Source organism: Leucoraja erinacea, chromosome 24 (assembly GCF_028641065.1).
Source record: "Leucoraja erinacea ecotype New England chromosome 24, Leri_hhj_1, whole genome shotgun sequence".
Lineage (NCBI taxonomy): Eukaryota > Metazoa > Chordata > Chondrichthyes > Rajiformes > Rajidae > Leucoraja > Leucoraja erinaceus.
The window spans coordinates 989,633-1,061,721 of NC_073400.1; the positions used below are offsets into that span (position 1 = coordinate 989,633).

A 72,089-nucleotide genomic window follows, 5' to 3' on the forward strand; every position below is an offset into this window, starting at 1 on the left:
AAAATGTTTTTTCTCACCTCAGTCTTAAATGACCTCCCCTTTATTCTAAGACTGTGGCCCCTGGTTCTGGACTCACCCAACATTGGGAACAACATTGGGAATCTTCACGACCCTCTGGGATTCAACAAGTGCAGCGATGGACCTTAGTTTAGTTTCGAGATAGAGCACGGAAACAAGCCATTCGGTCCAACCGCTATAGGATCTTTGCTTCAGTCTACCGAGTCCATGCTGCTCATCAATCACCCGTTCACACTAGTTCTATGTTATCTCACTTTCATCCACTCCTTACACACTAGGAGCAATTTAACCCACGAACCCACACGTCTTTGGGATGTGAGAGGAAATTGAAGCACCCGAAGGAAACCCATGTGGTCACGGGGTGAATGTGCAAACTCCTCACAGACAGAACCGGGTGCTGTGGGCAGTGGCTCTACTAGCCATGGTACCACCCACTATGCCAGATCTCTGGGCTTCCAGAACATTCTGATACTGCATAGGAAATCTAGAAATGTCTGAGACTCTCATGGCATCATAGACTGGTGGAGTTGTATGGCCCAGATACGGAGCCTTCGCCCACTTATCCACGGCAACAGTTATGCCTAATCCCATTTGCCTGCATTAGATCCAGATCTCTTTACTTGTTTGCTACTTGTCCAAATGTCTATAAATGCTGTAACGGTATCTGCCACTTCCACTTACTCTGCTCCCTCCTTCATAGAATCCTCACGTCCTCTTTACACTTATTCCTCTCACCTTAAACCAATGCTCTCCATTTTTAATAGACTCTCTCATCAACTGAAAAAAGTATTTCTCCAATTTTAGCCTATCTATGCTCCTCGTCATTTTAATAAACCATTCCAATCCTCAGCCTCCCGTGAACAGGGTGTGATCTCAGGGACTCTGTCTGTCCGGGTGGCACTTTCTGTGATCAGTCTTTGACTGAAGATGCTGGAATTGTCACCTTCAGGGGTCAGTGGGTGGTTCAGAGTTTGGTCATATTGAGCCTAGTTTTTTCAGAGTTATGGCCTCTGCCACCTGCGTGAACCGTTAGTTGCTCTAGTGAAATACTTTGTTTCAGATCACAATCCAATGAAATTTGTACTCTACGGGCGCCTTGTCATACCCAAAAAAAAGAGTGTGGCCACCACTGAATGGTAGATGCACGTCTAAACAGATATTAAATGACTTTATCCTCCTTAAAAAATCTTGCAGTTTTTTTCATGTACCGCCAACTGACTCTTCCAGTCCAATATATCGAGTGTTAAGGTACCTGTGCTTTACCACCTCCAAGGCCCATGGTGTCCCTGGTTGAATCTGCCTAACCTGAAATCCACAACTATCTTTCCTCTTCGTTTTTTTGTCCGAGATGGTAGATTGGTGCTGCACTGTACAAGTTGTTGATTGGGGAGTCTAAACATCCCATTGTCCCCAGTGTTTGTGAGGGCCTACAACAGCTGTGTCATCTGAAAATCTGCAAAACAGCTGTTGGTGTTATACCACAATCCGCCGTAATGGTAAACAGTAATGGACCCAACGGGAGCACAGCAATGAGCCCGTCACAGAGTCTGTGGCCGACCTGCTGGCCGGGGAGGAACCCATGGACTACAAGCGCAGCGTGCTCAACATGGGCGCTGCCCAGCCCGCCAAGAACAAGGACATGGAGAACCCTGCGGAGATCGACGACAGGCCGGCCTGGAACAACAAACTGCAGTACATCCTGGCTCAGATCGGCTACTCGGTGGGTCTGGGGAATGTCTGGCGTTTCCCCTACCTGTGTCAGAAAAATGGTGGAGGTAAGGACCAGCCGACGGACTTCCGTGCACGGTTTTACACAGTGTATTTCTCCGTGAGTGTCAGTGAGCTGGAGAGGAGGCACAGGCACTCAAGAGGTCTCTGGGTGTTGGGCAGATGGAGAGAGAGGTGAGAAGAGACCATGGGATGAGACCAAGGGAGAAGGCATTGAGTGAAGTCAAGGAGTGAGTGAGGCAGGTGTTTAGTTTAGCTTATTGTCACGTATACTGAGGTTCAATGCAACGCTTTCGTTATGTGCTAACCAGTCAGCAGAAAGACAAAACATGATTAAAATTGAGCCATCCACAGTGTACCGGTACACGATAAAGGGAATAATGTTTAATGCAAGATAAAGTTCAGTAAAGTCCGATTAGAGATGGTTCGTTCGAAGGTCTCCAATGAGGTAGATAGTAGCTCTGGTCTCTGGCTGGTGATAGGATGGTTCAGTTGCCTGGTAACAGCTGGGAAGAAACTGTCCCTGAATCTGGAAGGATGGAGGAGAGATTGAGGAATGGAGATTGGATTCCTCCACCACTTTGTCAGGTCAAAGAGCAGCAAGGAACAACCATAATGCAGATGGAGCACAATTGGGGAAATGTTATTTTTACGATGGGTCAAGCCAGCTGTTCTACAATATTCCTTATTTGACCCATCTGCCGATGTCGCATAGCTGATTTGAATGTTATGTGGACTTTTGTTAGATTCGTAAGTTGACCCACATGTGGGACAGCTATGAGCGTCAAAGAAGAGGCCGACCTGCTGACACTTTTGAGAAATGGACTAAAAGTGGAGCGTGCTCAACAGGTCCAGACAGGCCAAGAACTAGGACATTGAGGGACCCTGCGTGTAGAAATAGCAGGGGCCTGGAACAAAAATTTCAATGTCCTGGCTCAGAACGGGAATCGGTGCCTGAGGATGTCTGGCGTTTCCCCTACCTGTGTCAGTTCCATGGTGGAAAAGGACCAGCCGACGTACTTCCTAACACGGTTTGACACAGTGTATTTCTTTGACGTCAGTGGAGGGGAGAAGGCAAGGGACTCAAGAATCTGGGTGTTGGGCAGATGGAGATATATATAAGCATCTGGATGAAACAAGGGGTCTGCATTAGGTGAAGTCAAGGACATGGATTTGTGTTTAGTTTAGCTTAGGTCATGTTTACTGACTAATGCAACGCTTTCGTTTTTTGACCAGTCAGGTTACAAAACATGATTAAAATTGATGAGGGTAACAGCTTAAGGATAAAGGGGAAATCCTTTAAAAACGAGATGAGAATAATGTTTTTTTCACACAGAGAGTGGTGAATCGATTAGAGATGGTTCGTTCGAAGGTCTCCAATGAGGTAGATCATAGCTCTGGTCTCTGGCTGGTGATAGGATGGTTCAGTTGCCTGGTTACAGCTGGGAAGAAACTGTCCCTGAACCTGGAAGGATGGAGGAGAGATTGAGGAATGGAGATTGGATTCCTCCACCACTTTGTCAGGACAAAGAGCAGCAAGGAACAACCATAATGCAGATGGAGCACAATTGGGGAAATGTTATTTTTACGATGGGTCAAGCCAGCTGTTCTACAATATTCCTTATTTGACCCATCTGCCGATGTCGCATAGCTGATTTGAATGTCATGTGGACTTTTGTTAGATTCGTAAAGTTTCTCACTTGTACTTGCCAAAGACTAATTTATGCAGATCAAGTTAATGGCCTGCGATTTAATGATGGGATTAGTTGGGAAGAACCAGATCTGTGCCAGAAATTACTGAAATTAATTCCTAGTTAACTCCCATTCTCTCTGATCATGTTGCGTCGAGGAGCAACTAATAAGTTATTGTCTTCCTGCTTCTGTGGTCCAGAGTCCAGTGGACCAGTAACAGGACAATGACTTGCTGAAACTTTACGGGACTATTAACAAAATAGCACATAAATAAATATAAAATAGTCAATAATACAATGCTAATAATCAGTAATACTAGGTAGCCAGACCATAATAGTGCAAAACCGAAGACCTGTAAAATAAAGTCTAGAGGATGGAGAAACGAGGAACTGCTGGTATAATGCAAAAAAGACCCAGAGTGCTGGAGTACTCAGCGGGTCAGGCAGCATTTCTTGGCGACATTGATAGGTGACATTTTGGGTCAGGAGCCTTCTTCAGTTGAAAGGATCAAAATAAATATTTGGGACCAGATGAGGGGAGGGAGAGGCAGTGAGGTGAATGTTGGAGCACATTGTGGTGATGGAGCTCTGTGGTTTAATATGGAGGGTAGTTGAGTAAAATGGCTGAATGACTTTATCCTCTGTGCTGACCTTGTGAAAAAGAAAGACAGTGGAAGGGAAATGGCTGTGTGGTTCATAGGTCATGGGAGGGGAAGTGTTATAGTTCTGGTGGAAGGGAGAGGAGGTTTTAAATAAGATCTGTTCACCACATTGCTGCTCCCCCTTTTTGGTACAGCTGGCATCTCTCTCCTTAAAGTAGGTCAGTATCTCATCATGTGCTTTAGAGCAGACAGCGACCTGTAACTGAGATTTATTCACTGTTAAAGATCAGAATGTTCTCCAATCTTCTGCAAATTTCCTACCTACAATCTGTGCACAAAATCATCAAAATCACTGTTGACAATTTCTGCTGATTTCTTCCAAAACTGCCGTGTATTATCAAGCTGAATGATTTAATTGCAGCATTGAGGAAGACTGAATGTCATTCATTCATTTCTAATCCCATCTGCCACTGACACTTTCTACATTACATCTTTGCTGAGATCTTTCTCTTTTTATCCATTCCCCGTTAACTAATATTGAACGCTTTGCTTCAGCAGCTACTGGAATTAATGTATTCTTAACAACGTCACACACACACGATGGGGGGGGGGGGGGGGGGGGGGGGGAGGGGGGGGGGTCTCACTTCTTTGCACATCTTCAATATGTACTTTTGTTAGCCGGTCGGAAATGCTTTCTCACATTAGAACCAATTTCCATTCAATTTCTTGCTAATGTTCTCTGCCCAGTTTTAATCATCCCCAATTCTCACACATTCGGCTAACAAATTTGTTCGGCACGGACTTGTAGGGCCGAGATGGCCTGTTTCCGTGCTGTAATTGTTATATGGTTATATAGTTATATGGTTATTCATCATAACCTTAATTCCTCACTTCCAATCTTTTTTGAGTAAATCACCCTAATTGCAATATCCTTCCATTATTGGTCATCCAAGAGCTGTGGGTTACGAAACAATCCAAGTTCTACAAAGAAACAAAGATATTGAGCAAGCTCATTGCCATTAACAGTTCAGTGTCTATTTACAAAACTTAGTTGCTGCTTTCCTGACTAATTGTAGACTGTTTTCTCAGCAACCCAAGTGACAATTATTAAAGGACTGCAGAGGGCAGCGGACAAAGTGGGAAATGCAACTACTGTTTTACTTATCTGAACATGGAGCCAGAAATAATGAATTTGGCTCTTCCAAACTCCGCATCATATCGTCAGCCACCAATTGTTCCACTAGATCTTCACTTCTTTCATCCGACTTCCCATCCAGGTTTAGTTTTGTTTAGTTTGCTTAGAAATACAGCCAGAACACTAAGTCTGTGCTGACACTATCCAACATACTAGCGCCAATTTACAATTTTTACCAAAGCCAATAAACCTACAAACCTGTACGTCTTTGGAGTGTGTGAGGAAAATGGAGCTCCTGGAGAAAACCCTTGTGATCACGGGGAGAACGTGCAAACTCCGTACAGACAGCACCCGTAGTCAGGATCTAACCCAGTTTTTGACATTAAATGTTATGTTGTAGCGCCGTGCTCTCAGCTCCAGTGTGTCCCAGAGCTAATGAACAGCTATTAGTTTAGACAATAGCCCGCTTCATGCTTGTCTAACTTTCTATTTCAGTGACTCATTTGTATTGTCAGTATAAATTGGTTCAGATTTATCTCTCTAAATTCCATTGTATGCCAGCAGCTACTGTGAGGCCAAGTTAATCTCCTCCATCTGGCCCACTTTCATTTCCCATCCCGTGCCTGCTATTTCTGCTTCTGAGCCAAGACAGTGATCCAGGTTGGGTGATGTCACCAGAGGAGGACTAGGAGAGGTCAGCAGGTGAGGTCACCAGGTGAGGTCATCATGAGGACAGAGGAAGGACTGGGTGAGGTCACCAATGAGAAGACTTTGTCAGGTCACCAGAATTTTAGTTTAGAGATGCAGCGTGGAAACAGGCCCTTCCATGTCAACCAGTGATCACCTTATAACCATATAACAATATAACAATTACAGCGCGGAAACAGGCCATCTTGGCCCTTCTAGTCCGTGCCGAACACTTATTCTCACCTAGTCCCATCTACCTGCACTCAGACCATAACCCCCCAATCCTTTCCGTCCATATACCTATCCAATTTATTTTTAAATGATAACATCGAACCTGCCTCCACCACCTTCACTGGAAGCTCATTCCACACAGCCACCACTCTCTGAGTAAAGAAGTTCCCCCTCATGTTACCCCTAAATGTCTGTCCCTTAATTCTCAAATCATGTCCTCTTGTTTGAATCGTCCCTACTCTCAATGGAAAAAGCTTATCCACGTCAACTCTGTCTATCCCTCTCATCATTTTAAAGACCTCTAACAAGTCCCCCCTTAACCTTCTGCGCTCCAAAGAATAAAGACCTAACTTGTTCAACCTTTCTCTGTAACTTAGTTGCTGAAACCCAGACAACATTCTAGTAAATCTCCTCTGTACTCTCTCTATTTTGTTGACATCTTTCCTATAATTTGGCGACCAAAATTGTACACCATACTCCAGAATTGGCCTCACCAATGCCTCGTACAATTTTAACATTACATCCCAACTTCTATACTCAATGCTCTGATTTATAAAGGCCAGCACACCAAAAACTTTCTTTACCACCCTATCTACATGAGATTCCACCTTCAGGGGACTATGCACAGTTATTCCTAGATCCCTCTGTTCAACTGCATTCCTCAATTTGCTACCATTTACCATGTACATCCTATTGTGATTTGTCCTGTCAAGATGTAGCACCTTGTACACTAGCTCTATCCTACACCCTAGGAACAATCAGTGCCGGATTTAGATGAAGAGAGGCCCTAAGCTGTTCCACTTGTGAGGCCCTCAACGACCGGACAGCCATGGCGGCCAAACCTCCCACAATTCAAAGCGAGGGAGAAAGTGCCCAGCGCCGACCAGTTGCCGTTGCAGTGCGCATGCGCAGGGCGGCCGATGATGTGCTGGCCGTGGTTGTGCGCATGTGCAAGGCGGCCTGCCGTGCCGGCGGATGAGGAGCGAGCGAAGCCCGGCGGCCCGGACACGGATAGTGGGGGGAGATGGAGAGAGAGAGATAGAGAGGGGGGCTGCCCAGAGTTGAACAGTAGGTGTTCTGTCTTGGCCGGAGGCCCCCCTAGACCTCGAGGCCTATCAATATTTTCGGGGGGGGCCCCCTACAAAGTGGGGGCCCTAAGCTATAGCTTGTTTAGCTTATACGTAAATCCGGCACTGGGAACAATTTACAATCTTTATCCAAGACAATTTACCTACAAATCTGTACGCCTTTGGAGTGTGCACCCAGAGGAAACTCACGCCGAGCGTGCACCCAGAGGCCATAAACACAGCACCCATAGTCAGGATTGAACCCGGTCTCTGGCGCTGTAAGGCAGCAACTCTGCTGCTGCACCACCCGTGCTACCCCAATATTGGATACTGAATAGGTCTGGAGAAAGGTCTCGACCCGAAACCTCACCCATTCCTTCTCTCCAGAGATGTTGCCTGTCCCATTGAATTACTCCAGCATCTTTAGGTATGTGAAGAGGAAAACATTAGTTAAGACCAAAGTTGGACCCTTGAAGACTGAAAAAGATGAATTTATTATGGGGAACAAGGAAATGGCCTTGTTGAGCAGGTACTTTGGATCTGGCTTCAATAAGGAGGACACAAAAATCTTCCTGATATCTAGTGGCCAGAGAATCTGGGGTGATGGAGGAACTGAAGGAAATCAACATTAGGCAAGAAATGGTAGACAAAAATTGAGAAACTCAGAAATTCAGATTGAAGAAGGGTTTCGACCCGAAACGTTGCCTATTTCCTTCGCTCCATAGATGCTGCCCCACCTGCTGAGTTTATGCAGTATTTTTGTCGACCTTCGATTTTTCAGCATCTGCAGTTCCTTCTTAAACAGGCAGGATACTGTGCTGGGTAGACTGATGGAACTGAAGGCTGATGAATCCCTAGGGCCTGATGATCTGCATCCCAGGGTACTTAAGGAAGTGGCTCTAGAAATTGTGGATGCATTGGTGATAAATTTTCCAATGTTCTATATATTCAGGATCAGTTCCTATGGATTGGAGGGTAGCTAATGTTATCCCACTTTTTAAGAAAGGCGGGAGAGAGAAAACAGGGAACTATAGACCAGTTAGCCTGACATAGGTGGTGGGGAAGATGCTGGAGTCAATTATAAAAGATTAAATAGCTGCACATTGGGATAGCAGTAACAGGATCGGTCCAAGTCAGCATGGATTTATGAAGGGGAAATCATGCTTGACTAATCTTCTGGAATTTTTTGACGATGCAACTAGGAAAATGGACAAGGGAGAGCCAGTGGATGTATTGTCCCTGGACTTTCAGTAAGCATTTGATAAGGTCCCACTTAGGAGATTAGTGGGCAAAATACGGGCACATGGTATTGGGGGTAGAGTGCTGACATGGATAGAAAATTGGTTGGCAGACAGGAAACAAAATAGTGATTAACCTTCAGAATGGCAGGCATTGACTAGTGGGGTACCGCAAGGCTCGGTGCTGGGACCACAGCTATTTACAGTATATATCATTGATTTAGATGAAGGGATTCAAAGTAACATTAGCAAATTTGCAGATGACCCAAAGCTGGGTAGCAGTGTGAACTGTGAGGAGGATGCTATGAGGGGTGGGAATCTTCACATGGGTCCACCCTGTTTTGACGAATGCAACCAACCTGGCGTGCACAATCAAGTAAGATCTAATAGAACAAGTTGTCCTACAACTTTAGGCTGTGCACGCCGTACGCAAGAAGAAGAAGGATGCTATGACAATGCAGGATGACTTGGACAGGTTGGGTGAGTGGGCAGATGCATGTCAGATGCAGTTGATAAATGTGAGGTTATCCACTTTGGTAGCAAAAACGAAAGGCAGATTAGTATCTAAATGGCGTCAAGTTGGGAAAGGGGGAAGTACAACGGGATCTGGGGGTCCTTGTTCATCAGTCTATGAAAGTAAGCATGCAGGTACAGCAGGCAGTGAAGAAAGCGAATGGCATTTATAACAAGAGGAGTTGAGTATAGGAGGAAATAGGTCCTTCTGCAGTTGTATAGGGCCCTAGTGAGACCACACCTGGAGTATTGTGTGCAGTTTTGGTCCCCTAATTTGAGGAAGGACATTCTTGCTATTGAGGGAGTACAGCGTAGGTTTACAAGGATGGCGGTACTGTCATTAACTGAGATAATGGAACGGCTGGGCTTGTATACTCTGGCGTTTAGAAGGATGAGAGGGCATCCTATTGAAACATATAAAATTATTATGGTTTTGGACACATGTTCAGGAAACATGTTCGTGATGTTGGGAGAGTCCAGAACCATGGGCCACAGTTTAAGAATAAGGGTAAGCCATTTAGAATGGAGATGAGGAAACATTTTTTCCCACAGAGAGTTGTAAGTCTGTGGAATTCTCTGCCTCAGAGAGCGGTGGAGGCCGATTCACTTCATAAATTGGGTACACAATTGGGGAACACGACTTTTACTGTATAACGTTGGCTTATGGTTTTGTTTGGGTGGAGATACGCTCCCTCACACAGGAGAAAGTGCTTTGGGTTGCAGGTCTCTGGCCGGTGATGGATGTGGGTCTGACACAGTGTGTTCCCTTCTGGGGTGGATGCACCTTACTGGACACAACAGTGGCACAAGACAAGCCACCGATTGAACTGTGATGCTATGGTGGGACTCAGGGGCGGATTAAGGGTCACTGGTGCCCTAAGCACTAAGCCCCCCTCCTTTCCACACTGATCCAGTCCATTTTAGTTGTTGACATGTCTGACCAGATATACACTGCAGGTTGCAGCGGTACAAAAAGGTATTCATATGATAACACAATATACTCTACAAACTAAGCCAAGCTTGGGCTACATAAAGTTCTACAAAAATGCAATACAGCATCTATTTTAATATTTCACAAGTTAAATGTATCAAAGTTCCAATATTCATGACCTGAAAGGCATTTTTCTACATTTCTTTTTTATCGCAAAATTACTGATAACATCCTCGAAATTAATACTTCTCAGAATGTCTGCTTGAATTATTAATATACACAGTGAGTCGAGTCTTTCTTGAAGCATAGCTGATCTATTTGGGTTTTTTTATATGTTTCAGTTGTGAGAAAGACCTCTCTGTTGTGCAGTTGGTGACCATTAATGTTAAAAATATTCTTAAGGCAATTTCAACATTTGGAAAGGCACTCTCTAGTTTGTCTTCTGTAATTGTGTTGTAAAGTTCCATGTGAGTGAAAGATGTTTTCTTGGTTGTTTTAAACTTATGAAGAACATATGAATGGAACTGCTGAAGCTCTGAAGACAAAGTGTTGTTCGTGTCATCTGGATAAACATCAACGAGTGTCTGACAAGTCTTTGAGTACCTTTCACTTTCTGATAATTGGGAAGTAGCACCTTGTTGGGTGGCATTAGGAACATGTCAGACAAGAGAATCAGTGTACACCTTTCGTCTCCTCATTTCCGTTTCTAATTTTTCAACAATTACATAAAAAGTGAAGATACGGAATTTTTTACAAATCTTCATTCGTTTTTTTTTCTTTTCACCCTTTTCCCAACTTTGTGGTGCCCCCTTTGGCCCTGGTGCCCTAAGCACGTGCTTAGTGTGCTTAATGGTTAATCCGCCCCTGGTGGGGCTAGTCACTGTGGGTAGCAAGCATTTCAGAGGTTATATTTAGATGACTGAAGATCACCACCCTCTGTACAGGCCGTTGCTAAATCTGCGCTCTGAGGAGCACCTGCGGTGTGATCAGATGGCAGACCTGTTTCTGGCACAAGTTCACTGAATCCCTGAATAAATGAAGTCGTACATCATGAGTCACAGGAGGATGTGGGAAATGATCCAAAATTGCCCGCGGCATTTGTTATATTATGAAAGTGTATTTACAGCTGTGACAATCGCCTGGGAACTGGCGTAGAGGAAATGTCCCTATTTCACTGCGGCAGAATATTCTGCATATCTGTTTCTCAGCCGCCATCTCCTTCTGGTGTTTGTTGCGTGTATTTGTCAGCCGGTGTCTTCATGAAGCTTCCCATGGGACATTTTCCTGCGTGCTGCACTTCCTACCCACTGACTCCATCCATTCCACTGACATATCTCTGAGGGGCGATAGAGCCTCCCCAGAGATAGACAGAAAGTGCTGAGGTAACTCAGTGGGTCAGGCATCATCTCTGGAGAAATAGGAGACGTTTTTGTTCAGGACACTTTTTTAGACTGAAAGTAGGTGGGTCGGGGAGGCAGGAAAGAACTGGAGGCGAGAAAAGACCAGGACAAATCAGGGCCGGTAACAGATGACCTCAGGCAGGGTGGTGCTCTAGTAGGAATATGGTTGGTGAGGGAAGGAGTGATCACAAGAGAAATACAGTGTGGTGAACTGTGGGACTGGTTGGGCTGAAGGAAAGGGGGTCAAGTGAGGAGGTGAGTGTTAGCAGAAGATACTTAAAATTAGAAAATTGGATTGGAGGATTTATTAGAGAGGTTGTAGCTCTAGAAGCTGACCAGATCCACTGATGTATCCAATGAGTTTCCAGCTTCCGTTCCACTATCTGTGTTGTAAAATTCCATTTATTAACATTATCGCAATCCTCCCCCACTTCTCCTCTCCTTTCATCCAAACAGAGGGATCTGGGTATAACCGTGCATAGTTCCTTGAAGGTGGAATCTCATATAGATAGGGTGTTAAAGAAAGCTTTTGGTATCCTAGCCTTTCTAAATCAGCGCCTGGAGTATAGAAGCTGGGATGTAATGTTAAAATTGTACAAGGCATTGACCAAATCTGGAGTACTTCGCCCCTGATGTCAACAAAATAGAGAGAGTACATCTATTTACTAGAATGTTGCCTGGGAAGTTACAGGTCTTTATGGAGCCAGAAGGTTAAGGGGGGATCTGATAGAGGTCTTTAAAATGATGAGAGGGATAGACAGAGTTGATGTGGACAAGCTTTTCCCTTTGTAGGGAAGATTCAAACAAACTCAGTATTTAATATGAAACTTCTTTACTCAGAGAGTGGTAGCGGTGTGGAATGAGCTTCCAGTGGAAGTGGTGGAGGCAAATTCATTTAAAAGTTAATTGGATAGGCATATGGATGAGAAGGGGATGGAGGGTTATGGTATGGGGGCAGGCCGGTGGGACTAAGGGGAAAAAAAATTTGGGCCGGACTTCGGCTGTTTCATGCTGTAATTGTTATATGGTTATAAGCAGTTGCAACCTCAAGTGGTGGCTATCTAGCATGTTCTGAAACTAACTTCCTGCAACCAAACTGACATCTATCCTGGTTGGTATCAATCCCGTGCAAACAACAACCATGATCTTGTGACAAACTGTATTTAAAACTCCCAGCTCTGGTTTTAAATTCAAGTTAATAATTTCTCGTAGCAGAATTGGGCCATTCGGCCCATCAACTTCTTCATAGGCTTCACGTCTTCAATTCGGGGCCGTACGACCACTCTATCTAGAAGGAAATGTCATTCCTATTAACATTGAGTCTCCCACTTTCTACAACTTATCGAGTCACAGACAGACAGCTTGGAAACGTGCTCTGTGTTACGTTTGTCTGGATGTGCTATGGGGACACGTGAGGCAGGGCAGTAGGATTGTTACATCTAACCCGCGAGTGACCGACCCTCAGACGTTTTGATGATAAAACATAGACATAGATTCTGCGCATGAGTCAGCCTCACCTTGAGATGGAGATTGAGGAGCAGCAGGAGTTGGTGATTTACATTGTGAAACGTCCAGTGAGTAAAGGTGACCCCTCGTCATCGTACGCTGGAGCGAGTGGGACAGGTGACAGGTAAATCACAGGGGCAGCCCGGGTGGGATGGATGGGAGCACAGCGACACATTTCACACCATCCAGGCCCACAATGAGAGTCTTCAATGCTGACATCAGCACAGGTCATTGTTGAGCTGTGGATGTATCCCAGGGCACAGCTGTCTATTGGAAGAGCAGTCCAGCCTTTACCTGAGAAGGTCACTCTTTCCTCCCTCAGTGTAGTGTCTGCAATGTGTACATCAGAAGATGCACTGCAGCAAAAGCCAGGACAGAGTTAAATAGCACGGAAACAGCCCCTTCTGCCCAACTCATCTTTGTAGACCAAGATGGCCCATCTAAGCCAATCCCACCTGCTTATGTTTAGCCTATACTCCTCCAAAACTATCCTATCTATACACCTGTCCAAGCACATTTTAAATGTTGTTATAGTACCTGCCTCAACTACCTGCTCTGGCAACTAATACATCCACCCGATGTCCCCTAGTTCTTGATTCCCCTACCCTGGTAAAAAATCTATGCATTTACCCTATCTAGATGTTTTACACCTCTTCAAGAACACTACTCAGCCCCGTGAGTTCCAAGGTCTTGGCCTGCCCAACCTCTCACTGCAACTCAGGCCCTCAAGTCTTGGCAACGTCCTCCGAAATCTGCACCGCATTTGTCCGTATCTTTCCTACACACTAGGGCCAACCAGCACATCTTTGTGATGTTGGGGAAACTGGGGTACCTGGCGGAAACCATGGAGAACATGCAAACTCCACAGAGACAGCGCTGGAGGCCTCTGTGCCTTGACTGTGTTGTAACTGCTTATGGTCACTGAAGCACAGTCACTGAAAGTCATTTTGCATTCAAGCTCGGCTTCAGATTTCTGCTTTGCAGCAGTATTTGCTAACAGCCCCAGAGACACGACCAGTGGCTCTCAGCTGCATAGTGTGCGGAGCTTGACTGCTAATTCATGAGCGTGTCTAGGGCACCAATTAAAATGAGATTAATGATATTTTCCAGACACTTTGTCAGAGTTTGAAAGACTTGTTCTGTGGTCAGAATAAAAGTGTGATGTGGATTGGTACTGCACTGTATGAGCTGACTGCTTTCCAGTGAATTCCAATAATTTTCCCAGTTTCATGGTGTAGTCCTTTGGATCACATTGATAATCCTTGTGGTTTTTACTGAGAGAGTAGGGAAATGGACCTGGATAAGAAGAATGAGAAGATCTGAAGAGGAGCCTCAACCTGAAACGTCACCTCCAGGGACAGTGCCAGACCCGCTCAGTTACTCCAACATTTTTGTGTCATTTTTTTGTAAATCGGCATCTTCAGTTCCTTGATTCTACAAAGAAGATGGGTTAGGAGGTGATGGTTTGGGGAGATGTGAGTTAGAGGGGGCAGGGCTAAAGTGATAAGGCAAAGGTCATTGGTGTGCTTTAGGGTGAGGAGAATATTATAAAGGTGCAGTCGCAAGGCGTTGGAATTAGATCCCGGGGTGAATGATGGAGGGCATTGGATCAGGGGCCGGCAGGGGAATGGGATCATGGATCACGTAGAGGTGAATGTTAAATAGCGTTGATGAGGGTGGGTCCAAGTGAAATTTAGTGTAGAGATGCAGCATGGAAACAGGCCCTTCAGCCCACCATGAACCTGCAAACCACCAATCATCCGTTCACACCAGTTCTATGTTATCCCATTTTTGCCTTCACTCCCTAGACAAGAGGGACACATTTGCAATAGCCAATTAGCCTACAAACACGCACATCTTTGAGATGGGGAGGAAACCTGAAAACCCACGCGGTCACAAGAAGAACATGCAAACTCCACACAGACAGCAGCCGAGGTCAGGATCGAACCGGGGTCTGGCACTGAGGCAGTGGTTCTACCAGTTGCACCACTGTGCCGCTCTGGTTATAGGTTGCAATTTGATGTGGGTACAAGGAACTGCAGATGCTGGTTTATATAAAAAAGACACAAAGTTCTGGAGTAACTTAATGGGTCAGGCAGCACCTTTGGAGAACATGGACAGGGGATGTTTCGGGTAGAGACCATTCTTCATGTCGTGCGACTTTAGACTTTAGACGTACAGCATGGAAACATGCCCTTCAGCCCACCAAGTCCATGTCAACCAATGGAAGGGCCTCGACCCAAAACGCCACATTCCATCTCTCCAGATGAAGCCAATTAACCTCCAAACCAAAATGTCTTTGGAATGTGGGAAGAAACTGGAGCACCCAGAGGAAGCCCACGTTGTCACAGAGAGAACATGCAAACTCCATACAGACAGCACCCATAGTCAGGATCGAACCTGGGTCTCTGGAGCTGTAAGGCTACAACTCTGCTGCTGTGCCACTGTGCTGCCCGTTGTTGTTGAAATGTATTCTTATGCTGAACCTCTGTCTAACTTCCAGGTGCTTATCTAGTTCCGTATTTCATCCTGCTCCTCATCATTGGGATCCCGCTGTTCTTCCTGGAGCTTGCAGTGGGCCAGAGAATAAGGAGAGGAAGCATCGGTGTATGGAACTACATCTGTCCTCGGCTGGGAGGCATCGGCTTTGCCAGTTGTATCGTAAGTCCCACACCAGAGCTTAGTCTAAATATACTTGCATGGTGGTTTTTACTTTTCAAGAGAAGAAACCTAAATCATTAACAGATGGAATGGCCTGTGTGAAATGGAAAGGATGTACGGAATCTCAAACATGGTTACAGCTCACCCACTTCTAATTTTATTAAAGGAAAAAGAGAAAATGTAGCCAATCAACTCTAAGTAAAAAATTGAAACTGCCTGAGTGAGAATTTAGGCACAAAATGCTGGAGTAACTCAGTGGGACAGGCAGCAGCTCTGGAGAGAAGGAATGGGTGACGTTTCAGATCGAGACCCTTCTTCATTCTGTCAGGGGAGAGGGAGATACAGAGATAAGGAAATGCAAGGTGTGAAAACAAGACAAAGGGGATTGCCTTACACCTCTCACACACTTCCTTATCTCTGTGTCTCTCTTTGATTTAAACCAGCATCTGCAGTTCCTTCCTACACATGTTTCAGAATTTACCTCTCATTCCCCCTTATGCCACTTTCCTTCCCTACATCATGGAGTCAGACTGCAGAGAAACAGGCCATTTGGCCCCCAATGTACGTACTGGCCAACAATCACCCACCAATATTAATCTTATTTTCCCGCACTTGATCCACAGTCTTTCTTGCCTCCAATCTTCACGCTGTGCTGTTTACTGTCTCCCTCTCCCTCTTGGACAGAACATCGCAGATTCTATCACCTTCTGGATGAAAAAACGTTGCTTCGGATTCCCTCTAAACCTCCTCCTCTTGGTTGGTTTTAGACACTGATGTTACAGGTGCTAAAGGCTAAAGGTTCTATTTACCCTATCCATGCCCATCATAACGAGAAACACTTCTATGAGATGCCATCTCAGACTGCTCCAAGGAAAACAAATTCCATCTGACTTTAGACTTGAGAGATAGCATGGATGCAGGCCCTTCATCCTACCAAGTCTACGCTGACCAGCCGTCCCCGCACACCAACACTATCCTACACACAAGGGACAATTTACAATTTTTATTGAAGCCAATTAACCAACAAACCTGTATGTCTTTGGAGCGTGGGAGGAAACCGGAGCACCTGGAGAAAACCCACGCGATCACAAGAAGAACATACAAACTCCGTACAGAAAGCACCTATAGTCAGAATCAAACCCGGGTTTCTGGCACTGTAGATCTCCCGCTGTGCCATTGTGTCACTCCCTACAGAGGAAACTATTTTATCCCATACACAATCCTGCTGAACAGAACTGCACACAATACTCCATTCGTCACCTAACCAATATTGTATATAGTTGTTCCATAATCTTCCAGTTCTTTGATTCTATACCTGGCTAATGGGGGTGAAAATCCCAGAGGACTGGTGTTGACACCATCAGGAATCCTTGGACTTGTAAATTAAATCTCTCTGCTCCTCAAAATCATTCAGTATCACTTCCACTCTCCATCAGAAATCCACTCTAGTTTAAAAATATTTGGTAACATCCTCATAATGGTCTTTGCTGATAAATGTAAGGATGTCTTGTGTCTACTGTACTATTTCAGTAATACTGTGTGGTACAGTGGCAGAAAGATAATATTATTCACTACTTTCACTTTTTCAGTTGATAACTGCTTTGTTAAAGGGGGATCTTTATTCTTCATCACTACCAATAACATTATCCGATTGTCTTCATGATAAAGGACATCTATGTGATACAGAGGTTTTATTGTGACACGGCTATAATGAATGATACTTTGTGGCAACTATTCGAACACATTCTCACTGCAGCATACCGCGACTCAGTTCCTGAATCCCTTTCTCCACTGCTCATGTCACGCAGTCCTCCACTGCCCTCCACCATCACCTCACTAGGACATTCCCCCTCATCACATTTCCCAAGACCATTCTGCCCATCCATTCCCTACAATCCGTCCCTCATCCCAAAGACTCTCGGCTCATTCCAGTCTCAATGCTCTTCCCAACCCAAGTTTTCAGGCATTTTCCCCCACTCTCCCCTCAGCCCACCTCACTCAACCCATGCTGCAAGTCCAGATACCCTCATCTACAAATGCCCTCCCATCTACCTTCATGTCAGTGAGGGGCAGCACAGTGGTGCAGCGGTAAAGTTGCTGCCTTTACAGTAGCAGAGACCTGGGTTCAATCCTGACTACGGGTGGCATTTGTATGCTCTTCACATGAACTTGTAAAACTGCAATTGTCCCTAGTGTGTGTAGGATGGTGCTAGTGTGCAGGGATCGCTGGTCGGCACGGACTCGATGAGTGGATGGGCCTGTTTCTGCGTGTATCTCTAAACTAAACTTGAAGAGCTCACACTCTACCGTCCCTCCAGGTCATTAATGTAAATATTTAATGTTAGATACAAGCCTGCCATGGTCCATGTTACCTCTCATCACCACCTCCCCTCATACCTGCACTGCTGGGGACCTTACCAACCTGTAGTTAGCCTAGTTAGTTAGTTAGTTAGTTAGTTAGTTAGTTAGTTAGTTAGTTAGTTAGTTAGTTAGTTAGTTAGTTAGTTAGTTAGTTAGTTAGTTAGTTATTGTAGTTTGCGATACAGGTTCATTTCGTTCTTCTGAATGGAGACCATTCTTCCCAAAGACAGGCCGATGCTGTAAATGCAATGTGTCAGATTGAAGATGATCAGTCAGTGCCACACTTGGGTGATGGAGAGATGATACTATTCAGCTATTCCCTCCTGCATGAATCCCCTGTGCTCTGCTCATTGATCAGTCGGTGCTTTCTCTCCCCTGCCAGGTTTGTTTCTTTGTCGGCCTCTACTACAACGTCATCATCGGATGGAGTATATTCTACTTCTTCAAATCTTTTCAGTCTCCTCTCCCGTGGAGCGAATGCCCACTAATCACCAATGGCAACGTTACCAGTGAGTACTCAGTCTCATTCAGTTTGGCGTGGGGCAGACAGCACTCCTAGTCTTTCCATAGTTAAAGACCAGATTTGTGTGTGGTCGCTGTTAGCATCGCCTGAACTGTTGTATATGAACTGGCATCTTCTTGTCGGCAAAAATTACACTACGTTTCCTATTTATTGTCTCCTTCAGCCTCTCCTTTTTGTGTGTTATCACTGCAGATGTTGATGTGTAGAGAGTTGATGAGGGTGGGATTATAAAACGTTGGTTCAATGGCAGACATCAACTTCAGTCAGAGTTCCATGCTAATTTAATGCAAGGCCAATCCAATGTTGAATGCAGAATCTTGATGTTACAGAGGTCCATGCTTTTCTATGTTTCCCCACACCCCACTCTTTCTTCAGCAGCAATGATTTGAAATGGTTCACCGCACTAATGTATGGAATGTCTTCTCTAAGCGATGGGTGAGGGCCAGAAGTTGTGATCCCCAAATCACAGGGTATGCGGGTACAGTGGCACAATAGTTCCACAGCCTCACAACACCAGTGACCCGGGTTCAATCCCATCCTCTGCTGCTGTCTGTGTGGAGTTTGCGCGTTCTCCCTGTGATCTAAGATTCCAAACACGTGCGGGTTTGTAGGTTAATTGGCCCTTGGTAAATTGCCCCTAGAGTGTTGGGAGTGTATGAGAAAATTGGAGAGCATAGAACTAGTATAAATGGGTGATCAATGGTCGGCGTGGATGTGATGGGCTGAAGGGCCTGTTTCCATGCTGTATCTTTCAATCAATTCATCTTTGATGCTGAGGATTTTATTTGTTTGATGCTCTATAAATGGAGCTGGGGTCAAAACGTCAGATGATGAAGGCCATGAGACACTGGGCCTTGTGATAGATTTGCCCTCGGCGCTTCATAACAAAAGAAACTCCTGATAATATAATTTCTCTGATGTTTTGAGTATAGGTTTATTATTGTCCCATGTGCCGTGATACAGTAAAATGCTTTGTTTGTGTGCTCTCCAATTAAATCCCATAATACTATACATCGATAGTACTATATATGTATAGTACTATACATCATCTTTCTGTGTCCATCTTGTTACAAATATTGACCTCGCTGTCATCATCCATCCTGAAAAAGGACGCTAGCTTCCGGCGACAATCAGTGGAAGCCATCACTTGTCTCAAAAGATGATGGCGGTAGCAGAATTAGCTCAGGATACTTCCAGTTTCCAGCCCCGCCACGTGGATGCTTCTGCTATGGGGCCGTAGAATTAAGTCAAATGCAAGTTTATGTTTAGGTTTTGTTTCATTATCGTCACAGTGGAAAGCTTTGTGTTGGATGCTGCGCAAACAGATGGGATAATACTCTACAATCATCAAACTCAAGTACTGTAGATGGAGCAAAGGGGAAATACAGGATATAGTTCCCAGTGTTGTAGCGCATCAGTTCTAGAGGCAGGTGGAGCAAAGAGAAAACTACCAGAGTGATGGGGGGGGTTGATCGGCATCCAATGTCCTTCCCTGAGGTATTACCTGGAGGATTTCATCACTAAGTCAACCTCTTCCTCCAGTAATGTCATTCTCTCTGACAATGGACATCACCAAGTTTTGTCATCATGTAATTAAAAGGAACTGCAGATGCTGGTTTATACTAAATATAGACACAAAACTCTGGAGTAACTCAGTGGGTTAGGCAGCATCTCTGGATAGGTGACGTTTCAGGTCAGGACCCTTCTTTGGTCTGAAACATTACCTATCCATGTTCTCCCGAGATGCTGCCTGACCCGCTGAGTTACTCCAGCACTTTGGTTCTCACTCTTATTTAACACTCAGTAACATTTCTTCTTCTCTCAGTTGTGGAGCCGGAGTGTGAGAAGAGCTCAGCTACCACCTACTTCTGGTACAGAGATGCTCTGAATATCTCAGACAACATCAATGATGGGGGAGGCCTCAACTGGAGGATGACACTGTGTCTGCTGTCTGCCTGGTTTATTGTGGGACTGTGCACAATCAAAGGTATCCAGTCATCTGGGAAGGTAAGTCTATTGACGTAAACGGAGAGAGGGCAGGGGTACAAGACTGTACCTCAGGGCTGTTTCCTGGACTGAGTTTTATTGTCTTGCTGACTCATCCTGGCTCTTTTCCCAGCGTAGAGGACGCAGGTCGGTGCGGACTTGGTGGGTTGAAGGGCCTTTTCCTGTGCTGTATCTCTAAACTAAACTAAGCATAAAAGGAATGTTATTTTGTATTCACCACAAGATGTGCCTAGACTGGGTGTGTTGGACAGGGCAGTGTGAAGGAAAGTTTATTCTGCGTACAGGTTACATTTTAGACTGCTACGGTGTCTATGTTTATCGGAGTATTGTCCTGGCTGTGACTTTGCCCATTCCATGTGAGCACAGCTCCTGGTTTTGTGACTCGCTAGGTACAATCCCATGGGTTTGCATTCACTTTCTTCCAGGTGATGTACTTCAGCTCTCTCTTTCCGTACGTCGTTCTGGTTTGTTTCCTGATTCGAAGTCTCCTCCTCAGAGGCTCAATTGATGGAATTCTTCACATGTTCACTCCGAAGGTACATTCACTCTTGCTTTATAGTCCGAGCTTCACTTCAGGGAGCAAATTGTTGTCGTGTATTGCTCGGTCTCGAAGATAGACACAAAGCTGAAGTAATTCAGTAGGCCAGGCAGCATCTCTGGAGGACAGGTAAGAGGGGAATGATTTAATAGGAACCCGAGGAGCAACGTTTTCACACAGAGGGTGGTGGGTGTATGGAGCGAGCTGCCGGAGGAGGTGGTTGAGGTAGGAGGATGAGTGGTGATCTTATAGAGGTGTCAAAATCATGAGAGGAGTAGATCGGGTAAATGCATTGAGTCTCTTGCCCAGAGTAGAGGAATCGAGATCCAAAGGATATAGGTTTAAAGTGCGGGAGGAAAGACGTAATAGGATCCTGAGTGGTAACGTTTATACACACAGGGTGGTGGGTCTATGGAACACGCTGCTGGAAGTGAGAGTTGAGGCTGGGACTATTGCTACTTTTTAAAAACCTAAATGGTACATGGATAGGATAGGTTTCGAGAGGTATGGGACAAATACGGGCAGGTGGGACTAGTGTATAGAGGACATGGTGGTAGGTGTGGGCAAGTTAGGCCAAAGGGCCTGTTTTCCACACTGTAGGACTCAATGGCTCTAGAACTATAGCTACTTAAAAAAAAACATTTGAACAGGTACATGGATAGAAAGGGTTTGGAGGAATGTGGACCAAACTTGGGCAGGTGGGACGAATATAGATGGGGCGTCTTGGTCGGCATGGGCAAGTTGGGCTGAAGGGCTGTTTCCACACTGTATAACTCAATTACTCCATGACATGGATAGATGACGTTTTGGGTTGGGACCCTTCTTTAGAGTTACTCCATCACTCTGTGTGTTTTTTATAAACCAGCATCTGCAATTGCTTGTTGCTTTGTCTTTGCAGTTGGAGAAGATGATGGAAACGCAGGTGTGGAGGGAAGCGGCCACACAAGTCTTCTTTGCTCTTGGTCTCGGGTTTGGCGGAGTCATCGCCTTCTCCAGTTACAACAAGAAAGACAACAACTGCCACTTTGATGCAGCCCTGGTGGCCTTTATCAATTTCTTCACCTCCATCCTGGCGACCCTTGTAGTGTTTGCGGTTCTAGGTTTCAAAGCCAACGTGATGAATGAGAAGTGTGTGATTACGTAAGTCTGCCCGGACTTTACGGGATATTCTGTTTGCTGAAATGTAGTTAGGGAGAGTTTTAATCCCAAAAAACGAGTGAGTTGCTGTCAGGTGAAATGCAAAGCTGATTCCAACAATTAACCTGTTCATGAGACCTTCTGTTGGCTGTTCCCTATCCACGTGGAGTCAATGTGGATTTGCACAATTATGTCATCGTATCATAAACGTAGAACATAGAACAGTGCAGCACAGGAACAGGAACAGCACCAGGCCTTCCAGCCCACAATCTAAACCAAACATGATGCCAAGTTCAACTTATCTAATCTGCTAAACATGATCCATATCCCTCCATTCATTGCATATCCACGGGCCTATCCAAAGGCTTTTTAAAATGCCACTATCATATCTGCCTCCACCACCAACCCCAGCAACACGTTCCAGGTATCCAGCACCCTCTTTGTAAAAAAACTCCCCACACTCACCTCCTTTAAACTTTGCACCTCTCACCCTGAAGGAATTCCCTCTCATCTTTAGGAAGATTATATTCTATTCATTATTATATCCAATATTCAGGAAGCTGTCTTCCTTGCCTCTTGCCTGAGTCATTGTGCATTGTGTGTGTGGTGAATCTGTAGAATCCTTTGGAACAAAAGGCTGTAGAGGACAAGTCAATGGATATGTTTAAGGCAGGGATAGATAGATAGATTCTTGATTGGTGCGGGTGTCAGGGGTTATGGGGAGAAGGCAGGAGAATGGGGTTATGAGGGAGCGATAGATCAGCCATGATTGAATGGTGGAGTAAACTTGATGGCCTAATCCTGCTCCTATCACATGACCTGTGTCCCCATTATATGGCTTAAACACTCCAGAACAGTAGAACAGGAGACAAAGGGTGTCAGATATGGACAGAGGAGGAGGAGGAGTGAAATGTAAAGCTGGAGGGAGGCCGGAAGGGGTCAGGGAGAAGGGGAGAGATGGAGGATAAAAGTGAAATATGGGACTCGGGGATGGAGATAAGTGTAGAAAGGGGGGGGGGGGGGGGGGGGGAGATAGTGGGAGAAATCTGCTTAATACATGAAATTGGGTAGTTCAATGTTCATACCCAAGCAGAATATGAGGTGCTGTTCCTCCAGTTTGTCTGTGACTTCACTCTGGCAATGGAGGAGGCCCAGGACTGAAAGGTCAGAATGGGAAAAATGACACAAAATGTTGGAGTAACTCAGCGGGTCGGGCAGCATCTCTGAAGAAAATTGATAGGTGACGTTTGGGGTTGGGACCCTTCTACAGCAGGTGAGTGTGGGGATGGGAGGGAGATGACATGGTTAGAAGCGGGAGATCCAGCAGACCTTGGCAGACAGAGTACAAGTCCACACGATTCAGTTCAGTACTGTGTCATGTTGACCTTGCCTGTGAACATCCACCCACCACACATACACTCAGCAGGATGTCCCATTCTATCTGCGTCATGTGTGTACGTAGGTCCTCAGTGCTTTCTTTGTTGCAGCCTCTCCAGCTGGTTGCAACGTCCACATTCCCATCACTACTCCAGACTAGGTAAGCAGAGGCAAGAAGTTTCCATTAGCAGACGTTTACTGACGTGGACTGCGGGTTTAATCATTCTGCTGAACGATAGCACATAGATATTGTACCATGGTGAAGGGCATAATTCTGACCATCAAGTTAATGCCACGATTAAGCAATCCCTTTCATCCACTATTTTTCCCTTTGATATATTCTCCGCACATTCCCACCAACTCCCCCAAATCATATGCATAACCCGGGCGATTTACAGAGGCCAATTAACCTGCCAACCCGCACAATTGGAAGGAAACCAGAGCACCCGAGGGAAACTCGAAACAGTTACAAACTGCACACATATAGCAGCCGAGATCAGGATTGAACAATGTTCGTCAGAGCTATGTAGCAGCAACTCCCTTGCCACCCCAGCAATCAACCTTTGTTGCCCTCCCTCTGTAGTAAGTCATAGAGTCATACGGCACGGAAATAGGCCCTTTGACCTAACTTACCCATGACGACCAAGATACACTCAGGTCCCATTTGCCCATATTTGGACTATATCCCTTATATGTACCTGTCTAAATGTCTTTTAATGGTATATGCATAGTTAAGGAGACATGAACAATGGACCGTGCGGGAGAGGATGGACAGATTTCTCTGGACAATTGGAGGCTGTTCTCTGGAGGCTGATAGATGTATATAACAGTATGAGAGGAATAGATACGCTAGACAGTCAAAACCTTTTTCCCAGGATGAAAAAATCCAAAACGAGAGTACATACCTTTGGGTGAGAGGGCCAAAGTTTAAAGGAGATGTGCGGGGCAAGTTTTGTACACATAATGTTGTGAGTGCCTGGAACGCACCGCCGGGCGTGGTGGTGGAGTCAGATACGTTAGTGGAATTTAAAATTCTTTTGGACAGGTATATGGATATGCAGGGAATGGAGGGTTATTGGTTACATGCAGTTAGATGTGATAGTCTTGGCATCACATTCAGCATGGACATTATGGGCTTGTAAGACCCTCTGTAATCATGGTAGGATATCCAGCTGAACTCACGTGACTTGGCTTTAGAGATACAGCGTGGAAACAGGCCCCTCAGCCCACAAGAGTCCACGTTGACCAACGTTAACCCGTACACTAGCACTATCCAACACACTAGGGACAATTTACAATTAACAAGCCTATTAACTTTAAACCTGCACATCTTTGGAGTGTGGGAGGAACCCGGAGTACCCGGAGGAAACCCATGCGGTTACAGGGAGAACGTGCAAACTCCGTGCAGACAGCATCCGTAGTCAGGCTCAAGCCGGGTCTCTGGCGCTGTGAGGCAGCAATTCTACCTCTGTGCCACGGTTGAAGATCTGACAGGCATTTGAGACACACACTCTGCCTTCACTTTTATCAATGCAGTGATTCCTCCAGAAATGGACTGGATATTTTTATTCTTCCTTCCTCTCTTGACAGGAATTCTGAAAAGATTATCGGATACCTGAATTCCGATGTGCTGAGCCACGACCTGATTCCGCCACACATCAACTTCTCTCACCTCACCGCCTCTGACTACGCAGAGATGTACACTGTGATAAAGACCGTGAAGGAGGATCATTTCAAGGAACTCGGGCTGGACACGTGTCAGTTGGAGGATGAGCTGAACAAGGTGAGACTCGGCTCAGTGTCACTCCACGGAATGTCCAAACCTTACAGCAATGGAAGAGGTGGACCATGGATTAATTTTGGGTGTGGATATGCTGAGAATCTTTGTGATTTAACACAAAATGCTGGAGTAACTCAGTGGATCAGGCAGCAAATACAGAGAAAAAGAATGGGTGACATTTCGGGTCAAGACTCTTCTTCAGACTCAGAGACATAAAAACATAGAGTGATCAATACAGCATGGAAACAGGCCCTTCGGCCCAACTTATGTCCTCTGATCCTCGATTCACCTACTTTGTGCATCTACCCAATCATGATTTTATCGGGAGAGGGAAACTGGAGGTATGTTTTTTCTCTCCCCCTGACTCTCAGACTGAAGAAGGATCTCAACCCAAAATGTCACCAGAGATGAGTTACTCCGACATGTTGTGTCTTTCTTCGTTGTAAAGCAGCATCTGCAGTTCCTTCCAACACATCTTCGTATGCAACACATTTAATGAATGTTATGGCACGATGTACAAAATTCCTTTGTTTTCCCTCAAATCACGGAGGCTTTTGAGAGAGACGTTTATATCCTTCAATTGAACTGAAAGGCAAAGTGTTGCTGTAAATTGATGAGGAGGGTAGAAAACGTTGATCTTAAGCAATAATTAGTTCCCCATGGAGGGATCTGCCTTCTCAGAGAGTGCCACCATTTAAAAGTCTGTCAAATACTCTCTGAACTCACACACCCAGAAACACGAGGAAGAGATTCAGAAGCAGGAAGAGTCTCAATTTCAACTGCAGTTATTATTATTATTATTATTATTATTATTATTATTATTATTAACATTATACTTATGGGCGCCTTTCAAAGACTCTCAAGGATGCCTTACAAAATTTAATAATCAGATTACAAAACATATAAGCAGAATAAAACAAGAAACAAAAAATAGTGGGGCCAACACACATTTCAAAGAGAGAGTGGCGGCAGCTAAACGTGCCAGCGTTCACTCTCCCTTCTGGCAGCCATCTTGGAGACAAAACAACCAAAACACCTTTTAACATTGAACATCCACCACAGTGACTCCTACACACTCCTCACTGTGGTGGAAGGCGAAATATAGCTCAAGTCCTTCAGTTGTCAACTTTGATTGATCATCCACTAGGTTTCAACGGGCTGAGCATCACTGGAGGGGAGGTGGTGAGAGAGAGTGACATCCCTGATAGTCCCTCGTGCATGCAGAAGCAGAGACACTCACGTAGATATCTCTAAACCATCTACTTGGTCCTTTATCGACATTTAACTGTAGACTGTAAATGATCAAAGGTCTGAATGGTCCCGGGGTGGGAGATTCAACCTTCACGTGGTCCACCCTGTTTCAACGAATGCAATCAACCTGGCGTGCACAATCAAATAAGATCAAACAAGTTGTCCTACAACTTTAGGCTGTGCACGCCATACGCAAGAAGAAGAAAAAGAAGGGTCCCGACCTGAGGAGTTGCCTGTCTATGTTCTTCAGAGATGCTGCCTAACCCTTTACTTTACTTTGTAGATACAGCACGGAAACAGGCCATTCGGCCCACCGAGTCTGCGTGATCAGACAGTTTATATAGTGTAAAGTACACTAGCACTATCCTACACACGAGGGACAATTGACAATTTTACTGATTAACCTACAAACCCGCACGTCTTTGGGATTTGGGAGGAAACAGGAACAGCTGGAGAAAACCCACACGGTCACAAGGAGAACATGCAAACTCCACAAAGATAGCACCCGCAGTCAGTATTGAACCCGGGTCTCTGGTGCTGTGAGGCTGCGCCACTGCGCACTACACACTGCACCCCCACTCACCCGCTGAGTTACTCCAGCACTTTATGTCTTTTTTTGTAAACCAGCATCTGCCGTTTGTTACATCCACCAAGGACCTTCTGTCAGCATGGAATTCACTTGCTTGGAAGGGGAAATTCACAGCACAGGGACCACCCAGTCTCTCTGGCCACTTGTGGTTTCCCTCACCCGAATGCAGGCTGTAAAATTGGGGCCACCCTGAATTATGATATAGTTTATAGTGTAGATACATCATGGAAACAGAACCTTGGGCCCACAGAGTCCACACCAACCTGTTCACACTAGTTCTATATTATCCCACTTTCTCATCCACTCCCTTCACACAAGGGGCAATTTACAGAGGCCAATTAACCTACAAACTGTAGGTCTGGGGATGTCAGAGAAAACCCACGCAGTCGCAGGGAGAACGTGCAAACTCCATACAGGCAGCACCCGAGGTGGGGATCAAACCCTGGCCTCTACCAGCTGTAACCCCCTGTGTGAATGAACCTGAAGGAAACTGTGAATGGAGTGGTTCAACCCAACCTATAACCAATGAGGGCAGGTTACACACAGATCACGCAGCCTCAGCAAGGCCACCAGCATAATCAGGGAACCATCTCACCCAATCACTTCCTCTTCACCCCTCTCCCATCAGACAAGTTTGAAAATGCACATCTCCAGGTTCAGGGATAGTTTATTTCTAGTTGTTATCAGGCAACAGAACCCTCATCTCACCAGCTAGAGTGCGATCCTATCGTTAATTGGACTTTATCTCACTTCAATGTTATATCTTGCTCTGAATGTTGTACCCTTTATCCTGATGGGTTGGAAACATGATTGTATTCATGTATAGTCTTTCCCTTGCCTGGGTAGCATGCAAACAAAAGCTTTTCACTGTACCTCGATGTATACCTGATGAGAATCACCCAAACTATAACTAAAACTGTTTCCCGAGTTGGAACTATTGGTGAAGAGTATTGAAGTCTCCTGGTGTGCGAGTGGTTCTGGCTGCATCATTGCCACCATTCACCCGGTCTTTCTGATCTCTCACAGTCGGTGCAGGGGACAGGCCTGGCATTCATCGCCTTCACTGAGGCCATGACCCACTTCCCAGCCTCGCCCTTCTGGTCCGTGCTGTTCTTCCTGATGCTCATCAACCTGGGGCTGGGCAGCATGATGGGAACCATGGAGGGCATCATGTCACCAATTGTTGACACCTTTAAAGTACGCAAAGAGTTTTTAACAAGTAAGTTTCTGCAGTGCAATGCATGCCGCCATTATGGTCACGGTCCCGATCTGTTTGTCTATTTGGTGAAGATTTATCTTCATAAAACTGGGATGCTGAGGGTCCTGTCTGGGTGTTCTAATGCATCACTTGCAAACTCTAGTTTAGTTTAATTTAGAGATACAGCGTGGAAATAGGCCCTTCGGCCCACCGAGTCCGCTCCGTCCAGCGAGTCCCTCCCACTAACACTATCCTGCACACACTCGGGACAATTTACATTTGTACCAAGCCAATTAACTTACAAACCTGTACGTCTTTGGAGTGCGGGAGGAAAACGAGGATCTCGGAGAAAGCTCATGTGTGTCACAGGGAGAACGCACAAACTCCATAGTCAAGCACCCATAGTCAGGATTGAACCCAGGTCTCTGGCGCCAACATGCAGCTAGTGTGTAGGCATTGCAAGTAATTTGTGAAGTTAACAGTGTTGTGTGTTATTGGTTGGAAAAGTTCATGCAAAAATAAGGAGGGTCTTAGAATAAAGCGGAGGCCATTTAAGACGGAGGTGAGAAACCTTTTCACCCAGAGAGCTGTGAATTTGTGGAATTCCCTGCCACAGAGGGCAGTGGAGACCAAATCACTGGATGGATTTAAGAGAGAATTAGATACTCTAGGGGCTAGTGGAATCAAGGGATATGGGGAGAAGGCAGGCATGGGTTATTGATTGGGGATGATCAGCCATGATCACAATGAATGGCGGTGCTGGCTCGAAGGGCCGAATGGCTTCCACCTGCACCTATTTTCTATGTTTCTATGTTTCTATGGTATATTTCAACCGTAAGGCATTGGTGAGCCTAGGTGGTGTAGTCTAATGTGGTCTCTAGTGCTGTAAGGCAGCAACTCTACCGCTGTGCCACTGCCTCCCCATCAAAATGCTGTTAAATTATCACTGATCCTGGATTATTTTCTCTGGAACGCCGGAGGTTGAGGGGAAGCCTGCTGGAAGTTTAAAAGATTATGAAAAGCATAGATAGGATAGATGGTCAGAATCTTTATCAAAGGGTGGAAATGTCAAAGGTATAGGTTTATGGTGAGAGGGGCAAAGTTTCAAGTAAATGTGCGAGGCATGTATTTTTACACAGATTGTGGTGAGTACCTGGAGGTATATTTTTGCGCTGCCAGCGGTGGTTGTGGAGACAGATATGATAGTGGCATTTAAGAGGATTTTAGATGGATATGCAGTGAATGAACGAATATGGATCACATGCAGGCAGATGAGATTACTGGCATCACATTCAGCACAGACATTGTGGGTCGAATGGCCTGTTCCTCTGCAGTACTATATTATCATGTTATAGAGTCATAGAGTGATACAGTGTGGAAACAGGCCCTTCAGCCCAACTTGCCCACACCGACCAACAATGTCCCAGCCACTAGTCCCACCTACCTGTGCTTGGTCCATATCCCTCCAAACCTGTCCTGTCCATGTACCTTTATCTTATTAAATGGCAGAATTAAGAACCTGCTCCAAAGTGAAAGGCGTAACATGAGAGGGGAGAGATTTAAGAGGGATCTCAAGAGCAACATTCTCACCCAGAAGGTAGTCTGGATCTAGAATGAGCTGCCAGATGAAGCTGTTCATATTATAATATCTGCGCCCTGTGAAATTGGTCTATTTCTTGAGAGAAGATCTGCAGGAGAACAAGTTCACGGGAGGGATAATTTACCTAAAAGGTGGTAGCATGTTTGAGCTTTTGCACATTGTGAACATTTCTGCTCCATGTTTGAGGATGAATCTCAGCTACATGTTACTTGTGAACCTCAGTGCCTGGGTTAACATGTGCTCTCCCCACAGTCAGCTGCGTCTTGATAGCTTTCGCCATTGGACTCATCTTTGTCCAACGCTCTGGAAACTACTTTGTCACCATGTTTGACGACTACTCTGCCACGCTGCCTCTCACAATTGTGGTGATTTTGGAAAATATCTCTGTGTCTTGGGTTTACGGGACCAAAAAGTGAGTGCCTTCCGATCCTTGGACTCCACATCTACCTTTCCGCTGTGAAACGGCTCACATCTACAAAGAGTTTTACAGCCACTGGGTTTTATTTGAAGGCCACATTCTGTGGGCTCAGAGATCACAGGGACAGCTGATATCTAAACAGCAAGATGCCATAAGCAGCTTATAGATACTTACAAAATACTTAAGGGGTTGGACAGGCTAGATGCAGGAAGATTGTTCCCGATGTTGGGGAAGTCCAGAACAAGAGGTCACAGTTTAAGGATAAGGGGGAAATCTTTTAGGACCGAGGTGAGAAAATCATTTTTTACACAGAGAGTGGTGAATCTCTGGAATTCTCTGCCACAGAAGGTAGTTGGGGCCAGTTCATTGGCTCTATTTAAGATGGAGTTAGATGTGGCCCTTGTGGATAAAGGGATCAGGGGGCATGGAGAGAAGGCAGGTACAGGATACTGAGTTGGATGATCAGCCATGATCATATTGAATGGCAGTGCAGGCTCGAAGGGCTGAATGGCCTACTCCTGCACCTATGTTTTATGTTTCTATGTTTCTAAGTTTTGAGATAGATTTATAGGCTTAAGGTGAGAAGGGATAGATGGATGTAAGAGGGACCTCAGGGGAAACTTTCTGCAGGAGGGAATTCTATACTATTTTGTGCTTGATGGGGTTTTATTTTGTGTCTGTGCCTATCTGAGTAAAAACACATACAGGGTATGGGTATAGCACAAAAGAGGACAAAATTCCCTCCTACACTTTCTCACTCAGAGTGCGGCCTGGATCTAGAATGAGCTGCCAGAGGAAGCTATAGAAATGAATACAATTAAGACTTTGAAAAAGACATTTGGACAAATATTTGGACATTAAATGTTTAGAGGGATATGGGGCAAATGAAGGCAAATGGAACAATATGTCAAGTTAATCAGCATGGACAAGGTGGGCCGAATGGCCTGTTTCCAGCTCAATTACTGTGTGAATGATAGACTCAAAGTCTTGGAGTAACTCAGCGGGTTGGGCAGCAACTCCGGAGAAAAAGGATGGGTGATATTTCAGATTGAAAGAAGGGTCCCAACTCCAAACATCGCCTATTCTTTTTCTATGGAGATGCTGCCTGACTCGCCGGGAACTCCAACACTTTGTGTCTATCTTTGGCATAGACCAGCACCTGCAGTTCTTTTTTTCTACATTTTGACTCTAGGAATGACCTCATTAAAGGGCAATCTGTGCCCTGGGTGTCAGGGACACTGTGTTGGTCTATCGGCATGTAAAACGGGTTCTTTAACATCCAATGGAGAAGACCAGCCATCTCTTGGTTCAACGTCTTGTCTAAAGGACAACACATCTGATGGTGCACCTTCCCAGCACCTCAATACCATGCTTTAACAGTGGGGTTGTTGCTTGTAATTCACCCCCGATAGCACCATTGCCCCTTGGAACTGCCCCTTCATTTGTGCATCACTCCCTGAGAACTGCCTGTCAGATAGAATAATCATCCCAGAGTATCACCCCTCCCTCAGTGCTCCTCCTCCCAGAGTATCACCCCTCCCTCAGTTTGGCCCCTCACTCAGTTTGGCCCCTCACTCAGTTTGGCCCCTCCCTCAGTGTGGCCCCTCACTCAGTTTGGCCCCTCCCTCAGTTTGGCCCCTCCCTCAGTGTGGCCCCTCCCTCAGTGCAGCCCCTCCCTCAGTGCGGCCACTCCCATCCTACTCAGAGAGTGTTGCACCCCCTCACTGAAGGTACAACACTGCCTGCCGCTGTGACAGTGAACGCCCCCCTGAGTGTAGCCCTATATCCCTCCGTTGGACCCTGAATGTGATGATGCTGCATTCCCATAGCCTCCACAGTCACAGCTGTCGGGGAAGGTGGGTGGTCTATAGGTTGCAGGGACAACAATACAAACAGTGTCCTGAAGGGCAGAAACACAAAACTGCAGATGCTGGTTTACAAAAAAAGACAGAATGCTGGAGTATCACAATGTGTCAGGCTGCATCAGTGAAGAACAATGGCACCTTCCCTGCTCCCTCAGTACCACGCCTTGACAGTTATTGCTTGTTACTCCCCACAACAGTGCCACTGCCCCCTGGAACTGCCCCTTCAGTTGTGTACTCCTCCCTGTGAACTGCCTGTCCGATAGAATAACCCTCACTCAGTATCGCCCATCCCTCAGTGTGGCCCCTCCCTCAGTGTGGCCCCTTCCTCAGTGAGGCCCCTCCCTCAGTGGTCCCTCAGTGAGGCCCCTCCCTCAGTGTGGCCCCTCCCTCAGTGATGCCCCTCCCTCAGTTTGGCCCCTCCCTCAGTGTGGCCCCTCCCTCAGTGAGGCCCCTCCCTCCACATGGCCCCTCCCTCAGTGTGGCCCCTCCCTCAGTGCTCCCCTCCCTCAGTGTGGCCCCGCCCTCTGTGTGGCCCCTCCCACATTGCTGCCCCTCCCACAGTGATGCTTCCAGTGACATTTCATGCCGGGACCCTTCATCAGTCTGAACATGGGTTCCAACTCGAGACGTCACCCATCCATGTTCTCCAGAGAAGCAGCCTGGCCCGCTAGGTTACTCCAGCACTTAGTGTCTTATTTTGTGCAGCAGTTGCATTTGTTTTCTGGGCAGTAGGTTAATGGCCACATGTAGAGCTCTTTGCCAGACTGCAGGATGTTGTTAACCTCTGTGTATTGCCAGTGATGTGTTGAGCAGGGCAGGGTTGGGAGAGTGGGTCATTGCCGGCATGGGGTGACGATTGATGGGTGCTCCTTTCCAGGTTCATGCAGGAGCTGACAGAGATGCTGGGCTTCACCCCGTACAGATACTACTACTACACATGGAAGTACATCTCCCCACTGGCCATGGCTATTCTCTTGGTGACCAGCATCGTTCAGTTGGGCATCACTCCACCGGGATACAACGCTTGGATAAAGGACACGGTACCGTAACCACTCCTCTAAGACATTTGAACGGGCACAAGGATGGGGAATTTTGGAGGGATATGCGCCAAAAACGGGCAGGTGTGACTAGCATAGATGGGGCATATTGGGCGGCATGGGCAAGTTAGGCTAAAGGGCCAGTGAATGATTCTATGGGTCTATGACTTGAAGGTAAAATAATATTTCTATACCAAGATCATTTACCAAGGGTTGGGAGGTGGTGATCACTTTAATGCAACTTGGTATTCCTGCCAGACTGAAAGGAACGGAAGGGGTAAGGATGATGACATTAAAAGACATTTGAACAGGCACATGGATTGGAAAGGTTTAGGGAGACATGGACCAAATCTAAGCCAATGGGACTAGCTTAGATGGGGCATCTCGGTTGGCATGCATGTGTTGGGCTGAAAGGCCTGTTTCTGTGCTCTGTGACTGTGCCATTGATTTCTAGGGAGCCAGTGAGTAGTTGGGCGTGAGTGGGGGACGGGTTGTGTTTAGGATGGTGAACGGTTCTGGAAGTGTGGGTGAGCAGTGTGTAGAGGATCTGTGAGTATTAGTGAGGGTTGGGTCTGTGAATATTGGGTTGGAGGTCTGTACAGGAGGTCAGTGAGTGTGTGGGTCAGGACTATCAGGAGTCAAAGAGTGATGATGGTGAGTGATTGCAAGGATTATTGATTGATTAATTGAAAGATACAACATGGAAACAGACCCTTCAGCCCTCCGGGTTCACGCCGACTCATTCTATCTCATCCCACTATCTCATCCACTCCCTACACATGAGGGGAAATTTACAGAGGCCAATTCACCTACAAAGATGCATGTCTTTGAGATGTGGGAGGAAACCGGAGCACCCAGAGGAAACCCACATGTTCATAGGGAGAACATGCAAACTCCACACCGACAACACCCGAGGTCAGTATCGAACCAGGGTCTTTGGTGCTGTGAGGCAGCGCTACCAGCTGTGCCATTGTGCCGTCCTAATGTAGTAAGTCCATTGGTAAAGGGGAGTGCAGAGATTACAAGGGGTCTGTGAGTGGGGATATCAGTGAGTGTAAATGGACGTTGCCTGGTGCTAGTGAGTGGGTGTAGAATTCACAGTTATAGGGGGTGTCCATGAATCAAGGGGGGGCGGCAAGTCAGGGAATAGCAATCTAATTTCGAGGAAAAATTCTATTTGTCAGTGTTAGTATTGTTACTTGGGCAGCATTATGTTAATGGCTCACAAGGTGCCAGGGACCAGCAACAAGCCAGGTTATTGAAATAGGAAAGGTTTAGCAAGATATTCCTCTCCATCCTGATATTTAGGGACTCAAAGCATTTTACTCTAGGTGTAGCAATGTTACAACATTTTGAGATTTAAAAAATCAAGTCTGCAATTTATCCCATCAGATAAAGCATAAAAAGAAGATTAATTTGACACCTAATTCACTTTCATATCTTCAGTATTAAAAACATTATGGCCTTTTTCATACTCAGAAATTAGCATCTAGTTCCCTATTGCTTTTCCATTGACTTAACTCAAAAGTTGTGATCGAGGACAATCAAAAGCCCATAACTTTCTTAAAAATTAAGAGAACTGAAAAAAATTTTCAGTTATTATAGATTGAAGTATTCTGAAACAAATATGAAACAATCTTACTTGGATGACCTGAAATTAAAGCATATAATTAGCTAGTTACCTAATTGTAGCTAATTACAAAATTCAATTACTAGATCTAAACATCTATCCATTTCTTAAGAATAGATTAACATTTTTAAATAGCCTAAGTGTCCAAATAACATTCACACAAGAATTCACAATATAACATGATTTTTAAATCTCATTGTCATGAATTTATAGGCCAAATGAAAGGAATTTAATGTTTAATTCCCGTAAATGAATGGCCATTTTAATCATCTTGCGATTGGGTTTTTGTGGAACACGATCGATTGGAACGTTGCGGTTGCAGTGAATTTGAACCCCATATCGGCAGGAAAAACATATATTTACATAATCACATTTTCGCCAATGAAATTTTGATTAAAGTCATCCTAAGAAGCAAGTTTATATGTAAAATAAACGACTTACCTTATGTTTTGTCCCCTATGTGAGATCCATCCCATTGTCAGTGTTGACGGCGTTAGAAGTCACCTTTTTATTTCACTCCAGCGATTAAATTCTTCCGCGGTTTGTTTTTAAAACCTCCGAGAACGCGTCGGAACAATTTTTCAGCTGGCACCCCGAAAAAATATATCTCACAGGCAGGAGAAAACGGCATTTTAATCCCGCCCTCCCCCCCCCCCTCAAAGGCGCCAAAGTCACGCATATGGCAAGTGGCAAAACTGCAGCGCCGCTGAATGTAAGTATTGTAACATACCTACTAGGTGCAGGAGGATGAGGGGTGATCTTATAGTGGTGTATAAAATCATGACAGGAATAGATTAGATAGATGCACAGAGCCGCTTGCCCAGAGCAGGTGAATCGAGGACCAGAGGACATAGGTTTAAGGTGAAGGGGAAATGATTTTAAAGGAATCTGAGGGGTAACTTTTTCACACAAGGGGTGGTGGGTGTATGGAACAAGCTACCAGAGGAGGTAGTTGAGGCTGCGACTACCCCAACATTTTAAGAAACAATTAGACAGGTACATGGAGGGATATGGGCCAAATGCGGGCACGTGGGACTAGTGTAGCTGGGACAATGTTGGTCGGTGTGGGCAAGTTCGGTGAAGGGCCTGTTTCCACTCTGTATCACTCTATGATTCTACATGGGACAAACGTGGGCAATGAGACCAGTGTAGATGGGCCATTTTGGTCGGCATGGACGAGTTGGGCTGAAGGACCAGTTTCCGTGCTGTAATACTCTTTGACTCTAATGCAATTGTCCATTTGCTGAATGCAAGGGCCAGTGTAATGTGCCGTTATTTCCCCGTGTTCAGGCTACGGAGCAGTTCGTGATCTTCCCAGGCTGGGCCTTGGGCATGACCATCGCCCTGATTGTGGTGGGAATCCTTCCCATTCCCATCATCTTCATCATCCGCCACTTCCACCTGGTGTCCGACGGCTCCAACACTCTGTCCGTCTCGTACAAGCGAGGCCGGATGATGAAAGACATCTCCAACCTGGATGACCACGACGAGACCAGGTTCATCTTGAGCAAGGTCCCCAGCGAGACACCATCTCCCATGCCCACTCACCGCTCCTACAATGGACCCGACAGCATCTCGCCAATGGAAATGACTGCGGCCAATGGACGATATGGGGTTGGCTACCTGACAGCCGGCACTCCTGAGTCTGAACTCTAAGACGGACCGGGAGCAGGGGACTCGACTCGGAATGCATTTGTAATATAGGGTGAAACCGTAAGTGGTGCAACGACTAATCGTCAGTGGTTACTGGGGCAAACAACCCACGGCCAGCAGATCAATTGGACAGTGATCTTCACTGGTAAATAACCAATCCAACAGTGCAAGCTGAGTGGTTGGTGGTAGCATCTACAGTCCTGGACCTTCAGCAGTGGATCTGATGCTGAAGCTGTGTCAGTGCGGGCACTGTATGCAACATTGGGAATTGCTTTTAATCAACCTGGCTCTATAACAGCACAGGCATCACATACACCTCCCTAGTCAGCACAGATATAACACTGACATATTAATCCATATATATTTTGTCCATCAGCATAAATAGCACATACACTATGCCTATATAAGCACAGATATGCATATATTCCAGCCCTATAACAATGCAGGCACGTTATATATAAGCACTTATCCACAGCAGATAAGAGCAGAATCCTGTGTCTATCCTCCATCTGCATCAGCAGATTAAATATTTAGTACTTTGTGATACAGAGCCACATTCTCTGTCCGCAGCATAATCAGCACAAATGTCAAATAGATTTGAGCACAAGCGCTTTGTCTCCCAGCCCTGATTTAGCACAAATATGTTCATATATTCAACATATCTGAATATAGATGCAGGAAATCTCGCAGTGTATTAAAAGCAAATAATGCATACATATCCTGTATGTCAGTACAGACGCCTGTAGAGTTGATTGTCAATGCAGATGTCTCATGTAATATCGACGTCAGTACAGATGTGCCCTTATACATACTGTGCCAGTACAGATGTTGGATATTGTAACCACATATCAGTGTAGGTGCTGCACACACCATACTTGTGCCAATATGGATATAGCATGTAAAAGCCAAGTATCATATTGGATATTGCCAGCACTAGCCAAGTATTTAATCCATATATTGCATGTTTAAACCTGTACAGATGTTGTACATACTTGCTGTGTATGTCAGTATACATGATGCATGATCTAGCCATGTATCAGGATCAATGGTGCATGCACTGGCCATGAAATGTAGGCATTGCATGAACTAGCCATATGTGTATATAGTTGGTGTTGCATATACTAGCTGTGCAGCACCAGAAATATATGTATGTTATCCGTCAAAGGTTCCAAGTGTCGGATGCATGGATTAGTCCCCGTGTTCCTGTACAGATGTTGCATGTGCAAACCATGTTACTATTGCTGTTGCATGTACTTGCTTTGTTACACATACTGAATGCAGATGTTGCATTGGCTGTCTCTGTCTGTGTACAGAGGCTGCATGCAGCTGCCCATTCTGCATGGACGTTGCTTACCAGCCTTGTGACAGTACAGATGTTGCATGAGTCGTGTGTCACTACAGATGTTGTTTGTGCCAGCTGCTAAGTCTGTACAGATGTTGCATGCACTGGCCGTATATCAATGCAGATGTTGCATGTTCTAACAGTATTTCAGTACCAATGTTGCATGCATTTGCCAAGTGTCAGAAGAGGTGTCGCAAAAACGCCTGCTGCATCTTTACAGCTATTGCATGCACTTGATGTGAGTATAGATGTGAAAGTGACAGCTAGGAATATATATAACATAATGCATGTATTGGCATTAGCTGTGATGTTCCAAGAACCAGCTGTGTTGTTAATGCACATGTGGCACATACTTGCCACTTGTCATTACAGATGTTATATGCACTGTTGCTTCAGTGCTTAGTGCAGATGTGATATGTACTGGCCACATGGGTGTTGTAGGCACTGGCAGCTGGTGGCACAGATGCCACATGTACTGACTGCAGAGACGTTGAATATAGTTTGAGTCGATATTTGCTCCATGGACTAATACCATATCAATGGAGTTACTGACTAGGTCCAGGTTTGTACTAACCCAGGGCTAATGCATTGTAAAGACTGATTAATCCATGCACAAGTAATGTAGCATTTAAGGGAAAGATTCCCCCATCAGATGGATTAACTTCCACAGATCAGGTCCCATTGACCACAAGTCTGCAAACAGATTGTGGACCAAGCACAAATGATAAGAGCACACATTGGTATATTGAAACACCAACTGTGGAAAGAGCAGGTCTCTGAAAACAGATATTCCACATTCCACCTAACATTTTCCATAAACATTGCAGTATTCTGACTATGACCTTTTACTCTTGTGTTCCTCGTTACTGAGACCAAGGCCTAATCATTGGCCCTCATCATCAAGACCATGAACCTCCTCAAACCTCAGCCAACAACCTCATAGAATAGTTTAAGATGGTGTCACAGAGACACATGCACATTGAAACAAGGGGGCAGCTCTCGGTATTGAAGGTAGAAGCAAACTGGCTGTGTAGCAGGTCCTTGGTTCCACTGGATGGTTGAGAGGTTCAGCTTCAGATCCCATGAATCGCTGTCCCAGAATTAAGTTCTGTTCCATAAAATAAATAGAGACGGTGAAAGGCTTGAATCGGGACCAGTGATCGTCAAAGTGTTGGGTTGTCACATAACGCACATCAGGTTTCCTATTTTCCTCTGGGCAGTTTACTGCTCTCAACCGTGCCCGTGTTAAATTAGTCACACAGGGCTGAAGAGAGTTTCAGCTAGTTCAGCCATCTAGTGGCCCGCTCTGTCCACACCCCTTGCCCACACAAGGTCGGAACGGGTACTCAGATCTGCCACTAGCAGGTCTGTAGATCACAAGGACTTAGTGCGTGCATGACTGAGAGATGGAGACATATCTCAATTTCGAAACAATTGGATTATTAGAATGTTATTGCAAAACATTGAACTAAGCCGCCTCTTCGTGGTGAACCCAGGTTGCCACAACAGATCCCCGAGAGGCCAATTCCAAGGCTTGGTCACACAATGACCATTGATAATCACATTCAAGGAACCCCTTCCCTTCACAATCCTCAACCCTCAGCACTATGTAGCAACCGGCTTGGTTGTTGAAGGGAAGTCCATCTCAATATCACAGACTAAACAGTGTTGGTTTGCAAATTGCAGTATTAAAGCTTGCAACATCAACAGCAAGTATCTGAAGATTACTCGTTGCACTCTGTATAGTGTTCAGAGATTAACGTGTACCTGGATTAGACACCAGTAGTAACCAGTCCTGTATGTGTTGTTGGTACTTTAGCTAAAGTTGTGTGAGTTCATGTATTTGGGGAGGGAATTATTCTAGACTTTCTGTGGAGCCCAGTTAATATATAGCACACCACGGCAAGCAGTGTGGGAAATAACTTTGCCATCTCTCTAGATATAATGTTGTGATTTCCCAATGTTTCAGAGGTACAGTATATCAGCTTTCATGTGTTGATTTTGTTTCAAGTTGTACAATCAGATGGACCAGATATAACTGTCCACTGCACTTTATAACTCCAGAGGTCCATTGGAATGTGGAAGGACAGCATGTTGGCTGTTAAAACAAAGGTAACTCAGTCCCCTGCCCCTCTCTGTCTACATTCCTTCGACTATTCGATCGGTTTGTTTGTGAAAGCTACAATTAAATGTGCTTTCAGGCTGCCATCATAACACTTTAAATGTCACCTTAGCATCTATTAAAATTAAGTAATTGTTGCCTGGACAATGATTGGCAGTCCTGCACTATTCTTCCTCAGCTTTCCACCACTAGGTGGCACCAGTATTTAAACGCTGCACTGTCAATGTGGTGCGGGTGACATCTATAGTTGTCCGCTGGTACTGCCTGCACGATAAACTGCCGGTTGGTGGGACCACTGAGCTCACAACTCCACGATTAACCAGCTGGTTACAGATGGGGCTCGTCAATCCATCTGGGAGAGGGAAAACTCTGATTTAAAACCTCCACTGCCTTGTGGCCATATCTGGAGTCAGAGTCCCTAAGGTAGTTTGTCGTTGTTGTGTACAACCTCGCTCTGGCAGCTCCTGCGATGGCGCTGGTGCCAAACTGTAACGGCCCTGCTGTTCCTTTGGATCAATCAGCGACGTGGAGAGAGGGGACGTGCTGCATGGGCAACAGCCTGTCCTCCATAGGACATCGATCGCCCAGGCTTGCATCCGACAAACTAGGATGCATCACGCATGGTCAGTCATGACCGAGGGGACACTAATACCTACTGCAGACTAATCTGGCAAAGACGATGAATTTACCCTTTGAGTCCAGTGTTGGGAGCGGATATCCACCATTGTTAACTTCCCTGTTCTCACCCAATGAACCCAGAATGACAGTGGATATCACTGCTTCTCACATTGGCATTGGTCATTGTATACAACACCAGACAGGGGCCACTCACTAGCAATAAGTGACATGATCTGTGACCTACACTGACCAGGTGACTATATTAACGTTAATATGGCAGCCAGGAACTAACACACAGAGTGACCTGTACGTAACATTGACACAACATATATTTCCAGGGTAAGTGTACGTTGTGTCGCTGTTCAGCACTGGTCACTTTGTAACTTAGTTACTCACCATTAATGTTTACCACCAATAAAGTGACCGGTGAAATGAACTGACCACAGGAACCAGTTACCAATAGCCCTGATAAACAGTGGTTACAAGGGCAGTCACAGCACACCACTAACATCCCTCTGTAAGGTCTGATCAGGCAATAACAGTACAACAGTGAGACAGTAGGTTTTGTGTAGGAAGGAAGTGCAGATGTTGGTTTACACTAAAGATAGACACAAAATGCTGGTGTAACACAGCGGAATGGGCAGCATCTCGAGATAGAAGGAATGGGTGACATTTCAGTTCGAGACCCTTCTGAAGAAGGATCTCGGCCAAAAACGGCATCCATTCCTTCTATCCAGAGATGCTGTCTGTTCTACTGAAGGTCTATCTGTCCACTTAACTGCCACCCAGAGTGTCCCAGTGCCCTCTTATTTTCATTTTCCCTCCTTGCCTCAATTTTGAGCATGGGCTATATCTGTGTGCATTAATGCATTAATGGCATCCCCCCTGCTGGGGCAGTCTCCCTGGTAGGGTAGACTGGACAGGCATTTATTGTAAACAGATGCAAGAGTTTTAATATCTTATGGATAAAAGCCAGACTAGAAATAAAATCAAATAGAACTTTGGACACCAATATGGTCCACCTGAAACTTTACTAATGCCTGGCACAATAACACTGATTCAGTTTCATGGACACACAAGGAACTGCAGATGCTGGAATCTTGAGGAAAACGCAAAGTCCTGGAGGAACAGCAACATTTGTGGAGAGACTGGACAGGCAATGTTCTGGGTCATTCTGAAGCAGTCTCGACCCGAAACGTCTGTCCATTCTCTCCACAGATGCTGCCTGACCCGCTGAATTCCTCCAGCACTTTGTGTTCTGCTCTGACTCCGTTTCACACTGCGTGAAATGGGAATGGAGTTCAGCGCACATGTATTAGCACAGAGCACATTGAGCACACACCACTAACGTCAAGTAGGGGAAATGATAGAACACAAGCACAAAGTACGACTCGTGAATTGTTTTAAGGCATATTTCTCTATTTAGTGCTGTAGCAATTGACTTATTGCCCCATGCCCACTCAGGACCACAATCAGTAAGATCACATCTGAAGGCTAGAGCAAATAAAACATAAACCTCCAGCAACTGCCAGCAACCAAGGGGTTAGTTTTGTCTGACTTTGAGTCCTTTTCTCGAGAAGAATCCTTCAGTGTGCTGTTGCCGAGCCCTGCAATTGTTGCACCTCTGGCCGCTGTAGCAAGAAATCTTGGCCAATTTGGTATTTGTGTGAGTTAGACAATGTAGTAATAGTCAACAGATATTTATATTGTACATTGAACCTGTATATGTCTGTGTACATTATGTTAAATTATGAAATTTCAGAAGTTTTGCTGAATATTTTCCTGCTATTGTTGGTTAGTAGTGCTGTATATATTCACTGTATATTTAATATATATTATATGGGAACATGTATAGCTTGTTTGTGTTTAGAAACATAGAAAATAGGTGCAGGGGTAGGCCATTCGGCCCTTCGAGCCTGCACCGCCATTCGATATGATCATGGCTGATCATCCAACTCGGTATCCCATCCCTGCCTTCTCTCCATACCCCCTGATCCCTTTAGCCACAAGGGCCACATCTAACTCCTTCTTAAATATAGCCAATGAACTGGCCTCAACTACCTTCTGTGGCAGAGAATTCCACAGATTCACCACTCTCTGTGTAAAAAATGATTTTCTCATCTCGGTCCTAAAATACTACCCTCTTATCCTTAAACTGTGACCCCTAGTTCTGGACTTCCCCAACATCGGGAATAATCTTCCTGCATCTAGCCTGTCCAACCCCTTAAGAATTTTGTAAGTTTCTATAAGATCCCCCCTCAATCCTCTTTGTACTGCTCAAAGGGTTTTCTTGCCTATTTATCGATAGTTTGGTGATTATTCTTTTGGTTTCCTGTTTTACTACATGTTCTGTGTAAAACCTGATGTCCTATCAAACGTCCAGGTGGGTCTGCCCAGGATGACTTTGATATGGGTGTACATTAAGCTGGGGCCACAGTCGTGAAGCTGCGCAGCAGAGAAACAGGCCCTTTGGCCCACTTTGATCATGCTGAGCACATTGGCCAGAGCATGATTACAGTCTGAAGAAGGGTTTCAGCCGTATCAAACGTTGCCTATTTCCTTCTCTCCATAAATGCTGCTGCACCGGCTGAGTTTCTCCAGCATTTTTGTCTATCTTCGATTCTCCAGCATCTGCAGTTCCTTCTTAAACATTCTACACAGAATTATTGATGTTTACAGCACAAGAAGGCACTGTATCCATGAAATGGGATGATTATCTATTCCATCTTCTCCAGCTCACACATTATTAATCTGCAGCCTTGAAGGGAATAGATCTTGAGGTGCAAATGTCCCTGTCCACTATTCAATGGTCAGCTTCTCTGCTATGTGACTGCGTCTACACTTCCCAGCTGTGTAAAGGGATCCCAGCTTAGAATCGTATTCTTCACAGGCTGCCAGCATTGCTGTTCAATGATGAATGGATGGATATAGGGCCCAGTTACCACCAACATTAGTCTGAATATTAATCCTTTATGCGAGGATTAGAGTCATAGACTGCACAGAAACAGACCCAACTCAGCCATGCCGATCAAGGTCCCTCATCCAAGCTAGTCTCATCTTTGGCCCATATCTCTCTAAACCTTCCCTATTCATGTACCTGTCCAAATGTCTTCTAAATCTTCGTTCTGTACCTGCCTCCTCGACCTCATCCATACACCCACCACCACATGTGTGAAAAAGTTGCCCCTCAGGTTCCTATTAATATTTCCCTTCTCTCCTTAAAAAAAAGAGCTGAACCGATCATATTTAAACTTTTTCAGAAGACATTTGGTGGTTGACATTTGTGTAAAAGGCAATGGATCTCTGAATGTGCATTTTATATTTAATGTGCAAAATGACCACAAACATTTCCTGCACCGTTTACAATCTCTATTGCCAAGATACGATGGGTGAAACATAACAGATTCAGGGCTGAGGGCAGATATTGTCTTCATAAAGCCTGGTCCATTTGATGCCTGTAAAGTCTCCTGCCATCCGCCAGCTGTTATCCTGCTTTAACAATGCTTCTTCAAAACCACCATTGTACCTGCTTCCTCATCCTCCCAGCTGCACCTTCCACGCACCTGTCGACTCCGGGTAAAACAGCTTGCCCTACGAACCCTTGAACTTTCTCACTCTCATCTTGAAAGGCCAGGACAGAGTGGATGTGGAGACGGTGTTTCCACTAGTGGGATAGTCTAGGACCAGAGGCCATAGCCTCAGAATACAAGGATGTACATTTAGAAAGGAGATGAGGAGGAATCTCTTTAGTCAGAGGGTGATGAATCTGTGGAATTCTTTGCCACGGACAGCTGCGGAGGCAAAGTCAATGGATATTTTTAAGGTGGAGATTGACAGATTTGTGATGAGTAAGGGTGTTGGGGGTTATGGGGCAAAGGTTGAAGAATGGGGTTGAGAGGGAAAGATAGATCAGCCATGATTGAATGGCGGAGTAAACTTGATGGGTGAATCACCTTATTCTGGTGCTAGCACGTGATCCATATCCCTCCATTCCCTGCATATATATCAAAAAGCCTTTTAAACATTACTATCATATCTGCCTCCACCACCACCCCTGGCACCATGTTCCAGGCTCCCACCGCCCTCTGTGTAAAACATGAGTCCTGCTCATCAAGCTTAAAGTGCCCCTCTCATCTGTTAGAGGAAAAAACGCAGTTTAATCAGTGCAAACTCTTTATTGTTTTGAAGATAAACAAAAAATGCTGGAGTAACTCAGCGGGTCAAGCTACATTTCAAAATGATGGGTGAGGTTTCAGGTCGAGACCCTTCTTCAGACAATGTTAGCTCACCTGTTTTGTAATCACTCCATTACGAAGTGTTAGGTGAACCACAAGGCTTTTATTAAGACGTATGCAGAGAGAATAATACATACTTCTGCATCAGTATCATCTTACAGACTTATCATCTTGCTGAGCTAGGGACAAGCAGGGCTGATGTCAGTAACTGCATTCCTTACTCAAGACCCGGAACGGATTACATAGCACGGTGGAATGTGGATCATGCGTAGTATATGTGATGAAGGTTAAAGAAGCAAACTATAACTAAACAAGCGTATAGTGGAGTATGTAGAAAAACTCCAATGTGAGGGGAGTGCACTTTACTTTATGTACTGTGAGCTGTGAGCAGCAAGTGAGAAGACAGTTCAAAGGTACTTTAGATTCAGCCTACAGATGCGACCTGCGTGCGTACGATATCCACCGTTTTCTCCCTTCACTGGAGATTGAATAGGAGCAGGGAGTGATACTGCAGGTGTGACCGGTGTTGAGGGTGAGGATGGGGACCTCGGCAATGGCCGGAGAGGCAAATCAGCCAGCAAAGCACTTGGTCCAGGGTCAGCAGGCAGTTGTGGGACCGTGGGATTGGAACCGTTGGACTGTGGAGGAGACACAGCTGTGTAGTCAGGATAATGTCGAGGTCACTGGCTCATTGGTGTTGTCGGGTACGTCTGTAGGTGGCATCAACAACACTGACCAGGTAAGAGCGTGGCACAGGAGCAGTGCCTTGAATGACGTCAAGCCGGTCGTAGCCTTTTGGCATTTGCAGGCGGCCAACCTGTCCCTTGGTCAATGGCGGCAGCGGTGTGCTTGACTTGTCATAGTATTTATTCTGGATATCGTGTCGCTGTTGGAGTTTTGCCTGGATCACAGCCAGGGCATCTGTTTTGCTATGTGTAGCGTAGTGCGAGTCTGCCTTGACATAAGGCGCTGGGCAGGGGAACCCAGAATAGGATCACAGGAAATGTCCCACAAGCATGCGACTCCATACGACTCCATGCGGCGAGCGCGACCTAACGTGGTCGCTTGAGCAGTACGGCCTCGCGGGGCCAGTCCCACTTCGATCGCCGGAGCCGTATGGAGTTGTGCAGAGCTGGTCCCAACATCACGCGGGGCTCCGAAAAACTGACCGTGTTAAAAAATTTCAGGCGGCAACGGCCTGCCGGACCTCAGCCGCCTCAACGGGCGTGCGCGGCGTCTTGACGCCATATGCAGCGTCTTGACGGCGTACATCACGCGCGAACTTCCCGCGGACTTCGCTCGAACTTCACGTCACTCACTCGACCACCGCGCAGCCCCCGCTTCCGGTTTGGTCGCGCTTGCCGCATGCAGATCGCATGCTCGTGGGACAGGCCCTTAAGTCGAGATAGACGTCAGAACCGGCCCGATGGGACCGTTCCATCACTTGTTTGGCATTTCTCACCGCACGTTCGGCAAAACCATTGGACTGCGGGTACTCGGGGCTGCTGGTGATGTGGCGAAAATCCCAGCGTTTAGCGAAGTTCTTGAAAGGCTGACTGGTAAATTGGCTGCCATTGTCGGAGAGAAGATGAACGGGAGCCCCGTGGACAGAAAAGTGGCGTGCCAGCTTTTCAACAATCATGGCTGAGGTGGGACTGCGGAGTAGGTCGATCTCGAACCTGGTACAAGTCGACCAGGACCAGGTGCTGATTGCCATGCCAATGGAAAATATCAGTTGCAACTGTAGACCATGGCAAGTCAGGTGTGGGGTGCGAGAGAAGGGGCTGTTTGGGTTGGTGTGGTGCTAGGCTGTTGCACACCGCACAAGACTCGACTTTCTCACGCACAAAGTGGGACATTCCAGGCCAGAAGAACATACTCTTTGCACTCGAAACGGTTGCCTCCACACCAGGATGACCCCTGTGGATGGCATCGTAATACTTGTTTTGCAGAGATACAGGAACAACTGCCTTGTGTCCTTTCACCACAATGCCGTCCTGCAGTACCAGTTCATCACGAACAGGGTAAAATGGGTGAATCAAAGGTCGTAGGCTGTATTGTTTGTCTGGCCACCCACGTTAGATGACAGAGGAGAGTGACTGTAGAGTGTCGACTGCAGCTGTTTGTGCTGCCAGATCATCCAGACACGAGGATGGGAGGTCGGAGACCATCATAACAACAAAAGCATCATCGTCTGACAGAAGTTTCTCGCAGGAGTCTCGCGGAGCTCGTGACAGAGTGTCAGCTTGGTGCATATCCTTGCCGCATTTGTAAACCAGTCTAGTGTCGTACTTTTGTAAGACCATCACCATACGTTGACGGCGCGTGTGTATCGGCTTGTTCAGAATGTTGATCAGAGGCTGGTGGTCAGTTTTCTGAACAAGCCAATATACGCAGCCCCTGCACGCCTTCAATGTATGATGATGGTATCACAAAAGTACGAGTGGACATTAGACAAGGCAGTTGTTCCTGCATCTCTGCAACACAAGTATTACGATGCCATCTACAGGGGTCACCCTGGTGTGGGGGCAACCGTTCCGTATGTTTGGTAATCACTCCATTATAAAGTGTTAGGTGAACCACAAGGCTTTTATTAAAACGTATGCAGAGAGAATAATACATAGTACTGCATCTGTATCATCTTACAACCGCTGAGCTAGGGACAAGCTGGGTTGATATTAGTAACGGCATTCCTTACTCAAGTCCCGGACTGGATTACACAGCATGGTGGAATGTGTATCATGCATAGTATATGTGATGAAGATTATATTGGCAAAGATAAATATGGTTAATCTACATCACCCTAGTCTGCTTTCATGAAGTCTTGAGAGATTGCAAAATTAATTTTTGCCAAATATGCCAAATAATTTTGGAGGTGGAATCACAACTAGTGGCTTGGCTTCTCGAGATCGTCTGCAGATGGCGCTGATGAGTCAGGCAGCAACAGGACTCAGACAGCACCAGCCTGATCGTCTCAGATAAGAACTTGCAATTCAGAGCCAGAGTCTGCGAGGAATTAAAGGTCACCGCACAGACTGACGCTTCTTCCTCCAGAGTCCCGAGACAGAGGCACTTTCATTATTAAAGGGTAGACGTGCAGAGACTGCAGGCCGACTGTGGCTCAATAATATCTAGAGCATGAACGGAGATGTGGATGTTTGTGGATGTGGATTAGATGGAGGACAAGAGTTATATTTGGATGGGGGCCAGACTGCGAGGGAATGGGAAGAGGGTTGGTAGGGAGGTGACAGAGATTGGAGGTGGATAAGACAGTCACGTATGGAGGGGGATGGAGAATAATTGGTGTGAGTTTCCTCATGCAGGGTTTGGAGACAACATGGTGGTTGAAATATTGAAAACTGTTTGTGGTTTCGATACATACAGGAGGGAGAGGGAAGTAAGGTATAGTGAGAAGTAATCAGAGTGTGACATAACCACCATCATTTGCTCCACTACAACTCTATAAACATTTTAACCCCAGTAATCCTGCGTTTTGCAAAATTAGTTTACACTTTGGATGTTCTGGTTGTCGCTATTCAAAATAAAACAGACTGCACTGACAGTCACAATTAGTTTTTGAAAAGCTTCATTAAAATCTAATTGCATAATATATACAATAAATACTGTCAGTGTTCATCTTTCATCATTCATCAATCCAATGCGTTGATTGAAAGATACAGCATGGAGTCAGGCCATTTGACCCACAAAATCCTATGTTCTCACATTCATATCCACTCCTCTCACACGAGAGGCAATTTACAGAGGACAATTAACCTACATGCCCCGCACATTAACACAGCAACACAACAAAAGTAAAATAAATGTTCATTTAGACAAGGTATTCCAAGCCATAACAGTGCGAGGCAAGATAGTCAGAATCTTGGGAGAACAAGGGGAGAAATCTCAGGGTTGTGGAATAAAGCATTTTGATAATAATTTATTTCAGACAAAAAGATCATGAGGTTTCAGGCAAATTTCCTCAAAGGTAATTTCTCCAGTTGCCATCTGCGAGAGGATTAGTTTAGGAAATGAGATGGGACAGGTGGCGGAGGTATGCGTTGGGGAGCACTTCGGGTCCAGTGATCACAATACCATTAGTTTCAAGATAATTATGGAGAGGGTCAGAACTGGACCTAGGGTTGAGATTTTTGATTGGAGAAAGGCTAACTTTGATGCGATGCGAGATGATTTAAAAGGAGTGAACTGGGACATTTTGTTTTATGGGAAAGATGTAGAAGAGAAATGGAGGACATTTAAAGGGGAAATTTTAAGAGTACAGAATCTTTATGTTCCTGTTCGGTTGAAAGGAAACAGTAAAAATTGGAAAGAGCCCTGTTTTTCAAGGGAAATTGGACATCTTGTTCGGAAAAAGAGGGAGATCTACAATAATTATAGGCAGCATGAAGTAAATGAGGTGCTTGAGGAGTATAAGGAATGTAAAAAGAATCTTAAGAAAGAAATTAGAAAAGCTAAAAGAAGATATGAGGTTGCTTTGGCAAGTAAGGTGAAAGTCAATCCAAAGGGTTTCTACAGCTATATTAATAGCAAAAGGATAACGAGGGATAAAATTGGTCCATTGGAGAGACAGAGTGGACAGCTATCTGCAGAGCCAAAAGAGATGGGGGAGATATTGAACAATTTATTTTCTTCGGTATTCACCAAGGAGAAGGATATTGAATTATGTGAGGTAAGGGAAACTAGTAGAGTAGCTATGGATACTATGAGGTTCAAAGTAAAAGAAGTACTGACACTTTTGAAAAATATAAAAGTGGATAAGTCTCCAGGTCCTGACAGGATATTCCCTAGGACATTGAGGGAAGTTAGTGTAGAAATAGCCGGGGCTATGACAGAAATATTTCAAATGTCATTAGAAACGGGAATAGTCCCCGAGGATTGGCGTACTGCGCATGTTGTTCCATTGTTTAAAAAGGGTTCTAAGAGTAAAACCTAGCAATTATAGACCTGTTAGTTTGACTTCAGTGGTGGGCAAATTAATGGAAAAGATACTTAGAGACAATATATATAAGCATCTAGATAAGCAGGGTCTGATTAGGAACAGTCAACATGGATTTGTGCCTGGAAGGTCATGTTTGACTAATCTTCTTGAATTTTATGAAGAGGTTACTAGGGAAATTGACGAGGGTAAAGCAGTGGATGTTGTCTATATGGACTTTAGTAAGGCCTTTGACAAGGTTCCTCATGGAAGGTTGGTTAAGAAGGTTCAACTGTTGGGTATAAATGCAGGAATAGCAAGATGGATTCAACAGTGGCTGAATGGGAGAAGCCAGAGGGTAATGGTGGATGGCTGTTTATTGGGTTGGAGGCAGGTGACTAGTGGGGTGCCTCAGGGATCTGTGTTGGGTCCTTTGTTGTTTGTCATGTACATCAATGATCTGGATGAAGGTGTGGTAAATTGGATTAGTAAGTATGCAGATGATACCAAGATAGGGGGTGTTGTGGATAATGAAGAGGATTTCCAAAGTCTACAGAGTGATTTAGGCCATTTGGAAAAATGGGCTGAAAGATGGCAGATGGAGTTTAATGCTGATAAATGTGAGGTGCTACACCTTGGCAGGACAAATCAAAATAGGACGTACATGGTAAATGGTAGGGAATTGAAGAATACAGTTGAACAGAGGGATCTGGTATAACCGTGCATAGTTCCTTGAAGGTGGAATCTCATATAGATAGGGTGGTAAAGAAAGCTTTTGGTATGCTAGCCTTTATAAATCGGAGCATTGAGTATAGAAGCTGGGATGTAATGTTAAAATTGTACAAGGCATTGGTGAGACCAAATCTGGAGTATGGGGTACAATTTTGGTCGCCCAATTATAGGAAGGATGTCAACAAAATAGAGAGAGTACAGAGGAGATTTACTAGAATGTTGCCTGGGTTTCAACAACTAAGTTACAGAGATAGGTTGAATAAGTTAGGTCTTTATTCTCTGGAGCGCAGAAGGTTAAGGGGGGACCTGATAGAGGTATTTAAAATGATGAGAGGGATAGACAGAGTTGATGTGGACAAGCTTTTCCCTTTGAGAATAGGGAAGATTCAAACAAGAGGACATGACTTCAGAATTAAGGTCCAGAAGTTTAGGGGTAATATGAGGGGGAACTTCTTTACGCAGAGAGTGGTGGCGGTGTGGAATGAGCTCCCAGTGGAAGTGGTGGAGGCAGGTTCATTGGTATCATTTAAAAATAAATTGGATAGGCATATGGATGAGAAGGGAATGGAGGGTTATGGTACGAGTGCAGGCAGGTGGGACTAAGGGGGAAAAAAAATTGTTCGGCATGGACTTGTAGGGCCGAGATGGCCTGTTTCCGTGCTGTAATTGTTATATGGTTATATGGTTATATGGTTATAACTATCAGCCAGTTCTGATGTCAATTAATTATTGTGAAGCTCGGATGTTATCGGGGGGTAAATTTGTTTTCAGCAGAGCAATGCTTGCAGGCGGCATGGTGGTGCAGCGGTAGAGATGCTGCCTTACAGCACCAGAGACCCGGGTACGATCCTGACGACGGGTACTGTTTGTATGGAGTTTGTAAGTTCTCTCTGTGACCACATGGTTGTCGCCGGGTGCTCCGGTTTCCTCCTACACTCCAAAGATGTGCAGGTTTATAGGCTAATTGGCTTCTAGTGTCATTAGTAATAATAATAATAATAATAATACATTTTATTTATGGGCACCTTTCAAGAGTCTCAAGGACACCTTACAAAAAATTAGCAGGTAGAGGAAAAACATGTAAGGGGAATGAAATAAATAGTAGAGACATGACTAGTACACAAAGTAAATACAGAATTCAATTCAAAACACAATATGAGGCAATTAATGCACAGATGAAAAGGGAGGGGGACGTGGGGCTAAGGATAGGCAGAGGTGAAGAGATGGGTCTTGAGGCGGGACTGGAAGATGGTGAGGGACACGGAAATGCGGATCAGTTGGGGGAGGGAGTTCCAGAGCCTGGGAGCTGCCCTGGAGAAGGCTCTGTCCCCTAAACTGCGGAGGTTGGACTTGTGGATGGAGAGGAGACCGGCTGATGTGGATCTGAGGGACCGTGAGGGTTGGTAGGGGGAGAGGAGGTCAGTGAGATATGGGGGGGCCAGATGGTGGAGGGATTTGTAGGTGAGGATCAGGATTTTGTAGGTGATCCGGTGGGAGATGGGAAGCCAGTGAAGTTGTTTGAGGACTGGAGTGATGTGATGCCAGGATTTGGTGTGGGTGATGAGTCGGGTGGCTGCGTTCTGGACCAGTTGGAGTCGGTTGATGTAGGTGGAGCTGATGCCAAGGAGAAGTGAGTTGCAGTAGTCCAGTCGGGAGGAGATGAAGGCATGGATGAGTCTTTCAGCTGCGGGAGGTGTGAGAGAGGGTCTGATTTTGGCGATGTTGCGGAGATGAAAGAATGAGGTTTTAATGACATGGCGGATGTGAGGCTCAAGGGAGAGGGTGGAATCAAAGATCACGCCAAGGTTGCGGGCCTGGGGAGATGGGGAGACAGTGGTGCCGTCGATGGTGAGAGTGGGGTTATTGATTCTGTTGAGTGTGGCTTTGGAGCCTATGAGGAGGAATTCTGTCTTATCGCTGTTGAGTTTGAGGAAATGATGTTGCATCCAGGTTTTTATAGCTGACAAACAGGAGTTGATATGGGAGAGAGGGGGGTTGTGGGGGGACTTGGTGCTGAGATAGATCTGGGTGTCATCAGCGTAACAGTGGAAGTCCAGGTTGAAGTGGCGGAGTATCTGACCAAGGGGGAGGATGTAGATGATGAAGAGGAGGGGGCCGAGTACGGAGCCTTGGGGAATGCCTTGAGTGACTGTGGCTGTAGCAGAGGTGTGGTTGTGGAGAGAGATGAAGTGGGATCTGTTGGAAAGGTAGGAACGGAGCCAGCTGAGTGCAGAGCCTTCAATGCCGAGGTCTTTGAGTCTGGTGAGCAGGATGTTATGGTTCACTGTATCGAAGGCTGCGCTCAGGTCGAGGAGGATGAGGATGTTGAGGGAAGTCGAGGAGGATGAGGATGTTGAGGGAACCAGTGTCAGCAGAGGTGAGGAGGTCGTTGAGGACTTTGAGGAGAGCAGTTTCTGTGCTATGGAGGGGGCGAAAGCCAGATTGGAGGGGTTCAAGTAGGTTATACGCAAGGAGGTGGGAATGAAGTTGTGACGCAACGATACGCTCCAGGGTTTTTGAAAGAAAGGGGAGGTTTGAGATTGGGCGGTAGTTAATGAGAGAGGAGGGATCAAGACCAGGTTTCTTTAAGATTGGTGTAACAGCAGCAGTTTTGAAAGCGGAGGGGACAATTCCTTGGGACAATGAGGAGTTGAAGAGATTAGTGAGGTAGGGGCAGAGAACGGGGAGGCAGGACTTCAGCAGGGGAGTGGGGAGAGGGTCGAGGGAGCAGGTAGTGGGTTTGGAAGAGCTGATGAGTTTGGAGATTTCAATAGGGGTGACCAGGTCAAACTGGGAGAGGAAGCAGTGTGGAGGAGGGGTAAGGAGGTCAGTGGAGATGTTGAAAGGAGGGGCCTTGGTAGGTGGTGGAGTAGATGCTGGGGAGTCGGGTACAGGGGATAAAGATTGATAGATGGTGCTGATTTTATCAGCGAAAAAGTGGAGGAATGAGTTGCAGAGATCCGGAGTAGAGGTAGGGAGAGTGTTGGCTCGAGGCTTGAGGAGGTTGCCCACTGTGGAGAAGAGGGTTCTGTGGTTTAGGCAGGGATCGGTGAATATGGAGGAGAGGTAGGCAGATTTTGCAGCAATGAGGGCATCTTTGTAATCAGTGAGGTGGAGTTTGTAAGCTTCAAGGTGGACTGTGAGAGATGATTTATTTGTGAGTCGTTCAAGTCGGCGACCAGTCTGTTTCAGTTTACGAAGTGCAGGTGTGTACCAGGGTGAAGATGTGTTGAAAGTTACGGTTCTTGTTTTGAGGGGGGCCATAGTGTTAAGGGAGGTAGACAAGGTGGAGTTGAGATGGTTTGTGAGATCATCAGGTGAGATGGGGGTTGAGTCCAGGGGGAGAGTGGTGGAGAGGAGGTCAGAGAGATGGAGGGGATCGATGGATTTTAGATTACGGAAGGTGATTTCTCGGAGGAAGTGGGGGCGAGGTGTCGGAGAAGGGATGGTGAACCGTATAAGCTTATGATCAGAGAGGGGGAAGAGGCAAGGATGGAGGTCGAGTACCGGTTGATTTGTGGAGCAGACCAGGTCAAGGATGTGACCTTTGTCATGGGTGGGAAAGGTGACGTGCTGAGTGAGAGAGAAGTTGTCCAGTAAAAAGGCGAATTCAGATGCGAGCTTGCAGGTGGGGGAGTCCATGTGAATATTGAAGTCACCAAGTAGCAGCAGACGTGGGGAGAGGGATGAGGCAAGTGTGAGGAGTTCAGTGAAGTCAGATAGGAAGGAGGGGTTTGGTTTAGGTGGCCGGTAAATGAGGATGATTGTCATGGAGGAAATGGCTTTGACGGCGAGGAATTCAAATGATGCTACTGGGGGGAAGGTGAGTTCAGTGATACGAAAGTTCTGGTTGAAAATAACAGCGAGGCCACCTCCATGGCGGGAGGGGCGGGGCTTGGAAATGCAATTAAATCCAGGTGGGGATGCTTGATTGAGGGAGAAGAAGACATTGGGTTGTTGCCAGGTCTCAGTGAGCAGAAGGAAGTCCAGGGTGTTGTCAAGGATTAGTTCATGGAGGGCAAGGGCTTTGTTGTTGAGCGACCTAGTGTTGAGGAGGGCAAAGTTGGCATTGTGAGAGGGTGGAGGGATGGGGGCAGGCTGGAGAGATCTGAGGTTGTCCCGGTTGACAGTGCGTGCGGTCAGCTGGGATGGGGGGTGATGCAGTAGAGCGTGGTAGTGCGCAGATGGATGGAATGGAATGTCCGTGGTTGAAGGAAACAAGCCTGCGTCGAGAGCCTCTGTGGATGAAACGGGGTCGACGTAGAAGTCTAAGCTGTTCAATGACTTGGATGCAGGATGGGATGTGGTTGTTGAAGAAACCAGTCATCTGCAGAGTTGAGTGTTTGAGCATGATGGTGAGGGTGCAGATAGGTGTCCAGCGGTGCAGGTGCAGGTGAGAGAGTACCCAGCGGTGAGGGTGCAGAGAGATGTCCAGCAGAGCGGGTGCAGCGAGGTGTCGAGCAGTGAGGGAGCAAAGAGGTTGACCAGCAGTGCAGATGCAGTGAGGTGTCCAGCATTGAGGGAGCAGATAGGTTGTCCAGCAGAGCAGGTGTAGAGGTAGTCCAGCGATGAGGGTGCAGAGAGTATCCAGCAGTGCATGTGTAGAGAGGTTGTCCAGCGATGAGGGTGCAGAGAGTGTGTAGGATAGTGCTAGTGTACGGTGTGATTGCTGGCCGGCGAGCGACTCAGTGGGCCAACTGACCTGTTTCTGTGCTGCATCTCTCAATTAAACTAATCTGTAAAGATTTACTGAGAAATTAATGTACCTTTGAACTTCCTCAATCAATCTCCCGCAGGGTATTCACTCTCTTAAATTCTTAATGATTGTGTTAGGGTTCTGAGTATTTATGTTGACTATTGGTTAGTTTATCCCTTTCACCTTGCTCAAAGTATTTCCATCGAGAAATGTGACAACAGTCCAGACACTTATGGCGCCAGACTCCCTAGACATTCGTCCATCCAGCTGTGTCAAGCTGCATCCTCATTAACGGATGTGCTGGGATATATTTGCCACTTCTCTACAGAAACTCCCCGCCCTTGTTATCAGGCAGTGACCTAGTTGCTCCAAACAGCTGCAATGGGAAAGTTTGAAAGAGGAACTTAGTAGCACGACTCATCTTCACTTTGTTTAAATAAGCCACTGACCTTCAGTCAGTACCAAATGGTTCTGATTTATTCAGTCCGCACATATTTCTGTGTTAACATCGAACAGTACAGCACAGGAGCAGTCAGTACAGTACAGCACAGGAGCAGTCATTGCAGTACAACACAGGAGCAGTCCCTGTTTGTGCCGAACATGATACAAGTTCAAATTTCATTGTTCCATTTTGGGACATATGATGACAAAACAGTCTTGACACCAACTTAAACTGATCTGCTCTGCCTCTGCATGATCCATATCCCTCAATTCCTTGCATTGTCATGCGCTATCTAAATGCCTCTTAAACATTGCGGTTAAATAGTAATTATTTTAATGCATCCGGGCAAGGCTGGCAAAAACAACATCTTTTGGTCATCTCTCGATGCTGTGATGAAGATGATGGAAGTGTTGACGTTTACTGATGCCAGTCAGCTCAGCAAAGGCCCTCCTACACCTCTCTTCATTAATGAATAACAAATATTTACGAGGGAGGGTGAAGCGAAGGCTGAGCTATCATTGGTGTGAGACATCGGTCAGAGCCAGGAGACGGTGACGTTTCAGGGCTCCTGATGATCTACTAGTTGGTGGACTTTGCCACCCTTGTAGCTGGGCAAGTTGCTGCTCTTCACCACTGCCCACCACACACCGTAGGGATGGTACACCAAGGTTCTGAATCTATGCCGTGACCGATTGCTGTCCCTGCTTGCTCCGTGGACCGGGATTGTTTTACACCAGTAGTTTGTGATTTAATTTATTGTTTATTATTAATTATCGCTATGTGTTCTGTTTACGACCCATTAAACTACTGCAAATAAGAATGTAATTGTTCCGTTGTTGGACAGTTAAACACTCTTGTACAGCTACTGAATCCAGCAATGGTAGCTCTTGCGAGCAAGTCCAATGCTGAAGGGGTCTAGTTTTAAGGGCCTGTCCCACGAGCATGCAACTGCATGCGGCAAGTGCGACCTAACGTGGTCGCTTGAGCCGTACGGCCTCGCGGAGCCGGTCCCACTTCGATCTCCGAAGCCGTATGGAGTTATGCGGAGCTGGTCCCGACATCGCGCGGGGCTCCGAAAAACTGACACTGTCCCAAAATTCCGCGCAGCATTGAGGCCGAACGCACCGCCTCGACGGGCATGCGCAGCGTCTCGACACCGTACGCAGCGTCTTGACGCCTTGCACCACGCGCGAACTTCCCGCGGACTTCGCTCGAACTTCACGTCAACTCGTACGGGATCACTCGACCTCCGTGCGGCCCCCGTCTCCGGTTTGGTCGCGCTTGCAGCATGCTAGTGGGACAGGCCCTTTACTTATAATGGGAAGATTTGTTTCTGTGCTACGTGACTCCATGACACGCTGAGGGGCGGCACGGTGGCACAGCGGTAGAGTTGCTGCCTTGCAGTGCCAGAGACCCAGGTTCAACCCTGATTATGGGTGCTGACTGTATGGAGTTTGTGGCCGTGTGGGTTTTCTCCGGGTGCTCCGGTTTCCTCCCACATCCCAAAGACATGCAGGTTTGCAGGTTAATTAGCTTCTGTTAATTTTCCCTAGCAGGCCGATTGGACCGATTGCTGCCAATTGGGCCCCGCGCCTAAGGGGACCCCCGCGCTAGAGTAATTCAAAGCTCCGCTCTAGGATCTTTGGAGTAATCTACTCTCGCCTCGGGTAGATCTACTCTGGGTGGAGGGGTGGAGAGAGAGTAAAGGGGTGGAGGGGGAAGAAAGGGATAGACGGGGAGGGGGTGTGAGGGAGAATGGAGAAGGGGGAGGTGGGTCGTTCCCTCACGGTCCCAGGGCAGCGCTCCTGCCCCTCCAGTCGCCGTGCTTCACGCACACAGCCCCGGCTCCACCCCTCTCTCTCCCCAGGGAGATGTGGTGAACACTACAGGGAGGGACAGGCCGGGCTTTGGAGACCTCCGGGGTTGGGACGTTTACAAACCTCGACCTCAGCTCACACCCATCCGCATTCGCTCCTGCCACCGGCCCTCTTCCTCCCTCCCTTCACTCCTTCACTCCATCCCTTCTTTCTCTCCTTCCCTCCCTCCTTTCTCTACTTCCTTCCTTCTGTCCTTCCTCCCTTCTCTCCCTCCCTCCATTTTATCCTTCCCTCCCACACATACACACATCACGCACAGACAACTAACACACAGCCAACTAACACACGCACACACACAACTAAGTTTGGATGGGGAAGAAGCCCAAACAGTGGGATGGGGCTGAAGCACAAAATTTAATGCCTGGACTGGTTTTTCACCAATGGTTATTGGTTTTCCAAGAGCTATTTAATTCAATTACTTTCTTTTTCATTTCACAGTCACTAAAACAAGTGTACTTTTCAGAGGTGATCTACACATTTTGTTTATTACCTGTAGGTTTACATGTATGCAATTTTATATTAAATTGTAGCTTAGATCTGTTTGGTCCATTAACTAGCAGGTACTTTATAAGTGCACATTTTGATCACTTTCCATTCTACCATAGAGATATAAAGTCTATAATAGACTTTATTTGTATTTCCATGATTCTACAGACCTTGGCTGGGAACCTGGGTCTCACCAAAATTGTTCCCAATTGGGCCCCGCACCTCCTAAGGCCGGCCCTGGCCCCGAGAGTCTAGGGTAGCACTAGTGTACGGGTGATTGGTGGTCGGTGCGGACTCAATGGGCTGAATGGCCTGTTTCCACACTGTATCTCTAAACTAGACTAAGACACTTCAACTGTCCCCTGGGAGATTTCAGGAACTAATTCTCTTCATGTTTAACCATTTTAATTCACGGCACTTTTATACATTTCGGGGAAAGAAGAGAATATTGAGCACCCAGAGATCAGAATGTTTGCTGTCGGGTTAATTTCAGAATTTTGATGCTGATTAATTATAACTTCAGTAACATTTCATTAATTTGAACAATAGTCTGGAAATTATTTCCTAATCCTTATCAGTCCCTGTCACTGGCCCATGCTTGTTTCTGCGAGCACTTCACACACAGACAAGCACGCAAGAAATGGAAGCACAAGTTAATCTTCCCCCTTCCTTCTCCATCATATATTCAGCTCACAGGTGATGTCTTTCCTCAGTGTCCTTTCCTGCACCTAACCCCAGGGGAATTCATTACCTTAATATCTGAAATTATATGCAGGAAGAAATAACATTGATAGGTCACATGGACTTAAAAGGACTGGACAAGCTAGATGCAGGAAAAATGTTCCCAATGTTGGGTGAGTCCAGAACCAGGGGCCACAGTCTTAGAATAAAGGGGAGGTCATTTAAGACTGAGGTGAGAAAAAACTTTTTCACCCAGAGAGTTGGGAATTTATGGAAATCCCTGCCACAGAGGGCAGTGGAGGCCAAGTAATTGGATGGATTTAAGAGAGAGTTAGATAGAGTTCTAGGGAATAGTGGAGTCAAGGGATATGAGGACAAGGCAGGCACGGGTTATTGATAGGGGACGATCAGCCATGATCACAATGAATGGCGGTGCTGACTCGAAGGGCCGAATGGCCTCTTCCTGCACCTATTTTCTATGTTTCTATGACTTGCATCTTGCATTGATCTCAGCGCAGTGACAATGGTTCTGAGGCATAGGATAAGTAGCGGACCATTGAGACTAAGTGATAGGATCGGTGGTGGACCATTGAGATGAAGGGATAGTATGAATAAATAGCAACATCTCTGCTGGGACAGCATCTCAGGAGATGGCATCTCTGTTGGGATAGTGGTCATGCACAGGCTGGAGCTCTGGTGGGATGGTGGATGACTGAATGATTGGACCAGTCGGGTCAGGATTGAGTAGAGAGGTTACAAGGTCATGTTGCAGTTGTATAAGATGTTCATGAGGCCACATTTAGAGTATTGTAGTCGGTTTTGGCCACCATGTTATAGGAAAGCTATTGTCAAGCTGGAAAGAGTGCAGAGAAGATTTACAAGGATGTTGCCAAGACTTGTGGACCTGAGCTACAGGGGGAAGTTGTGTAGGCTAGGCCTCTCATCCTGGGGGCTCAGGAGGATGAGAGGTGATCTTATGTAGATGTATAAAATTATGACAGGAATAGATTGGGTAGATGCACCTGAGGGGTAATATTTTCACACAAAGAGTGGTGGGTGTACGGAACGAGCTGTAGGAAGATGTAGTTGAGGTAGGTACTATCTCCTACAACTTTACAACTTAAAGCCCTCCGTTTCTTCCTCGACCGCAGAACCAGCCAATTTCCCGCTACCAACGCTCTCCGCCACCCAGTGGAGTTGGTCCTTACTCTGAACAACTTCTCGTTCGACTCCTCCCACTTCCTCCAAAACCAAGGCGTGGCTATGGGCACTCACATGGCCCCCATCTCCATACCATTTAATGATCTCACCATCTCCTGCGCAGGAGATAGACTATCAATAGACAATAGGCAATAGGTGCAGGAGTAGGCCATTCAGCCCTTTGAGCCAGCACCGCCATTTACTGTGATCATGGCTGATCATCCACAATCAGTATCCCTTTCCTGCCTTCTCTCCATATCCCTTGACTCCGTTATCTTTAAGAGCTGTCGTGAAAGCATCCAGAGAATTGGCCTCCACCGCCTTCTGAGGCAGAGAATTCCACAGATTCACAACTCTCAGGGTGAACATTCTAAATCATCATTCTAAATGGCCTACCCCTTATTCTCAAACTGTGGCCCCTGGTTCTGTATTCCCACAACATGGGGAACATGTTTCCTGCCTCTAGCGTGTCCAATCCCTTAATAATCTTATATGTTTCAATACGATCCCTTCTCATCCTAAATTCCAGAGTGTACAAACACAGTCGCTCCATTCTATCAACATATGACAATCCTGCCATCCCAGGAATTAACCTGGCGAACCTACGTTGCACTCACTCAATAGCAAGAATTGAGGGGGAGGCCTGGCTGTGTATGTTAATAGATCGTGGTGTTGGGATACCATGGTTGTTTCCACTTACTGCTCACCTCACGTGGAGCTAATGACTGTGAAATGCCGACCCTTCTACTTACCGAGGGAGCTGACGGCAGTCTTTATAACGGCCGTGTATGTACCACCGAGCGCGGACGTGAAGGGCGCTATGACAGATCTCTACAACAACATCAGTGAGCAGCAGAGGGAACATCCCGATACTTTCTTCATGGCAGCTGGGGATTTCAACCAGGCAAGTCTTACATCTGTTCTGCCTAAATTCTACCGGCATGTGAACATCGCAACCAGGGGAAAGAACAAACTAGATCTGGTGTACACAAACATTAAAGATTCATATAGATCAGCCCCCCTCCCCCATATTGGCAACTCTGACCACCTAGCGGTTATGCTCACACCTGCATACAGACCCAGGGTGAAACAGGACAGGCCAACGGTCAAAGAAGTCAGAATATGGCCACAGGGAGCTACCACAACACTACAAGACTGTTTTGAAACCAAAACAGTGGGCCATTTTCAGAGAGGCAGCAACATGTGACAGTGGCATTGACCTCCAAGAATACACAGAATCCATCATCGGATACATCAATAAATGCATTGATCATGTGACGGTGGTTAAAACCGTCATGAGGCGTGCCAATCAGAAACCTTGGCTAACTGGGGAAGTTTGTTCTCTATTGGTAGCCCGGAATGCTGCATTTAAATCTGGGGACAACGCAGCATGTAAACTGGCACGGAGTAACCTGTCCCGGGGGATCAGGGAAGCGAAGAGGCGGTATGTACAAAAACTTAATAGCCACTTCACAAATGACAAAGCGCACGTTGCTTGTGGCAGGGAATTCATACCATCACTGACTACAAGCCCCCCCCGCTGCGGATATGCCAAAACGTCCCCTCTCTACCAGATTAACTGAACGTGTTTTACGCACGTTTTGAGGTTAAAAACACCACCCAGATACAAGCACTCCTGCCATCACCCAGCAACCAGTCACTCAGGCTGTCCACAGCCGGAGTTAAAAAGGCCTTTGTCAGCATCAATCCACGCAAAGCTGCAGGGCCGGATAACATCCCCGGACGTGTTTTAAGGGACTGTGCTGAGCAACTAAAAGATGTCTTTACAGACATTTTTAACATTTCACCCAGCCAGGCAGCAGTGCCCAACTGTCTCAAAAGTGCCACCATCGTCCCCGTCCCGAATAAGCCCAACCCAGCCTGTCTCAATGATTTTCGTCCAGTGGCTCTCACACCCACACTAATGAAGTGTTTTGAGCGGCTGGTTATGCAGCATATTAAAAATTGTCTCCCTGCCGACCTGGACCCACTGCAGTTCGCGTACAGAGCCAACTGGTCCACAGAGGACGCAGTCTCCACAACACTCAACCTCACACTGTCACATCTCGACCGGAAAAATACCTATGCCAGGATCCTCTTCATAGACTTCAGCTCCGCTTTTAACACAATCATCCCACAGCAGCTGGTGGAGAAACTGAAGCTGTTGAAGGTGGACACTGGCACTTGCAACTGGGTCCTTAACTTTTTGACACAACGACAGCAGACAGTCAGGGTGGGCAGTCGGACATCAAGAACCATCGCTGTGAGTACTGGCTCACCCAAAGGCTGTGTCCTATAAATATAAATGCATTTCGTTGTCTCTGTACTGTACACTGACAATGACAATTAAATTGAATCTGAATCTAAGCCCACTGCTGTTCAGTCTGCTTACTCATGACTGTACTGCCAGACTCAGCAATAATAGTAAGATTAAACGAGAACTTGCCAGTTTGAAGTTTGATCTGTATTTTATGAGGAGTTACGATGAGGGATTACGTGAAGAACCTGTCCAGCACGCATGCGCGACATACTTCAAAGCAGCGTTGTGGAATCACAGAAACAACATAGTAATTGAAATAAATATAGTAAAGAAAAGGAGAGCTTAGTAACCAGCTTGATCTCTATTATTGAGGGTGGGAGTGGAGGGCACATAATCCCTCATTGTAACTCCTCATAAAATACAGATCAAACTTCAAACTGGTAAGTTCTCATTTAATCTTACTATTTTACTTCGGAGTCACGTGAGTGACTACGTGAAGATTTTAAAGCTCTGTGATTTCAAACCGTGTAACAGTTCATACTTCACTCGCTGCCGAAGTCATTCGAGGGAGGAAGTATGTTATCGTAATCAACCATGAATCTGTTTGTAAAACAAAAATGGTGTTATCAACAATAACAAGACAAAAATGCTCCCCCGGGCTTAAATTATATATTTGCAGATTCTAATGTTATTTCTGCAACCGATACAGGTTCTGCCAGTGGCTTGTTACAAAGTTTGGAACTTATACTCCCTAGAACACCCCGCTGTAGTCAGGATGTGGTCCATAGGCACGTCCATCCTCTTAGTCACTGACGTGGAAGCTGCCCTGGTGGAATAAGATTTATACACGTTAGTATTTACTCCAGCAACTCCCAGTACCTGCTTGAGCCACTAGAGGTAGTTTAGCTCGTCACCCGACCATGAGGTTTCTTGTGGCTAACCCATAAGGCTTTTTCCTCTCCCTCGGGTATTTATTATTGTGTCAATGCCGTTCATTAAGTGGGTGATGACACATAACCGTGGTTCAGGTGGGTAAGCCCGGAATTCCATGACTGGACCTGATGTTCCTGGTCTGCTCTGTTTGGCCAGAGCAGACCAGAGCTCTATCTGGTGTTATCACCATGTTGTCCAATCGCAGTAGATGGAAGAACTGGGTCTTTGTGCTGAGGTAAGGCCGTCAGCATATCCATCTTCGGGGTAAGCTGTTCCAGGGTGAGGGACCTGGCTGGTGATCATCCCCTAAGGTACGTCAGGACCTCACTGACTTCCCAATTTGGGTGTACCTAGTTCTGGGGAATGGGAATTGAACATACCTCTCCTGAACTTGATCACCAGTGGGTGGTACCCTTGCCCTGTTGTCGTGGTGCCTGAGTTGAGTAGGCTGACAGAGTACTGGCTATATTAATGGCGCAGTAGCTGAGTCCTTCATTGTGGTGACGGCCTGCCAGGAACTCCATACAGGTTTTGTTGTAGTTGAATGTGTAGTTCCTGAGTTTGAGCAGTTTCTTCCCAGGTATGTTCCCTAGTGGATATGCGGCCCTTTCTTCCTGCAACCTAGTAGTTTATCGTGGCATGGATGGTTTATGCCTGAACTGGGTGGGTTGATAAGCCTAGGCTATTGGGAATCATAGGGTTTTGATGACCATGTCGAGGACCATTGGGAACCATGACTGTAGGTTTAGTCCACTGTATTTTGCGTAGTACCCGACTGATGAGACCGTAGTACCTATTGATGAGGTAGAAAGAAGGGGAGAACATAGAGATTAGTCCCCCCCCCCCCCCCCCCCCCCCCCCCCCCCCCCCCCCCCCCACGCGGGAATGTATCCATGCCGCTGCCTTGAGTTGGTTTCATGCGACATACATTGGTACGTGGCGATTCAATTGGAATATAAGGTAATCGATATCTGGTGTCCATATTGCTTTGTAATCTCAGCAAATACGTTTGGTTTAAATGTTCGTTTACAGTATTTAGCTCGCCTGATAGGTAAGTTACTGATAGTCAAACATGTTTGACGACATACGGTTACCAATTGTTAAATAAATTGTCACATAATATCGATTTTATTCCACCAAGTGGTTTGGTATATGTCACCACTGCGATGTTGTTAATTTATAAACGAACATGCAAAATGGTGCACTACTGAGCAATATGCTTGCCCAATAGTAAGTAAGTTTTATTTATATAGCATGTTTTAAGTCAACTCGCATTGACACCAAAGTGCTTTACAAAAATAGATAATACGTTTGTATACCATAGAAAAAGGTTAACAAATAAAGAAAAATGGACTCAACACATATAGAGTTCTACACAAATGCCCCCCCCCCCCCCCCCCCCCCACAGCAGAATCAAATTTCCACTGTGGGGAAAGGCACCAGAATGTTCAGTCCTCTTCCTCTGAAAACCCCCAAGGTCGGCCCATTTGTGGCCTTGCAGCCAGTCCGATGAATATACTCAATAGAACATACTCAATATTTCTAACTAGGTTTAATGCCCAGTGTCTATAGTGATGACAACTCCAGATTAGTCCATTTGCCATCATATTCTAGGTATGGGATATAGTTTGAACACTAGTATCTCAGCTCATTGGAAAGGTACAATGTTCAGTAGCTGGTAATGCTGCTACTATCCCAATTACTTTTGCCACGTAGTTGATAGGTGGTTAAATGTTACGATAACTGATAGCATTAATGAATACCAGATAGACAATGTTGTGAATGGGGTCAACGTAGATATCTGGATAATATGACAGAGCCCAGGCTAAAATAAGTTAGTAGCTAATGCAGCCGATATAGCTATATCCAAGGATAGTCTGTCGTTAATATATAGACATACCATGACGAAATGTTCCTTAAGTGAATGAAAAGTGGCAATGCTCGCCATTGTTGCCCCATCCAGGTAAATTGTGGTATATCCAAAATCTTATATAAAAGGGTACTGAATAATATGCATCTTTAAAGTTGATGTCTACCATAAAGTATCCTTGGAATCCATGGTAGTAGTTATAAATTACATAAGTGGGTATCCCTGGTGATATACTCAAGTGGTTAATCAATGATGGTGCGACATTCACCATCTTGGGGCTTTTTGGTACCAAAGGCTCATATGAGATTTCTTATGACCCCTGGTATATCTTTCCCAGTAGCTAGACCCTCATGTTTCTTTGTGGGAGGGTAGACCCTTTGGGGTGCAAGCTGAACTGGTGGCAAGATATTAATTCTATTCCCCTTGAATATTTTTTGGTATATAACTACCAAGAGTGATAGCTTCCAACCAGGTGTGATTTCCCCCCCCCCCCCTCTGTTAGTACAAACCCTTCACCTTTATGTGATGGTATGAACCATACTCACCTGTCTTCACTGTTGTTTGGTGGTGTGTTCATTTCTTCGGTTTCTGGTTCCTTGTCTGTAAGGATGGTGTGTTGGGTGGTGGCGCATTTCCCATGGGGCCCGCTCTGGGCCCTGGCCTATAAGGCTTACGGGATTGGCATGCAGGCCCTGAGCTTTCACCAGTACCATGACGTAGACGCCCCTGGTGGACGCGTAGAGGTACTGCTGTCTGGTTTAGTGTGGCGCTCATTCCAGACCCTGCCCTCTTGAGCCGAATATTTTGGACACTTCGTCCAGTTTTTTAGGCTTGGTTTGGTAACTTGCCAGATAGCAGGATCCGTGGTTGTGAGGTCGGCGTTCTCACAGTCCTGTGAATTTTATAGATTGAGGGCAGGTTTGTGACTTCCCTTGAGAAGTTGCGGAGCATACTGTGAACAGTAGGATCAGGTGTTTTGCCATACTACCTTGCCCTTCTGGAATGAGCATGCGAACATGATAGCCAACGTCAGGGTATCAAATGCAATTTTAAGATATTTGGGTTTTAAAATGCCCTGCTCAATGTATCCCCCAATAATGGTGGGCACTTTGAGTAAATGCAATTTAGGGGAGGCGTGATGAATCCAACGCCTCATGGCTACCTGTCTTGGAGAGGTTTTTTGAGAAAACAGGTAGTAGGCTGGCCGTCAGTGAGACTGAAAGGCCATCTCGCTCGTGGTGAAGCCATGTAGCGGCCACACCCAGCAACTCTTCCTGATCGTGTACCTCAAGCATATTCCCGATGTTGTTCAGCCAGTGACCCCTCTTCTTGACCAGCCCAGCTCTGGTCACCATCAATCCCTCGACAAGGGAGATGACCAGTGCTGTAGCACTGGAGCAGGTGTGTCATGCTCCCTTGGCGAGCTTGCCCCTGCTCCTGGGGCAAGTCTCGCTGGAGTTTTATACTCCATGACCTTACTCAAGGCTTGGAGAGCAGACACTTGCTGGTTCCATCTTCTGTGTCTGTCTCCAGCCCGAGATTTGCTTGCTGACTTGCTGCTAGAGGCTGCCTGTTGTTTTCGGCCGGTATCTGCGGTTCTCGGGCGGCGTGTCTCCTTGTCGGGAGTATGCAGGGATACCGGCCGATTTTGAATTTCCCTCCAGTCCGCTGCTGTTGGTCAGACAGCTGTTAGCGGACTGGGCATCGGCTGTGGACCGCAGCGTGTGCGGTCCCGGTGCCGCCTCTCCCCCCTCCACTGATGGAACGCTCCTTCCCTGGAGTCGAACGGGGGCCGCTTCCCTCTGCTGCTTTGCTCCCCCTGGAGCAACAAACGAGAGCAAAGTCGCAATTTTAAACTGAAGGTAAGTACTTACCTAACGGCCTTCAGGCTTGTAGCGGGAGCGCCTGTACTCCCGCTAGTCGCTGTTGCACTGCATGAACGCAATGCCGCGCATGCGTGCTGGACGGGTTCTTCACGTAGTCACACACGTGACTCCGAAGTAAAATTACATCAATAAGTTCGCTGATGACACAACAGTGGTGGGTCTCATCAGTGACGATAATGAGTTGGCGTACAGGATGGAGGCGGAGCTGCTTACGGAGTGGTGCAGATCCCACAACCTCATCCTCAATGTGGAAAAGACTAAGGAGATGGTGATCGATTTCAGGAGGGCTGGTAAACTACATCACACTCCGCTGCATATTGATGGAGCTGCTGTGGAGAGGGTCAGCAGTGTGAAGTTCTTGGGACTCTACCTGGCTGATGACCTGACCTCTACGACCAACACCACAGCAGTGATAAAAAGAGCCCAGCAGTGGCTCCACCCTCTCTGGAGACTAAAGAAAGCAGGTCTCCCTACTGTTCATCTAAGAACCTTCTACAGGGGCACCATCGAGAGTATATTGACCTACGGCATCACTTCCTGGTTTGGGAGCTGCAAGGCTTATGAGCAAAACCAACTTAACAGGATAGTGAAGACCACCAGCAGGATCATTGGTGTCCCACTCCCTTTCCTGTTGGAGATCTATAAGAAGCAGAGCATCAGTAGAGCCATCTCCATTATCAAGGACCCCTATCATCCATCACACCACATCTTCTCCATTCTGCCATCTGGGAAGAGGTACAGGAGCACCAGCTGCAAAACCAGCAGGATGCTCCTCAGCTTCTTCCCACAGGCAATAAGACTGGTTAACGGACTGTGTCCCCTCCCCATATATTGTTCACCAACACATCTAACCTCGCCCATACTGTGACAGCTAGGCTCCTGTTAAAGCAAAGCCACTGTTCAGTTTGAATGTCTGTTTTTATTTTCATTTTTAGGCCTCTTTTTAGATTTGGTAATGACATTTTTTTTTAAAGCTATGTGTATTTATTCTGTTTTTTATTAACTGCACTGATGGTAACTGATCGAGAAACATTTTTTTTGTTTCATCTGTGTATGTAAATACTCAGTTAAAATGACATTAAAGTAAATACTGAATACTGAATGTCCTTCCTCAAATTAGGAGACCAAAACTGCACACAATACTCCAGGTGTGGTCTCACTGGGACCCTGTACAGCTGCAGAAGGACCTCTTTGCTCCTATACTCAACTCGTCTTGTTATGAAGGCTAACATGTCATTAGCTTTCTTCACTGCCTGCTGTACCTGCATGCTTACTTTCAGTGACTGATGAACAAGGACCTCCATAATTCCATTGTACTTCCCCTTTTCATAACTTGACATCATTCAGAAAATAATCTGCCTTCCTGTTTTTGCCACCAAAGTGGATGACCTCACATTTACCCACATTAAACTGCATCTGCCATGCATCTGCCCACCTACCCAACCTGTCCAAGTCACCCTGCATCCTCCTTTCAGTTCACACTGCCACCCAGCTTTGTGTCATCTGCAAATTTGCTTATGTTACTTTTAATCCCTTCATCTATATCATGGAAGTATATTGTAAATAGCTGTGGTCCCAGCACCGAGCCTTGCGGTACCCCACTAGTCACTACCTGCCATTCTGAAAGGGACCCGTTAATCTCTATCGTTAATTTCCTGTCTGCCAACCAATTCCCTATCCATGTCAATACCCAACCCCCAATATCATGTGCCCTAATTTTGCCCACTAATCTCCTATGTGGGACCTTATCAAAGGCTCTCAGAAAGTCTAGGTACACTACATCCACTGGCTCTCCCTTGTCCAATTTCCTAGTTACATCCTCAAAAATATACAGAAGAGTAATCAAGCATGATAACCCCTTCGTAAATCCATGCTGACTCAGACTGATCCTGTTACTGCTATCCAAATGTGCCACTATCTCATCTTTTATAATTGACTCCAGCAACTTCCCCACCACTGATGTCATGCTAACTGGTCTATAATTCCCTGTTTCTCTCTGCCGCCTTTCTTAAAAAGTGGGATAACATTAGCTACCCTCCAATCCACAGGAACTGATCCTGAATCTATAGAACATTGGAGCATTCACCAATGTAGCCACGATTTCTAGAGCCACTTCCTTAACATAGAAACATAGAAAAATAGGTGCAGGAGTAGGCCATTCGGCCCTTCGAGCCTGCACCGCGATTCAATATGATCATGGCTGATCATCCAACTCAGTATCCCGTACCTGCCTTCTCTCCATACCCCCTGATCCCTCTAGCCACAAGGGCCACATCTAACTCCCTCTTAAATATAGCCAATGAACTGGCCTCAACTACCTTCTGTGGCAGAGAGTTCCAGAGATTCACCACTCTCTGCGTTAAGTACCTTGGGATGCAGAAACTGAGAGATGGTCAGGAGATTGATGGAAGGGGCATTACTGGGTGGTGTGGGATGCCTGTCCCTGCTGTTCGAGGAACAGAGCTTCAATCAAGCGCTCAGGCTGGACACTTGCCCGACCAAAGTTCTTCCCCAACACCATGGACCACCAGCGAGTGGGGGCACCATCGAGTATGGCGGCCCAGTCTGCAGCTGACGGCCTTTCACCCTTTATAAAATGTTTAGTATGTTACCATATGGATTGGCGCGGCCTTTCCTACCGGAGACCGGGGACTGGACCAGAGCTTCGGCAGCAGCAACGCGGTGCTGGATTCACCGTGGAACGGGCGATACCAACTTGGATCGTCGTTTGAAGCCTGAGTGTTGGGCCTGCAGCATTGACATCGCGGGGCTGTGGTACGCGGAGCTCCCAGCGCGGGCGGCACTGACCGACATCGCGGAGTCCTGGGGCCCTTTGCCGAGGGCCGCCAGTGTTGAATCTCCGCCCGGCGCAGCCTGGGGACGTCGGGAGCTGCGGACTCCGATGGGAAGCCGCCGATTCGGAGGTCCAAGCCGCTGAGATTGGCCTCCCGTTCCGACGTCGGAGTTCCAACATTCCGGCGAGCAGGCCTGAGTGGCAGGTCGCCCGTAGCGGCGACTGCAGAGGCCTCCAGAGGCCCCGACCACGGGTGAATATCAAGAACATCGGAGGAAGATGACTGACTTTGGTGCCTTTATGTTTATGTTGAACTCTATCGTGTTGTGTTTTTTATTTTATTGTATGGCTGTATGGTGATCACATTTCACTGTGCCAACTGGCACATGTGACATAGAAACATAGAAACATAGAAAATAGGTGCAGGAGGAGGCCATTCGGCCCTTCAAGCCAGCACCGCCATTCATTGTGATCATGGCTGATCGTCCCAAATCAATAACCCGTGCCTGTCTTCTCCCCATATCCCTTGACTCCACTAGCCCCTAGAGCTCTATGACAAATAAATGTATCTTGTTAAAAAGTTTTGTTTTGGAGGTCTAATCTTTTTTATGTTGTGGGTGGGGGGAAGGGGGGAAACTTTTTCTCAGCCCCTACATGGTCGGAGATGCGTCTTTGCTCCGAGCCGCATGGATCATATGCAGGCAGAGGAAATTAGTTTAACTTGGCTTCATGTTTAGCACAGTTAGTGGGTCAAAGGACCTGTTCTGTTCTGTACTGCTCCATGTTCACTCAAGAGTCAAAGTGTAGCCACTGGCAGTTCACTGCTTGAAAGATCAGTGGTAGCCGAATCCATGGTGGGTTTCAGAACGGAGATGGGCAGTGGTTGAACGGAAGGAATCACGGGGCTCCTGCAACACCTGAACTAGTATTACAAGAAGCTGGCATGACTGTACATTGCACTACTGAAATGGCCCTCCTTCCCTCAGGAAGAGCTCTACCCAGGGACCTCCAATCAAGCAGACATCTCTGAGTTACTCCAGCATTTTGTGTCTGTCGTTGATACTATCACAACGAGGAGGGGCCGGAAGTGTCGGCGCTGCCCAAGCCGCTGCGGCTCACCTGCTGTCCGTCTGTCTTTTTGTTTTGTCTTGTTTTGTTTTGTCTTGTTTTGTTTTGTCTTGTTGAATGTATGTTTTAGTTCATTTTTAGTTGTGTATGTGTGGGGGATGGGAGAACTTGTTTTAGTCTCTTCCTTCGGGGGGATGCGACCTTTTCTTTGCCGTATCTCCGTCTCCGACTCCGTCTGCGCTGAGGCCTAATCGCGGAGCTGGCGGTCTCCAACTGGGACTGACCTCGAGGTTCCGGAGGCAGAGCCAGGACTTACCATCGCGAGGCTGGCCGACTTCGGGGCTGTCGTGGCGCTGCAGCGGCGACCCGACTTTGGAGCCTCGGAGGCTTTGGCCGCGGGCCCTGTGAACAACAACATCGGGAACTCGCAGGTCCCAGGTCGGTGACCGATTCTCCGGAGCTCCTGCAACAACAGCTTTGTCCGCTGGACTGGAGGGTGGCAGCTTCGTCCGCCCCGGGCCGCGGAGTTTGAACTGGCCCGTTCGCGGAGCTCGGATTCGGCCGCGGGACTTACCATCACCCAGCGGGGTCCCGACATCGCCTCAACGCAGAGGGAGAACAGGGAAGGAAGAGACAAGGACTTTAAGATTTTTGCCTTCCATCACAGTGAGGAGGTGCCAGGTAGACTCACTGTGGTGGATGTTAAATCTGTGTTCATTGTGCATTTGTTATTTAATTCTCTGTCACGACTGCAAGGTATGTAATTTCATTCAAACTAACAAGTTTGAATGACAATAAAGAGTACTTTATACTTTATACTTTAAGAAACATTTAGACAGGTACATGGATAGGATAGGTTTAGCCAAACGCAGGCAGGTGGGACTAGTGTAAATTCGGCATGTTGGTTGGTGTGGGCAAGTTGGGCCGAAGAGCCTGTTGCCATGCTGTATGACTCGATGAACCTTGTGCAGAACGGGTAGTGAAAGGGGGTGCTGAAGACACCTTGCGGCAGAGGTAGCAAGCCTGGATCAGAACATGATCACAGAACAGGTGTGCAACAGAGGGGGTCCCCCAAACTACGGTCGGGGAGATGAGAAGAACCTCTGCAGATTGGGAATACTTTGAAGATATGTTGCCGTTGTCGAGTTGCTTACCTCACAGCGCCAGAGACTCGGGTTCCATCCTGACTGTGGTTGCTGTCTGCATGAAGTTTCTATGTTCTCCCTGTGATCGTGTAGGTTTTCTCCGAGTGCTCCGGTTTCCTTCCACATTCCAAAGATGTACAGGTTTGTAGTTTAATCGGCTCGGTAAATTGTCCCTAGTGTGTTAGTGTACATGGTGATCGCTGGTTGGCACAGACCTGGTGGATCGGAAGGCCTGTTTCTGTGTGGTAGCTCTAAAGTCTAAAGAAAGGTCCCAAGCCAAAACATCGTCAGCCCATTCCCTGCACGGATGCTGCCTGACCCGCTGAGTTCCTCCAGAACTTTGTCATCTGTCCAGCATATGCACTTGTTTATGGCCCATTCGCTATCAGCGTCCGAG

General features: G+C 46.3%; 1 protein-coding gene across 1 annotated transcript; it reads left to right on the forward strand.

The window, feature by feature from the left end:
• Positions 1-1,525: 1,525 nt before the first annotated feature.
• slc6a17 (solute carrier family 6 member 17) lies at positions 1,526-44,972 on the forward strand (the record flags this gene model as incomplete). The annotated part of the gene is made up of 11 exons (XM_055655143.1): positions 1,526-1,793; positions 15,251-15,408; positions 18,152-18,278; positions 20,118-20,299; positions 20,725-20,835; positions 21,736-21,977; positions 24,942-25,134; positions 27,998-28,190; positions 30,022-30,181; positions 32,930-33,092; positions 36,010-44,972. Coding segments are annotated over 11 exons (2,163 nt in total), but the record flags the coding sequence as incomplete, so codon positions are not given.
• Positions 44,973-72,089: the final 27,117 nt, after the last annotated feature.